At 45.0% G+C, this 72,089-nt stretch overlaps 3 protein-coding genes and 1 pseudogene across 3 annotated transcripts; 2 read left to right on the forward strand and 2 right to left on the reverse strand.

Annotated features, from left to right (window-relative positions):
* Positions 1-5,694: 5,694 nt before the first annotated feature.
* On the forward strand, positions 5,695-7,647 carry pht1 (phosphate transporter protein1). The gene has a single exon (NM_001111799.2). It carries the CDS (start codon positions 5,920-5,922, stop codon positions 7,537-7,539), a length of 1,620 nt encoding a protein of 539 aa, NP_001105269.2. The 5' UTR covers positions 5,695-5,919; the 3' UTR covers positions 7,540-7,647.
* Positions 7,648-26,508: 18,861 nt separating this feature from the next.
* LOC100382037 (uncharacterized) lies at positions 26,509-31,753 on the reverse strand. The gene is made up of 7 exons (NM_001174802.1): positions 31,531-31,753; positions 28,221-28,317; positions 28,065-28,111; positions 27,867-27,923; positions 27,339-27,530; positions 27,206-27,238; positions 26,509-27,111 (listed from the first exon to the last, which is right to left on the reverse strand). The coding sequence occupies exons 1-7, from the start codon at positions 31,615-31,617 to the stop codon at positions 27,007-27,009; spliced, it is 618 nt and encodes a 205-aa protein (NP_001168273.1). The 5' UTR covers positions 31,618-31,753; the 3' UTR covers positions 26,509-27,006.
* Positions 31,754-41,158: 9,405 nt separating this feature from the next.
* LOC111589497 (uncharacterized) lies at positions 41,159-41,340 on the forward strand (annotated as a pseudogene).
* Positions 41,341-45,505: 4,165 nt separating this feature from the next.
* Positions 45,506-46,744, reverse strand: LOC103653362 (sucrose synthase 5). Its single transcript, XM_020537964.1, has 4 exons — positions 46,629-46,744; positions 46,406-46,538; positions 46,142-46,296; positions 45,506-45,554 (listed from the first exon to the last, which is right to left on the reverse strand). The coding sequence occupies exons 1-4, from the start codon at positions 46,727-46,729 to the stop codon at positions 45,506-45,508; spliced, it is 438 nt and encodes a 145-aa protein (XP_020393553.1). The 5' UTR covers positions 46,730-46,744.
* Between the last annotated feature and the right edge of the window lie 25,345 nt (positions 46,745-72,089).

A 72,089-nucleotide genomic window follows, 5' to 3' on the forward strand; every position in this document is an offset into this window, starting at 1 on the left:
CGAGCGCCTACATCTTCGATGGATGCCACACAGCGGACAATGAAGCTATTACGGTAGGAGATAGAGCCGACAGATGGGCCCTACTCGGCAGTGGCGATACTCACACGTGAGCACGGATGCAACAGACTGGCGCTGGGGCCCGAAGCGTTAGTGGAGGGATGGTGCGGGTCGGACGGGTTGAGGGGAAGTGGGCCGCGCGGGCGAATTGGTACTGGGCCGAGCGGGATTTGGCCTAGGGTGGGATTCTCTGTTTTTCTTTTCTTTTTTTCCATTTTCTTTTTCTATTTTCAATTTAAAAGACTCAAACCAATTCAAATTCCTATTTTCAATCTCAGATTTCCACATATTAAATAGCATACCATCCTAATGTGAATATTACCCCCATTATTTGCATTTATTTTATTTATTCCTCTTCATATTATTCAATTCAATCTCAGATTTCCGAGCGGGATTTTCTTTTTCTCGAAATACTATCATAAATGTATCTATTTCTTTATTTTATTATTATTTTTTGTTCTGTCAATTTTGGGCTTTACAGGGCTTAAGTGTCCATTATATTTTGTTTGTGCACATGTAGGGTATTTTATCTAGTGACCTAGCTTAAGCGGGGTAATTAGGCGAGCGCAATGAATACCGGGGTATGTTGGCGAGTGGTAACGACGAGCGACCTAAATAAGCAAAAATCCTCTAGCAAGATGGCACACTAATGTTTTCACACACATCTCTTCATGAATGGACTTCTGACATTTTCTATAAAGTTTTCTGAAATAAAAATAGGTTAGTCCCAATAATCCGAAGAATTTAAACAATCATCGATTGGTACGGAACCAGCTCGCTTAATCCCGAGTAGTACTTCCTTTTCGTACTAATATATCCTAAACTTATTAGAAATATACACTTATATATATATATATATCCAGTGAAGAATCGGTCAATTAACAACCACCCTGATCAATTAAATGCGGCTCGATCTATGACTGGCCCTACCAGTTTTTTATTTTTTGTTTACATTTCCTCAGCCAAATCACATCAATAATAGACTGCTGCTGACACGGACGAACGGGGCGCGCGCGCGGTCTTTTGTCAACGGTCCAAGCGGATATACCCCGTACATTCCAACTTCCAAGCGCCCGGTCCCTTCTCGTCTCATCAACTGAACTGTCGTCCTTGTTTGTTTGGTTTCCCATGGCAACTTGCAGTCCGGCCAACAAGGGCCAACCGCCACGAAACAGACCGGCCGCGGCCGGGCTCACATGCCGCGTGCATGTACTGCCGAGTTTCCTACTGCCAGTACCAGCCGACAACCCAAAAGACGCAGACGTTTACGCGGCTGGGGTTAAATTCTTGTATCCATCAAGACTCCAAGGGAACGTTTAAATCACGAGAACTATGATGGATTTTTATTGGATTTTTACCTGATTTTATTTAGTAGGGTGCAATAGAGGCCGTATGATATGACACACGCTTGGGCTGGACCGAGCCACCACGAGAGATGGTGCCAAGTCTCCTAGTTCAGTCACTCTGATAATGGCCTGAGCCTGACTACTGTGTGGTTCAGTACACTCTGCTCGCAGTTTCATAGATATTTTATTTGGACGGCCTTTTTTTTATGGAGCCCCTAGCTGAGCGGAAGGTGACAACGACGGAGATGACCAACGTTTGGAAACTATACCTATTCTTTGCAGTCATCACATGCATGGGACCCAGAGCCAAATGTTTGCAATGTACCCTATGCATGGCGATCTTCACAAAAGAAAATGGAACCAATTAAGTACGTCCATGCATGTACCATATGGGTGATGCATATGTGAATTATTAATAGCATAACATGTACTCCCTAGCTTAGCTATTTTTTTGTTCTTATCTCTTGTCACACGAGCATCGATGCAGTAGAACTAGTGTTTAATATAAAAAAATAGTGTCTGAATTAAAAAAAAAAACATAGTTATATCGTCTTATATATTAGGATATGGAGAGAATAACAGAGGATTCCATATAAGTACTTTATTCCTAAAGCAACAATGCCTGCCTATATCTTCGACACAAATAAAAAAAAAATAAAAAGCCGTAACGGAAAAATAACGGATCATAGGGTATCATCATTGCACGCAGATGACTAGATGAGTTCTATAAACCTGGACAGCAATCGAAACAGACAAGGAAAAACGTGTTTTCGATGGCAAAGGTGCAGTGCAGACGGCCGCATCTGCGGGAAGTCGTAGTACATGCCAGCGCGCGCAGCACACATGTATTTTCCTTATTATTGTTTCGGATCCAACCAAATTGCACGTCAACAAAATAAAAATAGTTAGGTCAAATCGAACGGCCGATGACGCTACCGAGGAATTGAAATTCTGGTACTCTTTGCGGTACCAAATTTGTCATTTTCTCCTATAGCCGAGAGAGAGAGAGAGAAAAAAAAACTGCAAATAAACAGTAGCCGCACTGCACAAGCTGCTCTGCTCTGCCGGCAGCGACGACTAGGAGAGGTCAACGCCCTCTTTCACAGCTAACGTATAGCACTATAGCTACGCTATGGAGTGTCTCGAGTTGAGTAAACTAGTAGCAGGCAAAGCCACACAATTCCAACACGACAAAGCCACACGTAGCAGACTACATGGTGTGTAGGTCTGTTCTTGTCTCCTGCTTCTCGTCTACCAATAGTTCGTTATCTCCAAAGATTAGCCGATTCAACCTTCTCTTGGGCTTCTTGATCCTTTCAGACACAACTAAAAAGACTCAAAAGTGAAATCAATAGAAAGCTAAGTGAAATGAACTATGTTAAAAGAGTAGAAATATCATATTTGATTGAAACAAACTCCGATTAAACCCAAAAATTATGGAGACGATTCTAAGGGTGATTGGAAGATAACCTTAACAAACCTGAACCAAACTCTATTATAATCAAACCAGGCCTCAAAATTCGTCAATCAGAGATGGGTTTTCTCAATTTTACCACAAAAACTCATATGTATGAGCTCATGAGGAATCTGTCAAATCTGGTGGTTCCTCAAGATCATATTTCTTAGCAATTGCTCTAGCCAAAATAGGCATGAAAAAAACACATATTAGAGAAATCGCCTAAGATCTCCAAAAGAAACAAGAGAACCGAAGGAGAAACAAAAGAGACAATCCAAGCTTGAACCTTAGAGAACAAATTATTTTTCTTGCAACTCAAAGCAAGTTCTACGAGGGCCAGCCCGGCCCACCCTTCGTCCACCCATCTCTTCACTTAGCATTACATATTCTGGCTAGTTTTATAGATCTAAAACCTATAGGCTGGGTAATTAATTAACAACTGAAAGAGATGTCTGGCTTGGAAAGTCTCCTATTTATAGAGTCAAATTACACATATTCCGAGTAAGCCCTTATATATTTCTCTGGACCACTTAACCCAGGGCATCGTGGTCCAAGTTAAAAATTTGTACATCGAATGATCACTAGCCCTTCACACGATACCTGTGTCGCCCTACACGCATCGTGAGACAAGAGAGATATTGCACAAGCACACACACGCATGCTAAGGTCAGCATGACAATCAACTCGTCGCCTACCGCGCGTAAGTATGTGCCAAATTCATGTCGCAACAATGCCCGATGTTTTCGTAAGGCCACTATTCGTTTAAATATATATGTGCTGGCTTGGCTAGCGCCGCGCGATAATTGGGGTGGGTGCGCGGTGGAGACTCCAAGTCGTCGTCGTCGATGTGTGCTGCTAGCCTGCTGCTGTGCTGTATTAACACAAGCGCTTAACTGCGTTCGCACCTATACATGTCCAAATGGGCGTGCCGGGCTAACCCGGCCCGGGCACGATTAGGCCCGGCACGAATAGTGCCCGGGCTGGCCCGGCACGCAGACAGTAACGGGCCGTGCCGTGTCCGCCCACGGGCCGGACTTAGAGCCCAAGCACGGCACGGGGACCCTCTAAACGGGCCGTGCCGGGCTTCCAGCCCGGTGGGCTTAAACGTGTCGTGCCGCCCATTAGCCTAGATACCAGTAGAAATCAATTACACAAATTCACAATTACACACATAGATTCTGCCAGCAATTACAAGATCACAAATTCACAATTACACATTCACAATTCACAAGGCAAGATAAAAATTCACAATTACATTTGCAGTACCAGATGAAGATTTAGCAGACAAGGTACATTTGCAGTGTTTGCAAATAGCAGAGATCCTTACCTTCTTACCTTTGTCGTCGAGCCCAGTTACTTCCTCGAAGTCAGCCCAAACCCTAGATGTCGCTAGCCTCTTTCTCGGCCGGTTGTCACGGGCAGTGCTACCACCAGTGGCAGTGGGGCTCGAGGAGGCAGTCACAGGCGCCGCATCAACATCTACGGGATCAACATTGCTGCCAGTGGCAGTGCCAATCCCAAACAAGGCCAACTCATCCAAACGCTCGTTGTGATCCTCAAGCTCACGCTCCGCCGCCTCGGCGTCCTGATCAAGATCCATGGAGATGGAGGGATACTTGACCGTCTCCTCAACGACGTCACCGGTTCCTCAACGACCTTCAAATCGTATAAATAAAATACAAAATATCAAAATCAAGAGCACAAAGGTAGTAGATCTAGGAAAATAGAACTTCACCTGAGTGGCCGGAGCACCGGAGTCGTCGACGAGGGGCAACCAGAGGGGCAGAGCTGATGTTGCTTGAGGTCAAGGAGGATTGGACGAGTGTAGGCAGAGCAGATTAGAACAAAGAAGCGAGACGGAGAGCCGGAGAGGCACGCACAGTCGCACAGAATCAGGGAGGCACAAACCCTAAACCCTAAGCGAAGAAGCGAGACGGAGAAGGCGAGAGGAAACAAGAGATCTAAGAACAAATCGGAAGAGCAAGAGCACCGAAAAGTCACCGACGACCACCACTCACCAGTTTAGGTTTAGGGTTAGGAGAAGCCGAGAAGTAGTCGAACTTACAGACAGGGGGCAGGGGCTATGTCGGCTCACCGGAGCAAGAGGAACACGACAGTCGACGGCCGACGAGCGCAAAGCACGGATCCACGAAGCCACTCCACGAAGGAGATCCAGAGAGGGCGAGTCCGCGAGTGTGACGGAGACGGAGAGGGCGAGGTCGCGAGGGCGAGAGAGGAGACGAAAATGTGGAAGACTGGAATGTGTGCGCGTGCGGCGGACGGGGGAGTCGGGGAGGGATATTTTGATGTGAGCCGGGCTTGGAACGGGCCGTAAGCTTAAACGGGCCGTGCTCGGGCTCCGCCCGACGTGCCCCGACTCAGGCCCAAGCACGGCCCGGGTGTCGTGCCGGGCCGGCCCGAGCCCGTCGCCTTCCGTGCCGTGCCGGGTACGGGTCGGGCCTAACCCGTGCCGTGCTTCGGGCTACCCGTTAGGCCCGACCCGTTTGGACATGTATATTCGCACCTCACACTCGTCGCGTCCCTGTCAGCAGCCAAGTTTCTCCGAAATGGCGGCAAGAGGCGGACCGCGGACCCGATGCTCCCCGGTCATGACGAAACGGAACCTGCCAAGGCGGGCGGAAAAATGGCGAAAAGATAAGTGGTCCGTTAGATGACGTCACGAACGGACAGAGTGAACTCAATCTCTTGGGTGATGATCCCCCCTCGCCTCCCCCTGTTTCAATTTCGATTCCGACGAGAGGAATCGACGTAAATAAAACAAAACCAAAATACTTGCTTGACTACTTGAGCAAGCGCGTGCGCGTCTTCGGTCATCGCAGTCGTCGCCGGGCGCCAGCGGCCAGCCGCAACCCACAAGCAGAGCAAAATATTCCGCCAAGGATCCGTGGACCGAGCAGCATCTGGCACTGAGCTACATATACCCGTTGTTCAGCCACCACCACTGTCCCCAAGCATCAAGCTAGGCAGGCCTGGTCCCGAAGAACACCCTTCTCTGGTCGTCGCATCGCAGGGCAGCTAGCTAGGTAGCTAACATCCGCCATGGCGCGCGGGGGAGACGGCCTGCAGGTGCTGAGCGCGCTGGACGCGGCGAAGACGCAGTGGTACCACTTCACGGCCATCATCGTCGCCGGCATGGGCTTCTTCACGGACGCCTACGACCTCTTCTGCATCTCCCTCGTCACCAAGCTGCTGGGCCGCATCTACTACACGGACACCAGCAAGGACAGCCCCGGGTCGCTGCCGCCCAACGTCGCGGCGGCGGTCAACGGCGTGGCCTTCTGCGGCACGCTGGCGGGGCAGCTCTTCTTCGGCTGGCTGGGCGACAAGCTGGGGCGCAAGAGCGTGTACGGGATGACGCTCATGGTCATGGTCATCTGCTCCGTCGCGTCGGGCCTCTCGTTCGGCCACACCCCCACGGGGGTCATGGCCACGCTCTGCTTCTTCCGCTTCTGGCTCGGCTTCGGCATCGGCGGCGACTACCCGCTGTCGGCCACCATCATGTCCGAGTACGCCAACAAGAGGACCCGCGGCGCCTTCATCGCCGCCGTCTTCGCCATGCAGGGCTTCGGCATCCTCGCCGGCGGCATCGTCACGCTCGTCATCTCCGCCGCCTTCCGCGCGGCGTACCCGTCCCCGGCGTACAGGGACGACCACTTCACCTCCACCGTGCCGCAGGCCGACATCGTGTGGCGGGTCATCGTCATGCTCGGCGCCGCGCCGGCGCTGCTCACCTACTACTGGCGGATGAAGATGCCCGAGACGGCGCGGTACACGGCGCTGGTGGCCAAGAACGCCAAGCAGGCCGCCGCCGACATGTCCAAGGTGCTGCACACGGAGATCGTGGACGAGCAGGAGAAGCTGGACGCCGCCGAGGGCGCCAACAGCTTCGGCCTCTTCTCCAGGGAGTTCGCGCGCCGCCACGGCCTCCACCTCGTCGGCACCGCCACCACCTGGTTCCTGCTCGACATCGCCTTCTACAGCCAGAACCTGTTCCAGAAGGACATCTTCACCAGCATCAACTGGATCCCCAAGGCCAACACCATGAGCGCGCTGGAGGAGGTGTACCGCATCTCCCGCGCGCAGACCCTCATCGCGCTCTGCGGCACAGTCCCGGGCTACTGGTTCACCGTCGCGCTCATCGACGTCGTCGGCCGCTTCGCCATACAGCTGCTGGGCTTCTTCATGATGACCGTCTTCATGCTCGGCCTCGCCATCCCCTACCACCACTGGACCACGCCGGGCAACCACATCGGCTTCGTCGTCATGTACGCCTTCACCTTCTTCTTCGCCAACTTCGGGCCCAACAGCACCACCTTCATCGTGCCCGCCGAGATCTTCCCGGCGCGCCTGCGCTCCACCTGCCACGGCATCTCCGCCGCCTCGGGGAAGGCCGGGGCCATCATCGGCGCGTTCGGCTTCCTGTACGCGGCGCAGAACCAGGACAGGAGCAAGACGGACGCCGGCTACCCCGCGGGCATCGGCGTGCGCAACTCGCTCTTCGTCCTCGCCGCCAGCAACATGCTCGGCTTCGTCCTCACGTTCCTCGTGCCGGAGTCCAAGGGCAAGTCGCTCGAGGAGATGTCCGGTGAGGCTGAAGACTCAGAGGAGGAGCCCGTCGGCGCCCGTGCGGTGCGGCCGTCGGAGACCCAGATGGTGTAGAGAATCGATCGATCGACGCGTGTTCCTTCCTGCACTGCACATGGTGGGCTATCATGTCCTCAATTGTTTTTTTCCACGTTAAAGTCAACCCTGGCTGTGTTTTGATGTGCACAAGTCGTTCGCATACGTAGTACGTGTGTGATAGTCTGGTAGAGCAGGTGAATCGCATCGCATGTGGCAGTCTGGTAGAGGTCCACGTGTGATAATAAATAGGCGGGAAAGTAGCTAGGTGAACTTTACACTCGTATATCCAACCATATATAATCGGTTACGCGCGTTTAGCAACTCCACTACTCCAGCAAATAATCTAAATCCTAACTCACTAGTTTAAATTCAATTCTTAATTTAGTTCTAGAAGACATGATCCATTATTGCAACATCTAGTCCACAAATATACAACATATCGATGTAGGTTGTGCCCTCATTGTGTACATGTAGCCATAGCTCACAGAATGGAGTCATGCCTACATGGGCTGCCCATTGACCCACACCCTATACATTATTTACTTGCTACATGTGCTCACGCTACAGGATACGAGATCATTTTTCCGTCACAGAAGCTGACGAAAATAAGCTATATTTTATAAAAATAATTTATTTTCGGCGACATGTGGCCTATGGCACGTTATCAGTATTGGCCTGCCAACAAATAACTTGCTAAAAGAGTTCAAGCTTGACAATAGCACGCTGGATTTTAGTTGGGCTCAGCCCAATTTTATTAACTTAAAATCAAATAATATTTAATGATAAAATTAGATATTAGGTGAAATAAGGTTTTGGTCACGTATCAGAGTTTGATCAAAGTTTAACTCTGCTTAAGTAGATGACAAGTATGTACATCTATTGTTAAATTGAAACAGACAAATAACGTGTCATAGGCACACGCATGTGCGTTGCCATCGAGCCTAACGCCCTAACCGTGGTGTGCACGGGCTCAGGCCGAAGCAAATACATGTTTCAGCTCTATTCTATAATAATAATAAACAAATCCCTTTAAACAACTACTCTCTCCATTTCAATTTATAATTCGTTTGACTTTTCCTATCAAACAGTCATCTTATTTTAAACTTTTACAAAAATAAAAAAAATCAGCGAAAATAAAAAAAATCAAAGTCATACATAAAGTATACTAGTCGATTGACCGTATGTTGCAAGTTGCGACGGCTTACAATAATACCCACGTAAATTATCCACCAAAAAAATCTCATGTTTTTTATTGATTGCATCCGCTCTCCACATAATATTTTTTATGAACGCACTGGTATCATAGGCAGCAAATCAGGGACTCCCATCTTTCGCCTCCCCCACTTCCAAGGTTTCGTATAGTAGGAAGGGAAGGGAAGAGGCAGACATACATGTTTGTTGCTGGAGAAGGACACGACGAAGACCTGCGCATCTGGAGGCAATATAGTTAGTATACCGCTAGATACATATAGGGAGAGAGCACGCAAGCGGAGAAAGAAGCCTAGCCGGAGCAGCAAGAAACCGATAGGCACCCGCACGAGACGTCAGTCCGAGAAGGGCGAAAGAATGCAAGTGCCTTCCCAATCATGGACCCGCCGAGACGACACAACACCACCACCAACTACATAGCATATGTCGACTGCTGCCGCGCTACGGGCCTTGGTTGTCCAATATCTGAGACATGGACTCCTCATCGCCGAGATAACCTAAGTGTGGCAGGCGCCACTGTGTCCTCCTCGGCGGCACGCACGGAGAAAGGCCAGGAGCAAGAATGAATAGCCCCGTACCTGCGTCGACGAGCGTCGGTCGGCTCGCGGATGCGATCGTGGGCGAGGGCAGCAGGTTGGGGAGGAAGAATAGGGCGAAGGCCGGGAAGACGAACGTGACGTTCGATGACTGCGAAAACAATGGAGCGTGCATGTTGTGAAATGTCCACGTGGACGTGCAATAGTCACTGCATGGGTCGGTGTCGGGGCTGGTGTTGGACAAATATGGGAAGGAGGCACCTGCTCACACACCCTCTGCCAAGAATGGAGTGGCGTGGAGGCAGAGACACGAGGGGAGAGAGAAAAGAAGCAGGATGGCGAACGAGGTGGCGACAACTTAGGCGAGGATCATCATTATCGTGTGGAGGTATAGATGACCAAATAGGCCATGTCTGGTGGGTCGTCCAGAGGCACAACCCATTTAATAGTGCCTGGGCCAGGCCAGCACGAGCGCCGTGCGGTGCTTGGGCCATAGCCTCGGTCCGTGGTGCTGGCCCGACCCGACACGTTTTTTTATTTTACCAAAAATCGTATATACATATGTACAATTTATATTCAATAATTAAAACACCTTAGCATGATGTTCTACTGGTTAGATGACTTCACCCAGGGTCTCTTGCCCTTCTTCCATCAGGGTGTGGGTTCAAACCCCCCACCTCCTGCACTGTTTTTTTTAACATTTTATGTTGATTTAACCAAATGGCCCGACAGGCTAACAGGCTGACTCGGCACAGTCAGCATGACGATGTGCCGTGCCTGGGCCAGAGCTGCGGCCCGCGGGCGTCGGGCCTAGCGGGCCCGTGCCGGGCCGCCGTTTGGACATCGATATGCGGAGGTGTGGTTTAGGACGTGGAGGTTGGTTGAAGGGCGGGTTAATTTGAAATAGATGTGAGAGGCTATTTGTAAAAAAAATATGATGCGGAATTACCGTTGAAACTAGTGATTTAATATAGTAGAGATTGTTGGGGGCCTAAATTGCCAAAGGTCCTCAAAATATTTGTATTTCATAATTAAGTGTGTTTTAGGACTACAAAGAAAGACACACGAAGCATGTCTTCGACTATCTCGGGCGTTCGATGAGGGTTGAGCGAAGCTGCCCGAAGCTATGAGGAGAAAAGCTTCGTCTGTGCGCAATCGACAACGAAAACAGCCGAAGTCAACAACTTCGGACACAACCTAAAGGGGAAGCTGCTATACAATGATGGCCGAAGTGTGCATAACCGAAGGATAGAGAAAATACACTATTTCCCTAATACCGTTTGTAAGCAGTGTGTATAAAAACTCGATGGGCATTATTGTAAATCTGTACAAGACGATTCATCTCCCCTATAAATAGATGATTATTGTTTTGCATAAAGTACATTTTCCAAGGGCCATAGCTTCGTGTCGCTTAGCCTTCGAAGAACCTTCGCACCTCCCTCTGTCAAGGAGCCGAAGGTATGCTTGTAAATTTAAACTCAAACCTGAATTTAAACTCAAACCGAACTTTTGCTTGCGCATTTAAACCCAAACGTGAATTTGAAGTTTGAATCCAACTTAGTAAATAAAATAAGGAGAAGGAAAAGGCTCACCTATACTTACCTGGACCGAATCTCCTCTGTCCTCGGCCCACTCTCTTACCCCATGGCCCATCCCATCTGACACCGCCGGACCACTCTCCCTTGCTCAGCCCGCTAGCACGCCCACGCCTGCCTAGGTGCCAACATGCGAGCCTGACACGTCAGCCTCGTGATCCCGTACAGGCAACATGCTTGCAGGCGTGTAGTCACTAGCGTGTGGGTCCTCTACACAGACCGGATCTCTCACTTACACGTAGGGTTGGCTTGTCAGGCCTACCTTCTTCCTCACAACAACCCCATGCGGCGCTTGTAACAAACTCGAGTTCCGTTGGATCCTGCGTGATCTCCGTGCGGATCTCTTGTCCCCGATGCATAAATGCCAGAGCCGCACCAACCCCTCGTCCATACCGTACCAAGCCAAAGCACCAAGAGATCAGTCCCCCCCACCATCGCCAAGCTCAATGTGGCTCGGGTCCGCCACAGTCTACCGCTGCCTGGGCCACCATTTTGGCCTTGGAGACCAAACAGAAATGCTCTTCGGATCGCGTGGAGGGCTCCCATGCCCTCACCCGGTGGCGCCAACGATAGGATAGCATGCAATTGCTCGTCGGAGCAAGTGCTCACCGCGTAACACATGCCATCATGGGCCAACCTTCCTGTGCTGCCAATATTGTGCAACATCCGTTAGAATTCGAAACAAGCCTCCTAGCGCCAAATCGCTCCTCACCGGCGGACCTTGGCCACGTGCAGGGGTGGTGCCACCCTGTTCGGCGTTGTGGGTAGGGGGATAGCCCAGTGTCGTCCGATTCGATGGGGACGTCCTGGATTGGATGGTACAATACCTCTTCGGTTATTTTAATCCAGGTCGTGCGATCAGGTTCGAGTGGTCTAGATTAGTGGGTCGCGTGGTCATATCTCAGACGTTGATTCCAAATCCGACGGTATCAAATCTAGCACAGGTTCACGCTTCGGTTTGATATAATCCTGGTCGTGTAACTCTAATCCATCGGCTCACGATCGCCAATACCCCTTCGGCCATGACTCCTTGCAAAAGAGACCCTCGGGATAGTACATATGAACCCGTATTCATACCGAAGCCCTCGAATTTAACTCTTAAAATTGCAAACTAGTCCCTACAAATTGCAAAATGATCCCTAGAGCCATTGTTTTAATATATAATGAACCCTAAAACTTGCTTTATATATAACTAACATGCTTTAACTCCAATTTGACCCGTTCAAATTGTGTTATATTCATAATAACATTTACTACACTGTGACGAACATTATTTTATCATATCACATATTTTTATAGTTAGATATTTAGTTACCTTATATATAGTAGAGTAATCTTTTTATCAAAGTAATCTGACTATAAATATAATTTGACTAGCAGATGGTCTCTAAGTAAGTTATAATTTAAGTTAAAATTGAATTAATTATTTCTTAGATTATCTTTATCACATGATTTATAAAATTAATCTAAGACCTAGTATTAATTATTTAATCATGAAAATCTTTCAAAAACCATATCTTTTAGGCGTAACTCCGATTTTAGTGATTCTCAAACCTACAATGTCGTAGCGGCGTGTAGAATATTCGTACGATGTTTGTGAGAGCACCTAGAGGGGGGGTGAATAGGTGATCCTGTAAAATTTCAACAACTAATAACCACAAAACTTGGTTATAGAAATGTTAGTGCGACTAAGTAGTTGCGAAGCAAGTTCTTGTGGGCAAGACAATCACAAAGAGATCAACACAAGAGACACGCGATTTTATCCCGTGGTTCGGCCAAGTAACACTTGCCTACTTCCACGTTGTGGCGTCCCAATGGACGAGGGTTGCACTCAACCCCTTTCAAGTGATCCAATGATCAACTTGAATAACACGACTTTTCTTTGCTTTTCCCTTTTTCCCGTTCGCGAGGAATCTCCACAAGTTGGAGTCCCTCACCCTTACAACAAAGATCACAATGAAAGCGCAGAGTAAGGTTGGGAAGAGCAACACACACTAGAATTAAATCCACACCTCAAACACGCACACACAAGTGAGAAGATGAGCACACAAAACACGCGCGGGGAGTTTACAACTCGAAAAGTGCTCCAATCTCAAGAACGATGAACGATTGCGTGAAAGTGAGGACTAGAAGTCTTGGAATGCTTAGAGTGTGCTTAGGTGACTCCTCCATGTGTCTAGGGGTCCCTTTTATAGCCTCAAGGCAGCTAGAAGCCGTTGGAAGCCAACAAGGAAGGCAATTCTTGCATTCTGTCGAGTGGCGCACCGGACAGTCCGGTGCACCACCGGACAACCACTGTTCATGTCCGGTGCGCGATCTCCTTCCTTTTCTGGCGAAGTCGACCGTTGCAGAGACGTGGCATTTGGCGCACAGGACACTGTCCGGTGCACACCGGACTGTCCGGTGCCTCCTGCCGACCGTTGGCGCGGGCCACGCGTCGCCCGTGGATTGCGTGGCCGACCGTTGTGCTGGCGGCTGTTGGCTCACCGGACAGTCCAGTGAATTATAGTCGTACGCCGCCAAACTTTCTCGAGAGCGGCCTGTTCACCGGAGTCTAGCCTGGCGCACCAGACACTGTCCGGTGCACCACCAGACAGTCCGGTGTGCCCAACCGAGCTGGTCTTCGGCTGTAGGCAGCCAGACTTTTGCAATCCAATTCATTTCTTTCTTTTCTCTGTTTCTAGCACTTAGATAACTTCATTAGTATACAAAAACCAACTACTAAGTCTAGAAATATACCTTCTCTTTGATTTGCACTTCTTTCTTCATTTAGCACTTAAGAACTCAATTAAACGTGTTGGACACTTAAACACCAAAACATAATAGAAATTGCCCAAAGGCACATTTCTCTTTCAATCTCCCCCTTTTTGGTGATTTATGCCAACACATCTAAAAGCAACCAAAAGAAGCGTAATATCAATGCAATTGAGAACAAATTTGTCTTTGACAAGATTTGACATATTTGGATCGTCTTTTGCCACCACTTGGTTTGTTTTTGCAAATCAAATTCATTTTCCTATCTCTAAGTCAAACACACATGTTTAGGCACAAAGAGAGATATTTCAATTGAAAAATTGATCGAGTGTCAAAAACTCCCCCTTTTTCCCATAATCATATATTCTCCCCACAAGAGACCAAATTTTGCAATAAGAGTATTTTGGACAAATCAAAAATTCTAACTCTACTATTTTCAAAATTCTCAAGTAGTAGCTGATCCATTTGCTTTGGCCTTAATTTCTCCCCCTTTGGCATTAAGCACCAAAACGGGATCATTCTTGGCCCTTTAACCCCATTGCCTCACCAAAAATGTCAATTAAGAGCAAAAAGGCAATAAGAGCATAAGAATGAACTTGGAGGTGAGTACACTAATACCAGAGTGCAGTGGAAGTCTTTGCATGGTCCAAGTTCACCTTTTCCCTTTCAATGCACCTTTGAGACTACATTAAGTAAACTCAAACACAAATGTTAGTCTCAAAGGGTCAAGTTGTAGCACTTCTCCCCCTAAATATGTGCATCACTCACACATGGACTTGTGAGGTCCGGGGATCCCTTGCACAACTTGAGCACCATAAATAAACAACAAATCTCATAAATGCATAAAGTAACATGATCAAAGGCATAAAACACATGTATGCTATAGATCAATCCAAGTTACGCGAATCTAAGACATTTAGCTCACTACGCAGCCTGCAAAAGGTTTTCTCATCTAAAGGCTTGGTAAAGATATCGGCTAGCTGGTTCTCGGTGCTAATATAGAACACTTCGATATCTCCCTTTTGCTGGTGGTCCCTCAAAAAGTGATATCGGATGTTTATGTGCTTAGTGCGGCTGTGTTCAACAAGATTATCTGCCATGCAGATTGCACTCTCATTGTCACATAGGAGTGGGACTTTGCTCAGATTGTAGCCAAAGTCCCGGAGGGTTTGCCTCATCCAAAGTAGTTGCGCGCAACACTGTCCTGCGGCAACATACTCGGCCTCAGCGGTGGATAGGGCAACAGAAGTTTGTTTCTTAGAACTCCAGGACACCAGGGACCTTCCTAGGAATTGGCACGTCCCTGATGTACTCTTCTTATCAACCTTGCATCCAGCATAATCGAAGTCTGAGTATCCAATCAAGTCAAAGGTAGACCCCTTTGGATACCAGATCCCGAAGCAAGGTGTAGCAACTAAATATCTAAGAATTCGCTTAACGGCAACAAGGTGACACTCCATTGGATCGGATTGAAATCTAGCACACATGCATACGCTAAGCATAATATCCGGTCTACTAGCACATAAATAAAGCAAAGATCCTATCATAGACCGGTATGCCTTTTGATCAACGGACTTACCTCCTTTGTTGAGGTCGACATGCCCGTCGGTTCCCATCGGCATCTTCGCGGGCTTGGCGTCCTTCATCCCAAACCTCTTGAGAAGATCCTGAGTGTACTTCGTTTGGGAGAGGAATGTGCCATCCTTGAGTTGTCTCACATGGAACCCAAGAAAGTATGTCAACTCGCCCATCATCGACATCTCAAAATTCTTGTGTCATCACCCTGCTAAACTCCTCACAAGACTTTTGATTAGTAGAACCAAATATTATGTCATCGACATAAATTTGGCACACAAAAAGGTCACTGTCACAAGTCTTAGTGAAAAGAGTGGGATCGGCTTTCCCAACCTTGAAAGCATTAGCAATTAAGAAATCTCTAAGGCATTCATACCATGCTCTTGGGGCTTGCTTAAGTCCATTGCGCGCCTTAGAGAGCTTAAAAACGTGGTCGGGATACCTGTCATCCTCAAAGCCAGGGGGTTGTTCCACGTACACCTCCTCCTTGATTGGACCGTTGAGGAAAGCACTCTTCACGTCCATTTGAAACAACCTAAATGAATGGTGAGCGGCATAGGCTAACAAAATGCGAATAGACTCTAGCCTAGCCACAGGAGCAAAAGTCTCCTCAAAATCCAAACCTGCGACTTGGGCATAACCTTTTGCCACAAGTTGAGCTTTGTTTCTTGTCACCACCCCGTGCTCGTCTTGCTTGTTGCGGAACACCCACTTGGTTCCCACACCGTTTTACTTTGGACAAGGCACCAGGCTCCAAACTTTATTTCGCTTGAAGTTGTTGAGCTCTTCCTGCATGGCCAACACCTAGTCCGGATCTTGCAAGGCCTCTTCCACCCTGAAAGGCTCAATAGAAGAGACACACGAGTAATGCTCACAAAAGTTAGCTAATCTTGAGCGAGTAGTTACTCCCTTGCTTATGTCACCCAGAATCTGGTCAACGGGGTTATTCCGTTGGATCGTCGCTCGGACTTGAGTTGGAGGGGCTGGTGGTGCTTCTTCCTCCATAACTTGTTCTTCTTGTGCTCCCCCTTGATTACACGCCTCTTGATGAACCTGTTCATCATCTTGAGTTGGGGGGTGCACCATCGTTGAGGAAGAAGGTTGATCTTGCTCCTATTGTTCCTGTGGTCGCACATCTCCAATTGCCATGGTGCGTATTGCGACCGTCAGAACATCATCTTCATCTATAACATCAAGATCAACTTGCTCTCTTGGAGAGCCATTAGTCTCATCAAATACAACGTCGCTAGAAACTTCAACCAAACCCGATGATTTGTTGAAGACTCTATATGCCTTTGTATTTGAGTCATAACCTAGTAAAAACCCTTCTACAGCTTTGGGAGCAAATTTAGAATTTCTGCCTTTCTTCACTAGAATGTAACATTTGCTCCCAAATACACGAAAGTATGAGACATTGGGTTTGTTACCGGTAAGAAGTTCATACGAGGTCTTCTTGAGGAGGCGATGAAGGTAGAGCCGGTTTATGGCGTGGCAAGCTGTGTTCACAGCTTTCGACCAAAACCGCTCAGGCGTCTTGAACTCTCCAAGCATTGAAAGTCGCCTAGAGGGGGGTGAATAGGGCGAATCTGAAATTTACAAACTTAATCACAACTACAAGCCGGGTTAGCGTTAGAAATATAAACGAGTCCGAGAGAGAGGACGCAAAACAAATCGTGAGCGAATAAAGAGCAAGACACAATGATTTGTTTTACCGAGGTTCGGTTCTTGCAAACCTACTCCCCGTTGAGGTGGTCACAAAGACCGGGTCTCTTTCAACCCTTTCCCTCTCTCAAACGGTCCCTCGGACCGAGTGAGCTTCTCTTCTCAATCAAACGGGAACAAACTTCCCCGCAAGGACCACCACACAATTGGTGTCTCTTGCCTTGGTTACAATTGAGTTGTTCGCAAGAAAGAATGAAAGAAGGAAGCAATCCAAGCGCAAGAGCTCAAAAGAACTATAGCATTGGTGGAGGCTGCTGTCGACACAAAGTCATCCAAGTTGGTGGAGGCTGCTGTCGACGGGCGCACACAAAGTCATCCAAGTCATCCAAACTTGCCCCAACCACCAAACTTGACCGTTGGTGGAGGCTGCTGTCGATGGGCGCACCGGACAGTCCGGTGCGCCAGCCACGTCACCTGGCCGTTGGGTTCCGACCGTTGGAGCTCTGACTTGTGGGCCCGCCTGGCTGTCCGGTGTGCCACCCGCGCGTGCTCTGCTCCTTTGCGCGCGCAGGCGCGCATTTAATGTGTTGCAGTCGACCGTTGCGCGCGAAGTAGTCGTTGCTCCGCTGTCACACCGGACACTGTCCGGTGACTCACCGGACAGTCCGGTGAATTTTAGCGGAGCGGATTCCCGAAGCTGGCGAGTTCAGAGTCTCTCTCCAGTGGGGCACCGGACACTGTCCGGTGGTACACCGGACAGTCCGGTGAATTATAGCGGAGCGCCTCTGAGAATTCCCGAAGGTGTGGAGTTCAGCTTGAAGTTCCCTGGTGCACCGGACATTGTCCGGTGGTGCATCGGACACTATCCGGTGGCACACCGGACAGTCCGGTGCGCCAGACCAGGGCACACTTCGGTTGTCCCTTGCTCTCTTGTTTGAACCCATTTCTTGGTCTTTTTATTGGCTTTTTGTTAACCTTTGACACCTGTAGAACTTATAGACTAGAGCAAACTAGTTAGTCCAATTATTTGTGTTGGGAAATTCAACCACCAAAATCAATTAGGAAATAGGTGTAAGCCTAATTCCCTTTCAAGCATCGTCCTTGCCATGTCGATAAGCGTCCTGTTCTTCCTCTCTACCACACCATTTTGCTGTGGTGTGTAGGGAGCGGAGAACTCGTGCTTGATGCCTTCCTCCTCAAGGTACTCCTCCACTTGCAGATTTTTGAACTCGGACCCGTTGTCGCTTCTTATCTTTTTCACCTTGAGCTCAAATTCGTTTTGAGCACCCCTTAGAAAGCGCTTAAGGGTTCCTTGGGTTTCTGATTTATCCTGCAAGAAGAATACCCAAGTGAAGCGGGAAAAATCATCAACAATCACTAAACCATACTTACTTCCCCCGATGCTAAGGTAAGCGAGACGGGTCCGAAGAGGTCCATGTGGAGAAGCTCCAGTGGTCTTGATGTAGTCATCACATTCTTGTTGTGATGAGTGCTTCCCACCTGTTTCCCTGTTTGACAAGCTATACAAGGTGTATCTTTTTCGAAGCATACATTGGTTAGTCCTAACACATGCTCTCCCTTTAGAAGTTTGTGAAGGTTCTTCATCCCAACATGTGCTAGACGGTGATGCCACAGCCAGCTCATACTAGTCTTTGCGATTAAGCATGCATCTAGATCGGCCTCCTCTTTCGAAAAATCAACTAAGTAGAGTTTGCCATCTAGTATACCCTTAAACGCTAATGAACCATCACTCCTTCTAAAGACAGATACATCAACATTTGTAAATAAACAATTGTAGCCCATGTGGCACAATTGACTTACAGACAGGAGATTATAGCCTAGCTACTCTACTAAAAATACATTGAAAATAGAGTGCTCGTTTGTGATGGCTATCTTTTCCAAACCTTTGACCTTGCCTTGATTCCCATCTCCAAATATAAGTGTATCCTGGGAATCCTTGTTCTTGACGTAGGAGGTGAACATCTTCTTCTCCCCCGTCATGTGGTTTGTGCATCCGCTGTCGATAATCCAGCTTGAGCCCCCGGATGCATAAACCTGCAAGGCAAATTAGGCTTGGGTTTTAGGTACCCAACTCTTGTTGGGTCCTAAAAGGTTAGTCACAATAGCCTTTGGAACCCAAATACAAGTCTTATCTCCCTTGCATTTGGATCCCAATTTTCTAGCAACCACTTTTTCATTTTTACATGAGAGTACAAATGTAGTGTTGCAGGCATGAAAGATAGTAGTAGGTTTATTACACATTTTCCTAGGAGCACGAGACACAAAATTTCTCCTAGGCCTACCATTAAAATTAGAACTTGAAACGAACATAGCATGTGAATCATAAGCATCATAATCATATCTCCTATTATGACTAGCAATTTTCCTATTATACATGAAAGCATGATTCTTTTGAACGCTACTAGCCATAGGGGCCTTCCCTTACTCTTTGTTGGAAATGGGAGCCCTTTGGATTGTTAAGTTCTTGGCTTCCTTTTGAAAGCCAAGTTCATCCTTAATTGAGGGGTGTTTACCAATAGTGTAGGCATCCCTAGCAAATTTTAGCTTATCAAAATCAACCTTGCAAGTCTTAAGTTGAGCATTAAGACTTGCCACCTCATCATTTAATTTAGCAATAGAAGCAAGATGTTCATCACAAGCATTGATATCAAAATCCTTGCATCTATTGCAAATTATAACATGTTCTACACATGAACTTGATTTATTAGCTACCTCTAGCTTAGCACTTAAATTATCATTCAAAGTCTTTAAATTAGAGATAGATTCATTGCAAGTGGATAACTCAGAAGATAGTAATTCATTCCTCTTAATCTCTAAGGCAAGAGACTTTTGAACACTAACGAATTTGTCATGTTCCTCATACAAAATGTCCTCTTGCCTCTCTAGCAGTCTATCCTTTTCATTTAAAGCATCAATCAATTCATTGATCTTTTCTACCTTTGCTCTATCTAAACCTTTGAATAAGCTAGAATAATCTACTTCATCATCACTAGAATCATCATCGCTTGAAGTAGTATACTTAGGGGTTTCTCGAACGCTTACTTTTTTCTCCTTTGCCATGAGGCAAGTGTGGCGTTCGTTGGGGAAGAGAGAAGATTTGTTGAAGGCCGAGGCTGCCAGTCCTTCATCATCGAAGTCGGATGACGAGCAGTCCGAGTCCCATTCCTTGCCAAGATGCGCCTCGCCGTTAGCCTTCCTATAGCTTTTCTTCTTCTCCTTCTTCCCATGTCTTTCTTCCCCCTGATCATTTTCATTATCGGGACATTTAGCAATAAAATGACCTGTCTTACCACATTTGAAGCAGCAACGCTTTCCCCTTGCTTTATTCTTGTTGGGGTACTCCTTGCGTCCTTTTAATGCGGTCTTGAAGCGCTTGATGATGAGAGCCATCTCATCTTCGTTTAGCTCGGCCGCCTCAACTTGTGCCACCTTGCTTGGTAGCGCCTCCCTGCTGCTTGTTGCTTTGAGAGCAACGGGTTGAGCCTCGTAGACGGGTAATGGACCATTAAGCGCGTTGTCTACATATTGGGCTTCTTTTACCATCATGTGCCCGCTCACAAACTTTCCGAGTATCTCCTCGGGTGTCATCTTTGTGTACCTGGGATTTTCATGGATGAGGTTCACAAGATGAGGGTCAATAACAGTAAAAGGCCTGAGCATAAGTCGAACGACGTCGTGGTCCGTCCTTCTCGTGCTCCCATAGCTCCTAATCTTGTTGACCAGGGTCTTGAGCCTGTTGTACGTCTGTGTTGGCTCCTCTCCCCTGATCATAGCGAACCTTCCTAGCTCGCCTTCCACCAACTCCATTTTGGTGATCATGGTGGCGTCGTTTCCCTCATGTGGTATTTTGAGGGTGTCCCAGATTTGCTTGGCGTTGTCCAAGCCGCTCACTTTGTTGTACTCATCCCTGCACAAAGATGCTAGCAAAACAGTGGTAGCTTGTGCATTTTTATGAATTTTCTCGTTAATAAACACTGGGTTATCCATACTATCAAATTGCATTCCATATTCAACTATCTCCCAAATACTAGGATGGAGAGAGAATAGATGACTACGCATTTTGTGACTCCAAAAAGAGTAGTCCTCTCCATCAAAGTGTGGAGGTTTACCAAGAGGAATTGAAAGCAAATGAGCATTGGAATTAAAAGGAATACGAGAATAATCAAATGAATAATTTGAATTAACCGGTTTCTTTTTCTCGTCGTTGTCGTCTCTTGGTGAAGAGGAAGATTCATCGCTGTCGTAGCAGACGATCTTCTTGATGCGCCTCTTCTTCATTCCATCTCTTTTCTTATGACTCGAGCCTGAGTCGGTTGGCTTGTCATCTCTAGGCTCGTTGAGGAAAGACTCCTTCTCCTTGTCATTGACCACCATCCCCTTTCCCTTAGGATCCATCTCTTCGGGCGATTAGTCCCTTACGTGAAGAGAACGACTCCAATACCAATTGAGAGCACCTAGAGGGGGGTGAATAGGTGATCCTGTAAAAATTCAACAACTAATAGCCACAAAACTTGGTTATAGAAATGTTTGTGCGACTAAGTAGTTGCGAAGCAAGTTCTTGTGGGCAAGACAATCACAAAGAGATCAACACAAGAGACACGCGATTTTATCTCGTGGTTCGACCAAGTAACACTTGCCTACTTCCACGTTGTGGCGTCCCAATGGACGAGGGTTGCACTCAACCCCTTTCAAGTGATCCAATGATCAACTTGAATACCACAACTTTTCTTTGCTTTTCTCTTTTTCCCGTTCGCGAGGAATCTCCACAAGTTGGAGTCTCTCACCCTTACAACAAAGATCACAATGAAAGCACGGAGTAAGGTTGGGAAGAGCAACACACACTAGAATTAAATCCACACCTCAAACACGCACACACAAGTGAGAAGATGAGCACACAAAACACGCGCGGTGAGTTTACAACTCGAAAAGTGCTCCAATCTCAAGAACGATGAACGATTGCGTGAAAGTGAGGACTAGAAGTCTTGGAATGCTTAGAGTGTTCTTAGGTGACTCCTTCATGCGCCTAGGGGTCCCTTTTATAGCTCCAATTCAGATAGGAGCCGTTGGAAGCCAACAAGAAGGCAATTCTTGCCTTCTGACGGGTGGCGCACCGGACAGTCCGGTGCACCACCGGACAGCCACTGTTCATGTCTGGTGCGCGATCTCCTTCCTTTTCTGGCGAAGTCGACCGTTGCAGAGACGTGGCAGTTGGCGCACCGGACACTGTCTGGTGCCCCCTGCCGACCGTTGGTGCGGGCCACGTGTCGCTCGCAGATTGCGCGGCCGACCGTTGCGCTGGTGGTCGTTGGCTCACCAGACAGTCCGGTGCACCATCGGACAGTCCGGTGCACCATCGGACAGTCCGGTGAATTATAGTCGTACGCTGCCAAACTTTCCCGAGAGCGGCCTGTTCACCGGAGTCCAGCCTGGCGCACTAGACACTGTCTGGTGCACCACCAGACACTGTCCGGTGCACCACCGGACAGTCCGGTGTGCCCAGCCGAGCTGGTCTTCGGCCGTAGGCAGCCAGACTTTTACAATCCAATTCATTTCTTTCTTTTCTCTGTTTCTAGCACTTAGATAACTTCATTAGTATACAAAAACCAACTACTAAGTCTAGAAACATACCTTCTCTTTGATTTGCACTTCTTTCTTCATTTAGCACTTAAGAACTCAATTAAAAGTGTTTGACACTAAAACACCAAAACATAATAGAAATTGCGCAAAGGCACATTTCCCTTCCAGTTTGTTCTTATGCTTTGGTGTAATATTACCATATCCATTATTTTTACTTGTTTGTATGTATTGCTACGAGTACAAGCGAGGTTGTGAGTTAGCTGAAGACTAAATCGGAGAAGTACCAGGAGTTGCACCAAAAAGGCAAGTTGTGCCCGTGATCACTCTTCCTTATCTAATAATGTTCATGTTAATCACGGTGACATGCTCAAGTTAACTTGATGGGACCTAATAGGTTACCCTAGTTTTGTTTACCCCACACTATGCAAACAAATGAACAATTGGGTAGGCTTGCTATTGCTCAACCTAGTTTTGGGATTAACGTTATGTCTAAATTATGGTCATGTTCCATTATTAATATTGGTTATTATTGTTCATGATAAGTTTATTGTGTTAATTGGAACATGGAGAACCATCCGGGAAAACAGTGCTACTAGAAGGGTGGTATGGGACGCCCTTGGCTGACTAATTAGAAAAGCTAGTGGAGGACTACCTTACCCGAAAGGGGAAACACTATCGGAATCGCGTTCTTTGCCGAGTGTCTAAGACACTCGGCAAAGGCCATTTTACACTCGACAAAGGCTTTGCCGAGTGTAACACTCGACAAAGGCTTTGCCGAGTGTAACACTCAGCAAAGAATACTCAGAAAACATTTTATCGGCAAAAGATTCTTTGGCGAGTACTTTTTCGGACACTCGACAAAGACTTTGCCGAGTGCTTTTCGAAAAGCACTCGGCAAATTAAGAATCGAAAAAAAATCCAAAAAATAGCAAAACATTTTTTAAAAAATTATAGGAACAACTCTCCAACATTGCTCTATCATTTTTCACTATTATTTTCAATCAAATTTACATGTTTCGCAACCTCTCTCTCGCGCATACCCTTCTATACCACTACACTACTACAACAATTATGTCTATATTACGTTTTCATTCCGCATGTACTATAACAAACCGAGAGTAATTTGATTATTTAAGGCACTAAATGAATTCTTTTGAAAATGTGACCAACTATAAAGTTGCATAACTTTTCGAGATCTACAAGTTCTATTTTGATAGTTTCTACATCCGAGGTCATTTACAAAATTTGAATTTCAAATTTGAAAATTTCATACGAATTTTTCAATGATAAGATGATTTCAAATCAAAAGGTTATCAATTACAAAGTTTCATTACATTTCAAGATCTACAACTTTTATTTTGGTGGTTTTTCCATCCGAGGTAGTTTAAAAAATTCAAATTTCAAAATTCAAACATAGTTTTGCATGACAAGATGATTTTAAACCAAAATATTGTTAACTAAAAAGTTTCATAACTCTTCAATACCTACAACTTTTATGTTGGTGGTTTTTTCTTTCGAGGTCGTTTTCAAAATTCAATTTTAAATTCAGACGTAGTTTTCGTTGACAATATGACTTCAAATGAAAAAGTTGCCAACTACAAAATTCTATAACTTCTCAAGATCTACAAAATTTATTTTGGTTGTTTGGTCATTTGTTCATCTCACATGATGGTTTTAATAATATACACAAATTCTATACATCTCTCTCGTAGTTTCACAAACTACGAGAGAGATATAAGTTTTATGAATAAATTTATTTTTATTTTGTCATATGAAGAAATGTTCAAAATATAAATTATACATCATGATGAGTTATACAAATTTATAGTTGAACACTTTTTCATTTGAATTAATTTACTGCTTTAAAATATGATTTTTAAATTGTCTTTGTCTAGTGTTGAAAAAAAGACTCAACAAAGAGCTTCTTCGCCGAGTGTTTTCTTTTATCGAGGGTTTTTGCGTGGCACTCGTCAAAGAGATTCTTTGCCGAGTGCCCGAAAAAAAACACTCGGCAAAATATTTGGTACTCGGCAAAGAGCCAAATTCCGGTAGTGAAAGGGCGGTAGATGAGCTGCCTGTATAGAGAGGTTCTCGGGTTGATCATGTTGCGATAGCTTTTCGGACGAGGGATTTCTATATCGCCCTTCTCAGAAACCAAAGCGGGTTTTTTGAAGCTAGTGAAACTTTATAAAGGCCTCATAGTGCTACCCTTCCTCGCCTCCTCGGTAGAGGTGTATGAGATTCATGACCCCATGGCAGATGGGTAACACGACTTGTGGGTAAAGACGTGCATCCTCTGTAGGGTGTAAAACTGGTATATCAGTCGTGCTCATGGTCAAGGGTGGCTCAGACACTCACATGATTAACTTATAAAATTAAAACTTAATCTATCATTTGTATTGTATTGTGGGAGTTATTATTAATTGTAATCTCTTATTTAATTGGGATGATATCTACTTATATTTAGTAACTAATAATAAAATTTTGATCAACTTATTAAAAGCAACGCTCGGCCTTAACTATTCTCTTTGGTAAGCCTTACACTTCACATAAGCTCCCACCGTAAATAAGCTCATGCATATTATTCTCACAACTTGTTGAGCGATGAACGTATGTGAGCTCACCCTTGCTATATTCACACCCCCAGGTCAAGAACAGATACCTAAGATGAGGAGCATGAAGAATGTTGCGATGAGTTCGTGAGAGGTCCAGAAAATAAGCTTATGTTTTTTCTCTGTGAATCACAGTCTGAGATTCTCTTCTCTGATCCTCAATGAGAGCAGCAAATTCAATCTATTAGAAATACATACCAGTCGATTGCATAGAGGGAAATCAAAACCTGTCGCGTAGGACAGTTCAGTTAGACCGAAGATCTGCTGACTTGACGGAGAGTTGATACAGATCCGATCTGATAGCAACGTTGAGGTAGAACGTGCTGATAACGTGTTGAGAACTACGTTACTGCGGATCACCAGATCTATTTCCTTCGTTCCCGTCAGCAGATTAGGCGCGAGAAGATGTGAAAGACATGTCTTACCAAAAACACGACAGAGAGAACAAACGAGACACAATATGTAGGGTTGAACATGTGATCTCTATATCTTCTCTATTATAAAGGAGTGTACTGTGTACATATTCCTTATATAGAGATGTGAGACCCTCAGGGATAAAACTGATATTTGTCCACACAAAGGGGTGGAGAAAAAAAAGTACCGTAGAATTGTAGGCCATAGGCGGCTCGAAGAAGAAAAGCCAAAACACGGAATTTTCTTGTCACTGGCCCAGAGTGCCCACTGAGCGACTGAAATGGACCAGGAGCCCAAACACCACACGCACGGAGCGGTGGTGGCGACGCCCAAGCCCAGCCCGTCCCCAATGGACTGATCAGTGATCATCTGAAAAGGAGAGGAAGGAGACTGCGGACGGAGCAAAGTGGCACGCAGACTGACAGCGGTGCAGCTACAACCAGACAAAGGCAGCGGTGGAGTGGCCATACCTGATGCAGCCATCCAGTGTGTGCAGTGCGGCAAAGAGGCCCCAAAGAAGTTGCATAACGTGAAGAAGTTGCATAATGTTGGCTCTGAGCCAGGCGCCTGGAAAGCGAGCTGCATTTGTCTGCCACTCTGTGAATTTGGCATTTTTGAGCGTCCCCAGCCTTGGCCCCAGACCCAGAGCTGTGCCTGCAATCAAAGTTGCTGCTTGGATCGTCAGGATTAAAAAGAAATCATGCTTTCACCGACCGTTCAGGCTTTTGTTTGCTCTTGTAACTGGTATAAGACTGAATCCAGATGTCCTCATGATCTCCAGTCGTGAAATGTGTGTTCCGTAAATGATCGATGGACAACTCGCGTTTGCTGTCTGAATATTTCGGCGTTCAGCGCTCACAGAAACCACTGAACATTTATGCGGAAATGTGAGCGAAACAGCTGCATAGACAAATATGAGCATTTTGAAGCAGATCGAGGGCCGGTATGTAGAACAACATCACATCACAAACTTGGTCGGATTATGAACTTTGGTTGCACACTGCATACACAGACGTAAGCTGTAAAACAATACAGCACACGCAGACACTTCAGAGTTCTAAGTTGTTCAGTTGGGAGTTCGATACATTAAAAACAAAATAAAAAAAAGAGCTGTAACCTTTCCAAAAAGCCATAAGAAGAAGACAAAACTGAAAAAGAAGATTCACATCCTGCTACTGGATTCCTTTCCAAACTGGCCCTGGCCAGTTGGCAGTTTGGCACCCCCATTCCGTATCTTTGAAAATGATCTTACTGCATTTTTTTTACTTTCTGGGGAGTAGTATCTGCAAGCCTTCAACTGCAATAACTGCCATGAAGCATTTGATATTCAGAGTGGTTCAAATATTCAAGATTCTACACGAGCAGAACCTAGCACACAGAGAGAGAGAGACGGGAACGCTGATAATGTTTTCTTCTACCAACTGATGGGCAAGGAAAACAGTGTTAAGCCAGCTACAAGTTGTTTTCCTCATAAGCTAGCTACAAGTTTCTACGATAGGTAAAACGTGATGTCCTGTAGGGTCTATACAAGGATTAAAGTCGCAGTTCCTATCTGTGCCTTCTATATGGGTATGGCTGTTTTGCTGCCAGGTTCCTGATCTTTTCAACCAATGATGGCTCAAGATACAGCAGCGTACTTTTCTGTGAGTTTTCCTGGATTGAGTTCAAGAAAATGTTACACCTAGCAGTTAGTATTAGAAGGTAAAAGAAACAAGACCCCCCTTTTTTTATCAGATGGGATTCTGACCTGGTAACCTTTCAGCAGGTTTCTCCACTTGTCCTGAACCAAGAAACGACACAAGAGTACCGTATTAGCCAGTAGCATCTAAGGATGAATTTACATCATATGGGTGCAATGCATTACTGGTATAATGTTTCACCTTGAGGTTTACTGCTGTCCTAATTGAGCTTTTGAAAAATTCCTGCTTCAGCAGGGTCCATTGTCCGACACCAAACCTTGAGACGCCTCGTGCCAGTCTCTCCACTTCTTTAGAAGTCCACCGGCTATTGTTTTTCCTACCTTTGGCTGTGGAGTACTCCCTGCTAACAGGTCTCTCAAAGAACATCGGGTCCTGTCAAACAACCAGAAGTCATGTAAAATTTCTACGCTGATGGGCGATAGGCTAAGAAAGAATATGAATACAAAGATGGTGCGATGGAAATATTAATTTTTCAGACACTCTTTGGTAACCAAATAAATGGTTTGGTTCCCTGAAAATATCGTACATTTTATCCAAAAATATATTAGCTGTTTTTTTTTGTTTTTTTTAACCATGGAGAACAATAATTAATAAATCCTCCAAAGCAGATACAAACAGTTTTCTCAAGCATCTGTACACAATCATTTTTTTCATCATATTTTGTTAGTTCAATTAAAGCGACGTTCTTCATGATAAACTTGGGCCTACCCATGGAGACGTCCTTCTCCTCCGAGCTCCTCTTCGGCCGCTTTTCCTACATCTTGGCTGCAATGAGGTAATTGACCATCAGGACCTTATCTCGCCCACTTTATGTAGCATGTTAAAAGTTTACTTGTGCAAAAATCTACCAGGTGGTTATAAAGTTTAAACATCCCAATTTCTATTTGACAAATCCGACAACCATACCTGGTAATGGGCATTTGTCTCCAACAATGGGGATGGATGCAAATCACCTGCAAGAAAATCTCTATAAATGTTCCTCCAAGCCATAGATAATGCCATATAGTGGTATGTGTCATGTGTAGGGAACCTTGGGAATTGTCAGCTAAACATTGTACACACCTGATAACCAATCATCTAGGTTTGTCTCATCTTGGGGCCCTTCCAACAGTTGTAGGATCATCACTGTATGCTCATCGCGCACTCCACGATTATCTATCTGTAAGAAAGCATAACGTAAAATATTGATTGCCCCGTTCGTTTGTTTTACAATTACAACAGATGAAATTGTACAGACACGTTGATGAGAGGCTCATGGGTCTGTTTCTTTTACTACTGATGAAGATAATCCAGAAATTTCAACTCAATACAACTAAAGGATGTCCAGCCTTAACATGCTGCAGAATGTGCCTTTGCAAATCAAACGTGGACCTTCTGCAGGTAATTAATCTTTAGGAGAAGATGGCTATTCTCAAGAATTGGAGGTTGATCTACCGGGATGTATTACAACAATGGATGGATCTTATTATTGAACTTCTGGAGATCAAGGTGACACAAGTATTCCTGTTTAGATTGTGCACCCTGATCTCGTGCAGGGTGTTGTTTCTTCAGAGTTTGAGAGATACTGCTCTGATGATTTCGGATAAAAAAAAAGTAAAGTGTAAAATGCAGTTTCGGTCCTTAAACCTGTCTCCATGTGTCAACCCGGTCCATAAACTAATAAAAATATAGAATAGTATAGGACTCAATCATTGTTCGGGTCTCTGTTAAGTCCTAATGGGCCGAAACAAACCCAGTTAACCAGGTAGATACAGGTCAGATGCAGAATCCACACCTCGTGGCCATGGCGGAGTTGCTGGGCAGAAATGCATGACCCCGCCATGTCCACCATGCTAGGAGGCCTCACCATCCTGTCGCACAGCGCTCGAAGCGCGCTTGAAGAATGGCACGGTGAGTGACCGGAGGTGCCAGAGCATCCTCCGTCGTTGGTTCAGATGTCGGTTTCATGGAAAATCACTGTCGCTCGCGCTCCATTCAAAAGCCCAATCTTCAGCTAGTGACATTGTAAAGTTCTTAGTACTAACATGGTGAACAAGATCGGCACAAGACAAGGTCAAGGATTTCAGTAGCTTTAGGAACCTTTATTCTGCACAGGAACTTACGTGTGGAAGTTCATTTAAATCTGTGTGGACGAAAATGGTTGGGGAGTGATCACACTGGAGGAGACATGGTCTCATGCAGGCACTGCGAGGATCCACAGAGTTCCATGTTACAGCTTGCGATCGAGTTAGGAGGACATATTATTGGTCACAGCAAATAACTAAGGTAAAATTAAGTTGTTTTTCAGAGCTCCAGATGCCTGTAGGACATTAGGAGCTGACGGGTTTCAGTCATTCAGGTAAAATAGTCCACCGTGTGCTCTGCATATTGAGCCATTTGTTATTTTGATTTGTGGGTCTGATAGTAAAATAGAGAAGCCCACAACTGAGAGTGACAAAATAGCAAACGGCTCCGCTGGTGCTGGTGCAACTGCCCTAGCGTTCTTTCATTTGGGCGTCATTTTCCAGGGGCTCTGATTGAGAATTTCAGATAAGGAGGCCCATTGACTGAGGCCATGTTTGAATGTACTAGACCGAATAGTTAGTTGCCTAAAAAGTTAGTAAAATTAACTAGTCGATAAATAGTTGACTAACTATTAGCTAATTTTCTAAAAATAGTTAATAGCTAAACTATTGGCTGAGGTGTTTGAATGTAGGAAAACGTTTATGATTGATTGACGAATTTTGAGAAAATTGAATTATTGGGACTTTAAACAATGTGTGTCGCACTTTTACAATTCATAGCACTCTCTCAGTTCCAATTTATAATTTGTTTGACTTTTTGGTACCAAATTTGACCGGCGTCTTATTCGAAAAAATGAAAAATTCAAAGCCATACTTATATCACACTAAAAATCAATAATAATTATGATTTTTTTAATAAGACGAGTAAGTCAAACTTAGAGTAAAAAAGTCAAACGAATTATAAATTAGAATAGAGGGGTATTAACTTCGGAAAAACCAGACTTAAAACATGTCACATTTGATATCGATGCCATTTTGGAGTTTTTTACTTTCTGGCACGTATAGATGCAAAAGACACAGAAGGACACAAAAGTGCAAAAATGTCTAAAATGGCATAAAAATTAAGTGTGACAATGTTTTGAATCCTATTTTTTGCTAAGTTAATGTTACGAATATAAAAAATGCGTTGATTGGAGTCCAAAAATCCAATACGAATTTGTCGAGTAGCACTAGGTTTGTCTGTAGCTCCGAGCATCAGACTCCCTTATTTTGCCATCGATTGCTTCTTCCTTAACTACACCCTCACCTAAACTGCTCTGGCTTTGAGCGACCGGATTCCTCCGCCTTTTCTTCTTCACTGAATCAACGGTGCCGGCCTCGCCCCCACCGCGGCCGGCGAGCCGCCCTAGGCCGGCGAAGGTCCGATCACGCGGGATCCGCGAGCGCGCGCACCTGTTCCCATCCAGAGAGACTCTAGCGGTCTAGCCGCGGCTGCGTGCCCGGCCCGGCCCTGTCATCGTCCACCCTGTTCTTGACGTCGACTTCTTCCTTGTGACTGCTCTCCGCCATTAGCGGCGAGCTCAGGCTCCCTTCGCTTCCCCAGTCCGGCCACAGAACCCGTTAGGACTTCGACCCGAACAGCGATTATGCAAGACATATTTATGGACCGGATTGACACATGGAAACCAAGTTTAAGAATCGGAACTGCATTTTACTCAAAAACTAACTTTTTGAAACCATTTTTTTTCTCAAACACAATGGAGAACTCGGGGTTGTTGGATCAAGATAGAAAAAACAACACATTTACGAGCCGATTCCACGGCAATCGACGAGGACTAGTTTTTTCACACATTCGCGCAATTGAAAAGCCATATCTACCTAACCCAAAATCTGCCATGTCCACCTAACAGAAAAATCTCCCCAAGGGCCAGTCTGTCTAAGGGAAGGTTTCATGTGCAGTTCCTAAGACTATGCATTAAAAACAGCATAGATCACTTTCATCCATACGAAAGCCATTTTATCCTACGAAATTTTCGTAATCTCTCTTATCTATATAACTTTGATCATCCCTCTCATCTATTTCATGTCATGTCAGCTCTATTATCTTCGAACTTTCATTTCGACTGGCCAAAAAATGACGACACTGCCAGTCCACTAATCTGCAGCGCCGTCGGACATCAAGGACGCAGCCGTAAAAACGCAGCGGAACCAAGCAGCACAAATGCAGGCAGATTCAACTGGCGTAAAACGCAGCGGAACCAAGTAGCACAAATGCAGCCGTAAAAAGGTGGTGCCAACTTCCATTCTTGGTTGCATCCATCCAACAAAAAAAAATCCAAGTTAATCGACGAGGAGGCGATCCTCGTTACCTGTAGTATGTGGGGACTGTCAATCGTGGTGCTGAGCTGCAGGTCGCCAAGAAAGCCATAGTCTTGTTCAGTCGGCGCGGGCTCCATCAGCTGAGGAGCGAAAAGCGGCGAGAAGGCGCCCGGAAGCCGCGTCGGAGGCGAAGAGGCACGGCGGAGGCCGGAGGGAGCCAAGGCTGCCGTAGCCTATTGGAGCGGAGGAAGCATGCTAATATAAGGAGGGCAGGAAGCCGGACTTAAAACTTTACTATCTACTGGGGTATATAATGGGTGACATCCAAAGTATAATTTTCACTCTTATTACTCACTCTATTGTAGATTGGATAGAATTCATTCAAGTAATCAAGTTGTATAGATATAAAATAATATTAGCTTCCTCACTCAGGTGGATAATGGGTGATACCTGGAGGACAATTTTCACTCATATCACTTCTTTTCTACTCTACTGTAGAGTGGGTTGGGTTCATTCAAACAATATAAATCTAAAGTAATTTTTAGTCAGACTAATAATTAAATTATTGGTTTGCCATTAAACTGAAGGTATAGGTTTTATTTGGCATAATTGTTATTTGTTGGAAAAACAATTTACTTTAGAAGCAAGTGAAAATTAGCTTTTGTTTATCATCTACTTTTAGTTTATTTTTTATAAGTAACTGAACTGATAAGTTGATAAGTTGTTGTACAAATAAGATAAAATTTGGTTGGCTAGGAAAGGAATGAACTTTGATGTTATTTAATCTAAGGCCATTTTAGAAGAAAAAAGTGTCGACCATAGTTTCTTCAGTAAAATTAAAGTTATTTCAATGATTAATGACAACATATTACTATGACTAATGCATATTTTGTACGTAAATTAAAGTTGAGTCATAATGATAGAGATTGTTTAGGCAATCTATGGTTTTCATGTCCCCCTTATTATGGATTTCATTTCGGTTTTTAAAAGGATAGAAAACAAAGTTAATGTTGGACTAGTTCTAAGTGTCGTTTAAAGTTGAGAGACACTTACAATAGGCTAGATTTTTTTGATTTAACCATATTATAAACAGGGTATGAACTATTAGCTTGACCTATATATGTCTAATGAGTTTAGTCTGGTGCAAACTAATTGTATTTAGCTTTATGTGGCTTAAGAGAGACCTAAGAGAAGTATGGATCCAGCCCATTTATAAAGTTTATAATTTAGACAAGTTAAAAGGGTTTTCGAAGCATTGAACCCTAAGTTTAAGGGTCATTAGGCCATACATAACTAGTCTAACACCTCTGCATAGCCAACTCCTATTAACAGTAGGGTGTCAGACTAATGAATTTAGTCTGAAAATCTACGGAAAGAGACTAGAGAGTTCCAGGACACGTTGGTCTAGTCTTGAAAGGGAAATGTGCTTTTGGGCAATTTCTAGTTTGTTTTGGTGATTAAATGATCAACATATTATGTTTGGACTAACATCATCTTGTATGGGCAATGAGTACAGGTAGTTAAAGTAAATTGAGAAAAAGGCTCTTCTAGACTTGAAAGTGGGCATACTACAAATCTATATGGTTCCGAGTGAAAAAGGTATGCTTCTAGCACTTAGTCAATTGTCGTAGGTCCTAATCATATTTGTCTAGGTGCTAGGGACTATATGAAGTCAAGTCAAAAGGAGCAAAAGAGAATTGGAAAGAAAAAGAGAAAGTTGGACTGGTTTGCGCAGCACCGGACGGTTCGGTGCCACCCACCGGACAGTCCAATGCACCGTCCGACCGAAAGAGTTGCTCTCGGAAACAACAAGACTTTGTAGGCTATAATTCACCGCACAGTCCGATGTGCCACTCGTCCAATGGCTAGTTGATACGTCAGCTGGAGCCAATAGTCAACAGGTGCACCGGACAGTCAAGTTCCACCCACCGGACGGTCCGGTGAACCCAGAAGTGGAAAGCAGCCAATCAGCGATCTGTAGTCGTTGCACTGTGTAGTGTCCGATGTGCACCAGATAGCCCGGTGCACCTACAAACAAAAAGCAACCAGGGCCTTCCAAATGGAGCTCCAATGGCTCATAGGTCCCTTGGGGCTATAAACGGACCCCCTAGGCGCATGAAGCTATTACACAAGCATACTTTAAGCATACTACAACTCTGAGACTCCGCGACCACGCTGATGTTTCATTAGATAAAGAGTTGAGCGTGTTCTTGAGCTGTGACTCCGCTGTTTTGGCTCTTGCACTCTTTTCTTGACTCGTGTGTGTGTTGTTGCTACGATCGAGTTCTTGTGTGTGTTGCTACTCCCCCCTTACTCTTTTGCTTTGATTCCGTGTAATGTGTGGGAGACTCCAACTTGTGGAGATTCCTCATAAAGGAGATTTGAGATAAGGAAGAAAATTGTGGTACTCAAGTTTAATCTTTGGATCACTTGAGAGAGATTGAATGCAACCCTTGACCAAAGGAGTCACAACAACGTGGAGTAGGCATTGGCCGAACCATGGGATAAAATCGACTTGTCACTTGTGCATTTACTTTATTGCAATTGTTGATTGTTTAAGTTCTCATATTCACTTGGGTTATTGCTCCTAAGTTTGATACACATTTAAAATGAGCAATCAAGTATAGAGTTCTCTTTCTCTCCACCTCTATTCATCACAACTTGGTTTTAGCTTTCACTAACACTCGTTATAAACCAAGTTTGTCTTGTTTAGAGTTGATTTTTGCAGGATCACCTATTCACCCCCCCTTCTAGGCACTCTCAAGTATGACAACATTGTGTTGGACCATACAGTGCAATTGTTTGAGTTAGGATTCCTTCTATAGGTCATCGAACACTATGAACAGCGGTCACATAAGATCGTTAAATTGGGTCTGATGGCCTCTATTGAGTTACCAGAAAGGGTTTCATGGACATCTTACTGATTCAATGGTGAGCGTCGAACCATACTCTCGCATGAGTAATTCAAATGGCTAGTTCTGATACAGTAATCATACAAATATCATTATGCCTCGTCGAACCATGTGGTATGGTCCGATGGGTGAAGAACTTGAGGTTTAAAATCGTTTGGTTAGCTACCTCATTTTAGTATAAGAGAGTAATTAGTGTGCACTTATTGATCTCATTAAGCTTGGTAGAATCAAGTGAGAGTTTACACTTATTACTCTTGGTGATCAATATATCCTAGATGGTTTGGTGGTGATAGAGGGTGCGATGATCACCCACGGAGTTTGTGGGTGACTAGACTTAGAATTTGTACATGGTTATAATTGGCTCACCATGCTAGAGTAGTGAAGTACTAGCTCGTAGAGAGCATTTGATCCTTGCTTGGATCAAGGGATAGCTACACTCTTGCATGAATGCTCCAATGAGGATTAGTGAGGAATGCTGACTCTCTAAAACCTCAATAAAATATTAAGGAGTCTTCTAACCCTTACTTTACATTGCATATTTATTTTTAGCGATTCAATTGAAATATCCATATTCTTACGAAGCCCAACCGAGATAATCCTCCCGAGATGACTAAAACAACCAATCCTCCCCACTATTTATAGAAAGTTATTCTACCTTCCTAAACTACTCATAGATAAATAGAGTCTATCCACTCAGTCAGGGGCAAAATGGACTAACTCCTGGATTTTCGATCTGACAACCACCCACTCTTTACGAAGTTGCTTCGCCTCGATGTGCATTTTGTGATGAAACCACGTGTCGCCTCGATTCCCACCGGAACTGTACCGTCGGATTTGAGGCCTGAACCTGGTGAAACCAGCAAACTGTAACGCTGGGTGATTTTGAGACTCAACCGCTGAAACATCCACGTAGCGTACTCCATATGTATCCCCAACCAAGACACGTGTCCCGCCGATCCACAACCACATCGGCAACAATGGTCCGCTCCTCCACGTCCTCGTGCCCGTCAGTGTCCCCATGTGTCAGCCACCATAGATAGTCTCTCAGCTTCTCCAGTCCCTCGATCAAGACTCGTCGCTCGTCCTTCGCCACAATCGATCCATTGGCACGAACCCGTGTAACCTTCACCTCTGCTGTCGACCACCGTCTCCTAACTTCACACCTGCACACCATAAGTCGAAAGACATATTTGCAACACACAAACTCACACCTTGGTAAGTATAACTGACTTATCCAAGGCGTTACCCATTGCCATTAACAACCACTCATCACAGCCTGAACACAAGAACACATATCAAACCTTATGTTCGCAATTGTAAAACTTATGTACATAAAAATTATATATATATATATATATTAAAAAGTTTAAATGATTTATGATTTAAAACGGAAGTAGGATACTCTATATTCACTAATTCCTTTTTTCCTTTGAAGAAAAAAGTCACAACGGCCAAAAGCATTCTTGATCCGGTCCGTACCTGCATGTGTGAGCTAAAGAAACAAACAAAAAGGAAGATCGCACTTCTCAAAACAAAAGGTCGCAGCAGATGGCGCGGAGAGTAGTATCTCAAGTTTATTTTTCGTACTTTTTTTTCTAAAAAGCAAAAAAGTATCCGAGCAGCAAGCCAGCAAACGAGATGTAGTAGTTTATAGGTAGCCCAAAAAGCTAGTAGGTCTGGTTTCCTGACACGTACTCTGGTCCTTCTCATCATTGCATGCATGCGTTGATACCAAGGATTGCAGAACCTCAAAAAACCGATAGTAAACCGCTCGATTTATCCAAACCCTCCGTGAATGGTAATAGTTTACCAGTGGGTTTTTTAATTCAATCCAATTTTAAAAAATTTGAAACACTTTATAAAAAATTAAAAATATATGATAAAAACTATATATTTTACTGAGTAATTTGGTATATAAGATATTTAAATTTAAATCAGTTTAGCCAACAAAAAATAGAAAAATATATGGACTCGTTAACCCGTTAACAAAAAAATCTGAATATCCCTCTCCTCACCACCTCCCCTCACTTTCTCCATTCACTTACCTAAGAGCCCACAGACCAGTCGCCGCCGCACACGCAAAAACCGCCGCCGCCACGCTTTTTACCGGCGGCTACGCGCGGTAAACCGTCGGTCAGGAGTGGTTTACCGCCCACTTCGCCGCTGCCCCCCCCTCCGTCGTCGCAGATCCCCTCGCCGGCGGTTTCCATCACAAAACCGGCGATAAACCGCCCACGGGGAGAGGTAAATCATGTTTTACCACCGGTAAACCGGTTATGGTACCAAGATTTAGCTCTGTTTTAGATATTTAGTGTCTAGATTTGGATTTTTAATGATTAGGTTTTCATATTTCGTTCATGTTTGTGTTAATAACTTAATATATAGTTATTGTTAGATTTTGTTCATGTTAGTTGTATATGTAACTCATAATATTATTTACTACTACTGTAAATATGGTTTGGTATTGTTATTATAGATGTGATGGCTTATGGTTTATGTATTAGTTATGGTTTAGTTATTGTTTCAAGTTATATGATATTTTTGCCACATCTGTAGGAGACATGTCGGATGAAGATAGAGATAGAGAAAGAGAAAGAGAAAGAGATAGAGTCTGGTTGCACAGAGAGAAGGTTGGCGCAGGTTTCAAATGCAAATATTGTAGAGAAACAAAGAGCGGAGGGGGTGGTACCCAATTGAAGGAGCATCTCACGCATAGAGGGAAGAATGTCAAGAAATGTTTCTCTATTCCTCCAGACATAAAGGCATACTTCCAACTTGACATAGATAAGATAAAGGAAAAGAAGAGTTCTAGGTTCAGGCAGCAGATGATGGCAGATGAGGCAGCACGAACCCATTTTGGGGACGATGAGTATGAGGATGAACTTAAAGCGGCTCTGTATCAGTCACGTGTGGAGCACGAATTTAGTCAAAGGGATGGTGCAAGGTATGACAGGGGTGGTGGATCCTCCAGCCAGAGGGTATCTCGAGGGCCACTTGATAGGATGATGGGAAGGAGTAGGGAACAAGTAATTGAGCATGTTAGAGACTACAATCTTGCTAAAGCCTCTGGACCAATGCAACAGAGGATAGATACTGGTCCCTGGACAAGTAAGGGAAGGAGCTTGAAAGAGATTCATGGTAGGGCTTAGGCAAAGGCTTGTCATGCCATCGGTATCCCGGGTCGAAAGGTCGATAACCCATATTTTAGGGCCGCAATTATGGAGTCCCAAAAACAAGGTAACAAATAACACAATATATTTTGTTGTATTTGATCTATGTTGTTGACATAATCTTGTTGCCTTAAATGCAGGTGTGGGGGTCAAATTACCAACTCGCCGAGAGATTGATGGCAAGTATCTTGATGAAAATGTTGAGGAGTTTCAGAAGGAGATGACAGATGGAAGATTGAGTGGAATGCGTTTGGAGCGACTCTAATGTGTGATTCATGGACTGGTCCTACTCTAATGTGTCAAATTACCAACTGGTCGAGAGATTGATGGCAAGTATCTTTTGTATAGACCTATCACTATCACTATGACGGATTGGAACTATATCACGATCCTTCCAACATGCCTGAGTACTATCACTATGACTCGAGCTGAACATGTGAGTATTGTGAAATAAGTCGACCTATGTGTCGTTGCTTCGTTGGAGAGGTGTAAAAGAACTTGTATTTGAGTATTGCAAAGTTCGCTGGTTGTTTATTGCATGAGAACTAGAGTTTATGGTTGCATATGTATGTTGTATGTTATTTTGGTGAACTCATGTCGTGTGGATCAATTAATATTTACTGTACAATTTGAATTGAGCAAACTACAAATAAATCCTGCCAAAATTTTCAATTTTTTCTGCAAAAAACAGTAAAAACCATTTTGTTTCACGGTTAACCGGCGGTTTCTACCGGTTTTTTCGTCGGTTTTGCGTCGGTTTTGCACCGGTAAACCGGTTTGAATTCAAATTGATTTGGTTTGGCTAAACCAGCCGGTTTTTACCGATTTCTACCGGTTTACCACTGGTAAACCGTTACCGGTGGGGGGTGGTTTTTACCTTGGAACGGTTTTGTAAACCGTTGTTGATACTTGTGCTCCAGATAACCTGCTAGAATAAGACTGGATTTATTTTAATTAATTGTTCCCTTGGCCATCAAAATGAAATCAACGAACATGACTATCCGCAGCGGTTATTTATATATCATCCGCTGAATTCTACTTTTTCATCACCCTAAAAAAAGATTTCACCCCTAAAATCTCACCTATCCACTATACACAATATATCATATTTTTAATATATTTTAAATTAGATTTTTCACACATATTTATCATAGTCTAAAATGGTGCATACATGTTAATTCTAGGTTTAGTTCGTAGTTTAGAATAAAAAAATTTAGAGTAAAAGAGAATACCCTAGATTTAATATCTAGAAGATCTCTACATTTAGGATACTCTTTAGGGACAACCATGGCTTTAGGATACCTTTAAAACTTTAAAGAGCACAGCTAGAGCAGCCTCATCTCTGGCTATCCAAAAGTCGCACTCAGTAGATCGTTCATTTGACTTTGCACTGTAGATTATTTTTAAGTAAAGTTAAAAATAAGAGATGTAATAATCAGCGCGGAAGATAAATATTACTAGTATTATAGGAGTTTGAATTTTTTTTTCAGAAACATTGTTTTACAGCGAGCTGCTACTGCTGCACATCCATGCATTTCCCAACAGAGCGAGGGCGTCAACAGAATAGTAGTAGTCCGGAGGCAAGCAGTTTCCAATAAATGTGCATACCTGCGGTACTGTGCTTACTATATCAAATAAACTATAATATATGGCTTATAATGCTATCTACCTATCTCTAGCAACTTTACTATGGCAATTTATATTTCAAACTTCACTCTATAAATATTACTTCTACAATGTGAAACAATATTTTTTCCATCACATGCACAATCTATTGCAGTCTCAAAGAGTTTTCGTTATGTTTTTTTTCAATATACTAACCACATCATCATCAAGAGTTCTTAAATAAAAGACGAAACATGCACTTTTAACACGAAATTTCAACTCACCATTTTATAAGCTATCATATTGATTAAATGTTGTATCTAAATGATCAGCAAAAATGTATGAAATAAATGAAGATACAACATTTAATCAATAAACTGCACGGAGTAATCCATAGTGGAAGACGCCACATTGAAAGCATTTGCATTGGAAAACGCATGAAGCTAGCATAGCATTGAAGGCAATGCTGTTCGCTTCAAATTAAAGCTAGCTGTTTGGACTTCTGAAAACCTGCTTCTACAGTGTTTTCGTCTTTATAGATTATAGCTAGAACAGTGTAAACAGCTGGCTTTAGGCTGAAGCGAACAACATTGCTTTTAATGCTAGTTTCATGCATTTTCCAAAGAAAATGCTTTCAATGCAGCGTCTTCGGTGAGTTGACATAGTTTGGTGCAATTACTCTCATCCATTTTATAATAAATATAGTTGCATATCACCTAAAAATCAAATATGACACTTTAATTAATATATAAAACATCTACTAATCACGTACTAATCACGAACGGACGGACGGATAGACGTTTCTAGACGTACATAGCTGAGCTGGAGCCATGTTTTGGTGCTCCGGATCCGTCGTCCTTTCAGCTCCGCCACCATTTGTAGTGAAAGAGCTGTCCGCGCAAAGCAATCCTAAACATAGCCTAAAATAACTGATATTATATATTTAAATATTGTTACAAAATACTGGAGTACATGTTATTATTACTTTTCACTATATATTTCTCTTCTTTCAATATGTTTTTTCTTAATGTATCTCTATCTCTATTTATATCTATCTATCTATATGTTCCAACTTATAGAAATGTGAACATTTATAACGTAATACTTCCGTCCTAAAATATTAGTTGTTTTAGCCTTTAAATTTTATGGCTACGTTCAAATGAATGACAATAAATTTAGACACATATATAAAATACTTACATTAAGTATTGTATGAATCAGTAAAATACTAAAACGACTAATATTTTAGAACGACTAATATTTTAGAACGAAGGGAGTACATCTTTTGTCATGTAGAGGTGCTATTTGTCATATTTTTTTTCTCATGAACTAGTGACAAAATTATGTTTGCCAAAAATGAAACGACACATTTGTTGTGCTATAACAAATCCGAGCCATTGGTCGTAGAAGTAGCTTAATCCATGACGGAAAAACGAGTCATTCGAATATTTCTCTACCACTTTAAGGCCTTGTTCGGTTAATCCCGTTACCCATGGATTGGATAGGATTGGAAAAAATTAAGAAGAAGTTTGACTTGCTTGAGATTTAAGCCCACCCAATCTCACTCAATCCACATGGATTGAGAGCTAACCGAACAAGCCCTAAAATGGACAGGGATCTGCTGACGCGAGGTGGGGACACTGACGCGTAGGCGCTGCGTGCGACAGGGCCCACGACGTAGTGACCCAACTGCATGTGCAGTACCATAGCGGATCCACATCTCCTTAAAACCTAATTTTTCGTACATCATGTGTCAAATGTCAGGTGTGAAACGTGTAGGTCTATTTTTTTTCTCAATTTCTCGTCCAACAATATGTCGTTATATCATAGATGGACCATTACACATAGATAGGTCGTGAATAACACATAAACTCAACACGACAGAAAGCCGTACGCAGCACAATACTTCCATATTGTACCACCTCGCTAGCTAAAGAAAGACAAGCAACTGAACAATCAATAAAAAGGAGGTCGGGCTCCTTTCAAACTAATTCTTTTATCGACATTTTGGCTAATATAAAGTGTAATATTTGTTCTTATCAGTTTAACATATGATATATGGACTATATGTTCACTTTGATATTAAAATTGTTTTTTAAGAATAAATTTGATTGTACTGTCACAATGCACAGCCGTTGTACTAGTCTATATATATGTCAGGCGCTAACCATACAGGTAGATGACATGGTCAATTTTATTAGAGATGCACTGACTATAGGATCGACATGTGATGTGGCAGTCGTCGTGGCATATGACGTGTCTATCCATGTGGTTAATCCTAGTACTTTCACGTGTAAGTTTTTTTATTGGGTCATATGTCATGATCTACAAAAAACAAGAACATTTTTAACGACTATGGGCCTTAGGTAGCCATCGAAAATAACCCTTATTCCCTAGAGCTTTTATGAGCCATCGGATATAAAGCTTACTTTTGAGGGTTGGCTCATTAGCCATGAAAGATAGACCTTATTTCCAGGGCTAGTGTTGACACCTCTTAATGGCGTCGTACTGATTGAGTCAGACGACATCCATTCACTCAGATAGAAGCGCTCGCGCGAGGTAAGACACCGAGTCGTCTGCTGCCTACACCCTCCAAAAGCTCTCGTCAGCCCCAGCTGCACCCTGCCCCCAGCTACGTTGTCCACTTCCTTCATCGAGCCCTTCCCCTCATCAATCCAAACCATTGTCGTCCTTGCCCGACACTGCCCCCACCCGATGCCGCCTCGTCGACTCTGAATCTCGACCTCCTCTTCAAGTTGGTGTTGGTCTTTCCCATTGGTTGAAGTTCTCTTCAACCAAATAACAATGTTGGTACTTAGTAGTTGAATGTTAGCTTCTATAGAAATAATTTATGCAATAAAACACAATTAGTGTATTGTAGATGATTAAATGTTGTTATTTCCAACGACTACCATGAGATTAGGGTATTTAATGTCTATTTGCGACAACTAACATGCGATTAGGATTTTTATGTTCTAATTTTAAGGATAGTAATTAAACCATTGGGAATTTAGTTAAAGTGATGATTAGATGGCTAACTAGTTAGGTCTCCATGCGTTGCTACAATTTCTGTATACCAAATAGGTAAACCTTGTTTAAATGAGATAGTTGTTGAAACACGTTCCAAAGTTTTACAATGATACTAACCATGAAGATAAGCCGAATAAATCGACATATTTAAGTTATAATTATTGAAATACTAAGACAAATATAAAGGATAAAGAACTCACAACTATTAGCATAAAATTATAAACAAATTTTACTTTATCATTGCTTCTACTAACGACAACTAGTATAGTGCCCGTGCGTTGCAACGGCGTACAATTATTTTATAAAATATTAGTGCACAACAGATTACATGAAAGCGAAGAACACATATGTAAAAGGGATAGCTGTCCACCAATAAAAGCTTGGATGGTTTTCACTGTGCATTGGTATGGGAGCAATATCGCAATGATCGTCGTGGTGACGGCCACAACCAAGTTACACCTAACAGGTCTCATGTTGCTCCTGTTGATTTATATATTTATCTTTTAAAAATATATATGTATAGATTGATCTGCAGACACAAAAGAAGCCTAGAGACCAGTATGCACTCCACAATGAAGAAAGCCCATGGTGTTTGAGCTCCTGGGCGGTGGCCCACACTAAACAAAGGGCTAAAAGAAGCAGCAAAACAAGGTTGACATTCAGATATGAATGCTCATTCTTTTTCGTGTGGTTTCGATGTACATGTGTACAAATATTTAAAAGAATAAAGCATATAGCGAACTTTTAGCTGGACATATGATGTGTGTTGCTACGGTTTCTGTAGCAGCAACAAGCTTGGTATTCTTGGACGACTTGAAATGGGGGCTTTGTCCCTGTAGCAGCAACAAACTTGGTATTCTTGGAGATGGGGCTTTGTTGAGAATAGTATGGCAAATACAACTGATCTGTAAGATAAGAAATCTGGCCTCTTCGTAATAGGCACACCAATCACAGGCTCATCCAAGCGTGGTACAAGTCGGTGACTGCAAACCTGGTCATAGAACACCCAAAGTATTTAGGCAAATGTGAAAGAGACGTTGAAACAACCAGAATTGACCTGCGAGGAGGAAGTTTCTGAGTACCTGTTCCTTCTTAGCTAACGACATCTTGCCGTGACAATCAGTTGATAGATAAAAACATATTTTGACCTCACCTTAGATCCTCACCACTCGACACCACTCAACTACCTTTTCGGCCAACCTGCCACCCCCTCGTTAGCACCACCCCTCACCAGTGCGGCACCACTCAATGACCGCATCTTTGTGTTTATCCTAGGCATGCATTGTTGCTTTGTATCTTTTCCTAAATCATAATCTATTGTTTCTTTATTCAAAAATTTATTTCTTAATGTTTAAATGGAGGAATAGTTACTTTTACTTCTTAGTAAGAATAACTCTTAATTTTGCATTGTTGTTAGGCTATAAGTTATAGGACTGATACATTCAGAACAAAATAAGATAAACTCTAAATTTTGGTCAGATACTCACACCCAGCTCTTGAAAAGCTAGTCAAACAGCAATATGGAATTCTGGCTCATAACCAAAACCAAAAGTTTTGGATCCTTTACAAGGTACAGAACATGTTTGCAACTTCAAACAAGCCAATAGCATCTAAATTATTTAACCGATTGATACCACGAATAAGGTGAAGTCCTCGATTAGCGACTAAGATTGTTGTAAGAAGCCCCCTGCCAATTATTGGGACCAGTCTCTCCTTGTTGGTTCGAACAATTAATGATGCTTCTCTTGTGACAAATATAACACATGTGTGGCAGATATAAATAATTCTAAGTGCATAGAAATAGCACCTTGCTTAAAATTTGCGAGTAACATTTAAAAATTAACTATACAAGTACTTTCATCAAATATAATTGTTGGTATTAGACAATTCAACAAGCTCAGACCAAAAAAATCAAAGGGACAATTGGTGTGAATATCTGACGCTCTATCAATACATAGAGATGGCTATTATTGGGCATGAAGGTGCTATTCAGCCTCCAAATGAACATGTAAGTGTGTCAAACAGATCATGGACAGTAACCAGGTCAACTATTGTTGGGCATGAACGTGTTATTCATGGAAAAATATGGTTGTCAGTAGAGAACTAACTTGAGTAGCCAATCTTGTGGAATTTGCATAAAAAATTGACCCCTCATCCGCATCTTCAATATCAAGGGAATCACACACAATAGAACCCTGACCACCACAAGAGCAAGAGAGAGAAACATAACTTAACAATGCGAAGGCTAAAAAATGAAGGCATGGTCATGATCTTTTTCCTTTCAAATAAAATGGGTTGCTTAAAAAGAACACAACCTTGAAAGTCTCTCACATTGTTTCCAAAATTGTATATCAGGGAAGAGGCCCCTCACTGGATCGGTCAACCATTGATGGCAAAGAACCTGTTAAGGATGAAAAGGTGAGAAGGCCATCAAATACGCAGCAGCAGCATCACATCATACAGGCCTGTCTTACCGTTGCATTGAGCTTCAGCTTGAAGCCAAACACAGCCGCGAGGGGCAGGCCGATGAGTCATGTTCTCAGTGAAATGCAGAGGCAGATTCTGTTAGAAACAAATGGCACTGACCATATGGAAATCACATCAACTTGAATCTCTAGGTTCTTCAGGCATCCCATAAGAATGAGCACCACCGTATAATACCACATCTCCAGGCTGCAAGTGATGTGCCATGTTATATATATCAAGCTGGAACAAGGAAACAGAAGACGGATACAAACCACAGCATGACGACCGAGGCAACGAAGAGCCTGACGAAGCCGCAGAAGCTGTCAAACGTCTTGCGCGAGAACCCTGCCCATTCGTCGGGGAAGGAGCCGTCGACGAGGTAGGTTAATCTAGGAGTGTGTGCTCCAGATCCTGCGCTCAGCATCCACACACAGGCTCAAACTGCAGTGGGGAAGGGGGCAAGGACATAGTCTCCGGTGGGCGCCATGGATCCCTCACCGTGGCGCCATGGATGGGGCGGGCTGCGAGATGCGGGCGGGCTGCGAGATGCGGGGATTGGGGGGGGAGGGCGAGGGCAGATGACCCCGCTGGTGACGGCTGCGAGATGCGGGGACGGGGCGGGCGCCGGATCGGCCGCGAGATAGCGGCGGGTGAGGGAGGGCGGACCCATGGTGAAGGTGTGGACGCCCTCCTTACCATCTTAAGAATTAGTAGAGATTTACTACGGAAAAATGAAAACAAAAACAAAGTACTTGTGGATAGGTGGCTCCAGTATCATCTCTCTCTCTCTGAGTTCGATACTCTCTCTAGAAACCTCCCTTGTTCTTCTCGATCCAAAATTCCTACTCAAATATGAAAGCAAATCTCTCCAAATATGAGACCATGATGCTCCTAAATATCCATAGAATGCAGTCACTCCAAAAAAAGGACAGCGATGCAATATGCAAAAGCAAGCAGAATATGAATAGTTTAACACTACAGTCTGCAATCACAATCTCACATGTTGAAAAGCAATAAACTGAACCATCAATTATGACACCCACAATGAACTATTAGCAACATGAATATATTTTAAATGTGCTCGTGCGTTTTGACGGCGTACAAATTATTCGATAATTCAGTGCATAATGATTACATAAAATCATCATCAATCCATCACCTAATGATGTTGAGGGTCGTGGTCTCTCGGGCTCACGCGCTTGTACTCGTGCACCGCCAGTCCTATCACTCGTGCAGACGCTAGCACTTGCAATGAGCATGTGCTAATGGTAGAAAGGTTATATAAGCCATGTATTCTCAATAAACAGGTTCTTATATTTGTGATGTCTCTGTCCAAATAATTTTTAGTTATTTCCTAGTTCATCAAACAACAAACAGGTTCTTATTTATGTCAAGGCATGTATTCTCAATTCCAATTTCCATCAACACATCTGTGATTAATGTATGTATAGGCTCCTAGATCGGTGAAGAATGCATACCAGTTCTCGTCATATAATGTCTCCTTGAACTTGAGGTACTCAGAGGGTGTGATTCCTTCGACCGACAGGTCATCAGAATGAACTTTGACATACTCCCAGATGCCAGGATTCATCCTGACAGCAAATGCGACATAGGACGGTAGCACCACTGCTTCCTGCAGAGATAAGAGTTGTGTGATTTTTTGTTCTGTTAATACAGGAACAGGACCATTCCAGAAAAACTGAATAATTACTGCAAAATATGTTAACACGAGATGAGATCACCTGCGTGGAACAAATAATGTAACCCAGGAAGCCTTCAACAAGCTTTTCCCTCTCGACTTTGTCATCCAGTGATTTGTCCAGCTCCTCTATGAGCTGCTGGTTCTTCAAGAGCCTCCTTCCCTTGGAAACATACCTGAAAATTTGTTTGTTTGCTTTCAGAACTGCAAATGTGAACCCTCTCGATCCATATATATGATGATGCCTTCTTCTAAGGTAGGCTCACCTATGGAAGCATTTCTTCATCTGGTACCGGCTCTGCCTCAGCGCATCGGGCATGCTTTCGGCGATGCTGTCTGCCCTCTTGAAACTCAGCTTGGAGGCCATGGTGGCTTGGAAAGAAACAAGGTGGAGAAGGTTTATGTGCGGAGGAAGAAGAATGCTGTGACTGGCTGGGTCTGAATGTCCATGGGCAACAATTTATAGAAGGAAGGGAGCGTGATGAAACAAAACTTTGGCCTACTGGCAGAGTTTTCTTTGTGTGGACGCCAGCTGGAAAATTAAATGGGAGATGGCGCGCAGGGGAGAAAGCACATTGATTTGCTTGGGTTGGGAGAACTTATGCTGAAGAAACATCCAAGGCAAGAAAGGCATGAAACCCAACGAACACATCCCTGACCTGCAAGATTCCCTTAATCCTTAGATGGATTTCTTACCATGACTTCTCCGTTTGAACATATGGCACTATTCCAAGGCAATTTTCTTTGTCATGATGATGATATTATCTTTATTATGGATTTGATATGTTATACTGTGATGTTAGCAGCAGGTAACATATGAAAACTCAAAGGCAGGTATCACACACCAAGATCATCGTCTTCACTTGACCAAAACTGAGGCAGCAAATCTAAGTTTGTTGATACTTCACAAATGAAAAATCTGAAATAACAAGTGATATGTATTAATAATATAACTTGGAGTTAGAATCTTACCCCTTCAAAATAGCTCCAAGTTCTTTCAGAGCCAGAAGAGCTGGACAAGAGAATGGGATGCATCTGTCATCCCCATACTCGACTGGGCAACATGAGGCACACTACAGAACCTGCAAGCATTTGGCACAAGACAACATGTATATTTATAGTTATATAAAATGAACCTCATTTAACTTGTCTAGAGTGATCAAGGCATTGTAGTTGGGCTGCTCCTTGGGCTTCCCGAAGATCCTGTTGAACTTGGACAATTGGACATGGGTGCACTGGCAATAGAAACTCAAAGCGCCTGCTAAAATCATCAGCTGAAACAACGTCATTTCACAAGCTAATTCAAGAAACTCGTCGGATAGCAATTGCAAGCATTACCCCAAAAATAACTAAAGAGGGAAAGGGTAGCTTTTCTATGGTGGAGCCCCTACCTATGCGCAACTCGGACATACAAGGAAGGAGAAGGGAGAGAGGGGAGGGAGAAGAGCCATGGATCCGGCGCGAGAGGGGGGCTAGAAACAGGCAGATCTAGCGCCACTGACCTCTACGCCGATTTAGTGCCTCATATCTTGAATCCTCGAGAGGTGATGACACCTTCAAGCCATGGATCCATTGGAGACTGTCCCTCCATGGGATGCGACCGGGCTCCATGTCGCGGCTGCACCCTTTCTGCCTTTGTTTGAGGTCGTGGAGAGCGGGTGAAGGGAGGGAGGGGATGGAGGCGCTGGTGTCTTCTGACGGCGGCGGCGTGGAGACCCGGGTGGAGGCCGGACGGAGGCGCTGGTTGGCTAGCAGCCAAGCACGGCGTCACGTCACGTCGCTCTGCTCCCACCACCTTCGACATCGGCGCATAGCCGGCGGCGCGCGCGCTGCGGACGGAGGAGCAGGGGGTTGCACGAGCGGTGAGGGGCCGACTACGGCTCGTGCGGAAGGGGTGAGGCAGGGCGGCGACAGCTACGGAGGGAGGAGCGAGACCTAGGGTTGCTCTCGCGAGCGTAGTGGACGACCAGGATGCACACGGGCGTAGGCGGGGCCGCACGAGCATGGTGGGGGCGGGGGCATGGTAGGGCAGGGCGCCGTTGGTGGGGGAGGAAGCCGCGGGTGGGTTTGGGAAAGGGCGCCGATGGTGGGGAGGAATTTGGGGTGCGGCTGCCGGCGTTGAAGGCGGGCGGCGAGGATTTGGGGCAAGGGTGGCAGCTGCAGCGTGTGGGGAGGAAGCCGCGCGTGGGGGATAGGCGGGGGCACGGTAAGGTGTGGACGCCCTCACTATGTACTTAAGGTATAGTAGAGATACATAGTGATTCTAAACTTAATATGTCTTCTTAGAGCAACAAAATTTGGAGTTCAAGGTCATAAACATGAATGGTGAAACAGGGATAACATTTCAACATAGAGCTTCTGTGTACTAGTGGTAGCATGATGTCAGTCCATGGATATCAGAAATAGTAATCTACAGAAGCCGCCGCCATTGGCAAAGAGGATGACATGCTCTCTAAGTTAACTTTTGTAACTACAGATTAAAAAAGTTGATTCATGTCACTAACATTCTTAACTACACTTTACATATCAAAAGTAGTGTATGCATCACATTCTTAACTACACACGGACACGAAAGAGAGGATGCCTTTTGTAAACAAGAGCATGCAAGACGGCAACAACAAGGCTAGTCACACGGTATAGAAGGCAACTACATTTATTTAGTCTTTGATCTATACACCTATTACTTCTAAATTGATGTGTTTGCTGAATAAAACCTCAAAAAAATAAGATAGCAGGCAAACCAATAATACACTTATAACAATCTAAGATTGATTTGATCATGATGAGTTTAAAAAACATGAATACACCTCCAATTACATAATTCTGATCCATCTTACTCCGAATGACGCGATCTCGACGACATCAATAGCATATTCAACACTTTCTCACGTGTGTTATACTTTAGAACAATATATTTAGTTGCAAATTACGTAGCAAGCAGAAGCACCCATGAATTATTATCATCTGCTCGGCTACGAGCATGGCTATGCTAGGGCTGGTTATAGAGGCGTCTAGGACAGCGACGAAGGTAAATTTTTGTAGGAGACTTTTTAATTTTTGTATGATTGCTTACTAACTACAAATTCTTGGTTAGTGTCCAGTTGTTTAATCTGAACCTAAAAGGATCATAATTTTTTAATTGCAGAGAACAATTATTGGACAGTCGGTCATTCCAGAACCCAATGCTAAAAACATGATTTGCAAGGGGTTCATGGTCCATGACTTTGCAACTTTCCACTACTCCCCAAACAAAACCTACCAAAACTAAGATCTCACAAATAATCATACGGGTACATCCGTTGACAAAAATGCAGCGAGGAGGGGAGGAAGCATAGCAATGAAAAAAAAATACATCTCTCCACTGTGCAGAGAAGGGACTCCTGAGACGGACGCGGCGGCGGAGCCGCGACGGAGCGAACTCTGTGTGCGGAGAGAAACTCACAGTGGACGTGATGCATTGTGATTAGTAGGGAGTAGGGGGCGCTAGGGGAGACGAGAAAATTGGGGGTTAAAATGATGAGCGGAGCCAGGCAACCAGCGCTACGACCGTTGACGCCTCTGTGTCTCAGACAATTAAAAGGCGTGCGAGGATGATGCGAAAGCAGAACTCACCTGCTTGGACGAGGATGACGACGCCCATCAACAAACCGATCCTCGCTCCCCTTCTTTCAAATATTGGAAACGACGTCTCTAAGAGCTGTCCCGGTCGAATCATCGGGCGGGCCTCGGCTCGGCGACGGGCGTCACTACGCCGGGCCTGATTGTGGAGGCGTTGTCGAGGTCGCTACCCCGCAAACTCACCAATCGGAAGATCAAGCACACCCATTTTATCTCTAATACCTTCTGCGATGATCAAGCTAGACAAAACCCCCTCGTTTTATGTCTCAAAGTATTACAATATATCTTCTATTTGCTTCATGATTTAACGGACCAGAAGGCTTGCCTGCACGCTTGCACAAAGGTCTGATTGTATATTATACTTTGTAACCATTTGCTCACTTTATTTATGACACATAAAACATCATGCCAGATAATCATACCGTGTATAAACTCAAAGTTTTCAATTGCATCAAACAAAAAGTTTTACAAAACTATTATTCTTAGGTCCAATATCAAGTGATGTTTGGTTCACATATTTGTAACATGAACGGTAACCGATAACGTTAAACCATATTTTATTTAAATCCAACTGTAATCCGATATCACACTAGAAACTAATATCGTCCTATTCAAATTTGTTACCGCTGGTAATCGAGTGTAAATCATTACCGTTATCATTTACATTATATTTCATGAACCAAACTGCACCTTAGAAGCATGACATAACTCTGATAAAGCTGACCTGAACTCTTATTACTCTAACACTTTTGATTCAACACTTCAACGAGTATTGCACAATGATTTGACAGTATAACTAGTAACATGTTTAGTCATAGCATTCCACCTTTTCATTGAACTAGAAAACAATGCATATATGCGCTGAACAATTCCAAAAAATGAAACAGTTTTTCCATAGGATTTTGGCATATCCCAAAGAGTAATATTGAGATTATGACAAGCACATGGCATATACAATGATCTTGGATTGATATCAATCAACTGTTTTTGTACCATTTAGTGTTTTTCTTTCATATTTGAACCATTGTCATAGCCTTGACTCCTTATATTGTTAACTTCTAGACCAAATGACCTAATCGAATCAAACAATACTTCAAAAAGTCTTAATCTATATGTGTCATCCGTATTTAGTAGGCCCCTAATCGAGATGTGTCCTAATCTAGAAAGTACAATACTTATGGATTTCCACTTATCTAAACATGTGTCTCTCATTTGTTCTCTGTTGGGGGACTGCCTTGTCGAAGGTCCTCAAAATGTTTTACCTTCGGTGTAACCAAATGTGTTTCAGGCATACAACAAAAGGATGGACGAAGATGGCCTTCGGCCGAAGCAGCGTGCAAACATGCTTTGGTTGAATGCGCAAACGGGAAGGTGTAAGCCACAAAGGTACAACACAGCTTCGGTGAAAAGCCTGTGTACACAAAACGACAAAGGGGAAGACGTTCAAGACTTGTGCACAAGATAGAAAGAAGAAAAGACAATGACACCCTATAACATTTGTGAATCATGTGTGTAAACTTTGTGGGCATGTTGTAATTTCATAAGCAGTACAAGTTTTCTATAAATAGGTGAACAGTGTCGTGCGTAAATTCACCTTTCGACGGCCCTAAGCTTCGTTTCCCTTAGCCTTCGAAGTATCTTCAAGTTGGTTCCCATGTAAAGACAAAGGTACGATTGTATATTTATCTCATAAGCAGAAGAGTGGAATGAAAAATGCTAAGGCATATGAGATGAGTGAATTGCTTCATTCTTTACTACTCTCTTGCACACAATTACTTTGTTTGCATTCTTATATTACACCTTCTCTCTCAAACTACCATTCAGAGAAGAGGTAATCTGGGGAAGAAGGTAGGGGTGGGCACATTTTTACCAGAAACCGAAAACCGAACCGAACCGAAATTTTGGTTTTTTCGGTAGTTCGGTTCAGTTTCGGTTTTTTGTATCTCAAAAGTTCGGTTTTCGGTATCATAATCGGTTTTCACTGTATACCAAACCGAAATACCAAAAAACCGAATTACCTAACTTTATCAATTCTAAAATTTGGCTATTCGATTATGTGAACTAAATGTGTGAAACAATTAAATTGTTATTCACTTATTTATATGTGATGTATGATGTATCTCTAAATATTTGTACATATATAATTTTGACTTTTTAAAATTATGTGTAATCTATCATATAAACTTTTTGTATGTGTTGTCTTGAGTATAAGTTTGGTATTCGGTTTTTACCGAAAAATCGAAGTAAAAAACCAAAACCGAACTTCTCAGTTTTTCATTTTCAAGAAAACTGATCGGTTTCTAATGTCTAGAAAACCGAAGTTTTTTAAAACCGAAAAACCGAATCGAAGTTTCAAAAAAACCAAATGCCCAGCCCTAGAAGAAGGTAACAAATTTCTAACTTGTGTTGCCTTGTTTTTGATACCTTATAGTAATCAAAAGCAAGTAACCAACATGCTCCATTTTGACAGTTGTATCAAGGTCAACAGGGACGAATTGCCAAAGTGAAAGGTTGTATCATGATTGATAGGATTTGTTGGCTATGCTTACAAAACGTATCATGAATGATGCCTACTATCCACCAGTTTCAAGGTTGTATCTTCAATGGGAGGTAATGCTTGCCCGCTAGAATGGATGTATCAAGCCTAGCACACAACCAAGGATGTGTCATGGCTAGTATGTCCCTAATAGAGTGAATGGGGATTGTATCGTGGCTTAGTGGGAGCATGTAAACTGAACTTACAATGTTTGCTCATTATTTATATTTTTGCTCCACACCCTTGGTACATGTTGTTATGGTATGCTACAAGCAGAATAGCACGTGTCGATACGATATGCTACATGCTGATACAAAAGTCAACTGGGTTCTGGGTCCTTAATATGGTGTTGGGTAATATATACACATGATGTGCTATTTCGGGTTTAGTGATTCGTCAACACGGGATGTGCTATTTTAGGTTTAGGGATATGCTATTCGCTAATAGGGAATGTGGTATTTGCCCATAGGGGCTATACTATTGTTTGGGTTTAGGGATGTGCTATTCGTAGAAACATGATATGCTAGTGGGACACAAGCGCTGTGCTATTTTCATGTTTAGGGATGTACTATTCTCTCGCACAAAGGATCGACATGTGTTAGTGTGTAGTTGGCAGCGCTAGGTTTCATTTGCATTCCCTTGTATCGTGGCAATGGTAGGGCGTGGGTACGCTCCCTTGTACCGTGGATATCGTGTATCATATCGTCTCATCCTGTAGCAGTATGTAGCATAATGTATCATATTGTAGCGTAATGTATCAGGATGTACCAATGTGTAGTTGGCAATGCAAGTTATGTTCTCTCAACTATTTTTGTTATGTACACTTAATTATTCGGTTATGCGCACTAAGTTATTTGTGTTCCGTGCTCCCAGTTATTCTATGTTGGACACTCGGTTATTTGTGTTATAAGCTCTCACTTATTCTATTTTGTGCACTCAATTATTTGTCTTCTTCAAACTCAGTTATTTCAGTTCTAAACTCTATTTATTTCAGCTTCGAACATATTAATTTGTGTAATGAAAGACTCAATTTCTATTCTCACACTACCGAAATTCGGCTCTTTGCCGAGTGCTTGGCGCTTTGCCGAGTGCTTTTTGTCGGGCACTCAGCAAAGAAGTCTTTGACGAGTGCCATACTCGGCCAAGTCCTGCTCTCGGTAATGACCGTGTTTACCAAGAGCAGGACTCTCGGCATAGAAATACACTCGGCAAAGAAACCTGTGCCGAGTGCCAAATACTCGGCAAATAACGGCCCTCCGCAAAGGGCCGTCAGTGGCCGTCTAAAGCTGACGACCGTTAACTTTGTTGAGAGCCGGCCTATGGCACTCGGCAAAGAAGGCTCTTTGCCGAGTGTCTGGCGTCTGACACTCCGCATAGTTTTCTGTACCGAGTGTCTTTCCTGGACACTCGACAAAGTATATTTTGTTTTTTTATTTCCCCAACCAAACTTTTTGTGTTATGTCCCTACACTATGTAGACATACATGTTCCATTTTTTCTTAATTATAAAAGTGTTTTCTATAACTTTTAGATTTAGTTCGTTTAGTTGAATTTCTTTGGAAAATTCGGATTTGAACTGCAAATCACTCGAAACATGGAAAATCGTGAATGCAAATGATATTCATGTTATTTAGCACAAGTTACGACCGATTTCAGGAGCACACCGGAATCTTCGAGCACCATGTTCACTAAATATGACTGTTAACTTGCCATACAGTTGTTTAAAAATTGTATAAAACACAAACAAAGTTAGAAAATCATAAAACTTGTCCACATGTTAAATTTTTAAAATTTAGACTGGATTTAAAAAAACCGGGTACCGTCCACCGGTGGTTTCGGTAAACCGAGCGGTTTACCGCCGGTTTCACTACCGGAATCCGAGGCTTTGCCGAGTGTTGTATTCTTTGCCGAGTGCCTTTTGTCGGGCACTCGGCAAAGAAGGCTTTGCCGAGTGCCGCACTCGGTAAAGTTAGGCTCTCGGCAAAGAGGCCCTTTACCGAGTGCTAAACACTCGGCACAGGTAGGCACTCGGCAAAGACAAGTTTGCCGAGTGTAACGCACTCGGCAAACGGGGCTCTCGGCAAAGGGCCGTCAGCGGCCGTCCCAGAGCTGACGGCCGTCAGTCTTTGCCGAGAGCCAACGGCTGGCACTCGGCAAAGAGGCTTCTTTGCCGAGTGCTACGTAATAGACACTCGGCAAAGCCCTCTTTGCCGAGTGTCATACCCAGACACTCGGCAAAGTGTATTTTCATTTTTTTTATTTTGTCTCCCAAACTTTTTGTGGTATGTTCCTACACTATGTAGACCTACATGTATCATTTGTGGACAATTATAACATAGTTTCGATAGTTAGTAGATTTAGTTCGTGTATTTGAATTTCTTCGGAAAATTCAAATTTGAACTGCAGGTCACTCGAAACTTGGAAAACCGTGCATGAAAAAATGATATTCATGTTACATAGCATAAGTTACGACCGATTGCAGAAGCGTACCGGAAACTTCGAGCAACATGCTCACTAAACATGGCCGTGAACTTGGCATCCACATGTTTAAAAATTGTATAAAACACAAACAAAGTCAGAAAATCATGAAACTTGTCCACGTGTCATGATATCATATGTATAGGCTGTGATAAAAATTTTAGAATGTTTGGAGAAAGTTGTGAGACACTATGTGTAGAAACCTAAGAGATCCACATGAAATAACTCTTAGATTTCATGTGGATCTCTTAGGTTTCTACACATAGTGTCTCACAACTTTCTCCAAACATTCTAAAATTTTTATCACAGCCTATACATATGATATCATGACACGTGGACAAGTTTCATGATTTTCTGAGTTTGTTTGTGTTTTATACAATTTTTAAACATGTGGATGCCAAGTTCACGGCCATGTTTAGTGAGCATGTTGCTCGAAGTTTCCGGTACGTTTCTGCAATCGGTCGTAACTTATGCTAAGTAACATGAATATCATTTTTTCATGCACGGTTTTCCAAGTTTCGAGTGACCTGCAGTTCAAATTTGAATTTTCCGAAGAAATTCAAATAAACGAACTAAATCTACTAACTATGGAAACTATGTTATAATTGTCTCAAAATGGTACATGTAGGTCTACATAGTGTAGGAACATACCACAAAAAGTTTGGTCGCTTTTCTTTGCCGAGTGCACCCTGACACTCGGCAAAGATCTTTGCCTAGTGCCCGAAAAAAAGTACTCGGCAAAGAAGTCTTTGCCGATGTACTGTTTGCCGAGCCTTCTTTGCCGAGTGTTACACTCGGCAAAGCCTTTGCCGAGTGTTTTTAAGGCTTCGCCGAGTGCTTCCGGCACTCGGCGAAGAGGTTGATTCCGGTAGTGTTTCCACCGGTTTGTAATCTTTGAATGCATGGTGGCTGGGGAGGGAGATGAATGCGCATTTCACACATTTGGCAAACCTGCTAGGGTGAAGGCCCACAGCTAGTGTTTTGCCGAAATGGTTACGCTGTGGCTTCCTCGAAGTTCCCTTGCATTGCCTCCGCTCCGATCCACCCCTACTTGATTCTACTTCATGTCTTCCTTCAAGAACAATTACGAAAGCTTACATCGCATGATGCAATGCAATGCAGCCGGGGTCCCGTATAGCAGTCAAGTCACCACGCGAGCGCACGATGCACAAGCATATGCATGTTGACGACGTACGGTGCTGGCCAGCAGACAGCAGTCCACAGCCTGCCCACCATAACGCTATACGCTAGGATAGCAGGTAGCAGCGATATCCTTTCACGGCTCGGAGTCCGAGATTGAAGACGGATATATATGGTGCAGTGAGGAACGAACGGGACGGGGTGCAATTGCATAAGCATGCATGCATGTTGATGTGGTGTGCGTAGCCAGCAGGGAGCCAATCGATGAAAGTGCCATGTCATGCATGCGTGGCCGGTACGGTGGTGCTGGTTGGAGCTCTTGCTAGATAGCTGTTACGGGCGTTTGCCAAATCTGGCACTCCTTCGCTCCCAACAAGAATCACTTATGTGTAGTTAGGGCGAGTTTGGGAAGCTCAATTTTTTAAGGGATTTCTATTTTCTCATGATAAAATGAACTAATTTCCCTTAAGGAAATAGAAATCTTTTAGAAATTGGGGTTCCCAAACTAACCCTTAAACGAAAAAACTGAACTGTTTCACGGTGGGTGCAGCGTGAATCTACTCTTTTTTTATACTAGGAGCCAAAAAAACCCGCTTCTACCGTTCCCAATCTGCTCCGCCACCTCGTAAATCACTTCACAGATTATTTATTTGTCAAACAATTTTTGTTAAATAGATTCATTTTTTGCTAAAGAATTACTTAGAATAACTTTATTGACAAATAAACTCTTAAAAAATCATAGAGCGTAGGCAGAATCTATACCATCCGTCTTTATCCTCTATCACGTCAATGACCGATCACACTATCCCTCACTCTATGTCTGTATCAATTATCGTCAGTCTTTATCTATACCGTATTTTGATGCACGACTTTTACCATTAGTCTACGGTCACATTAGTTTTTCTTCTACAGGTTGGAGCTCTTGCTAGCTAGCTATTAGTATGACATATATAGGCGGAACACTATCCATCGCTCTATCAATTGTCATCCGTCTTTATCTACACCGTATTTTAATGCACGTCTTTTGTCATCAGTCTCCAGTCACATATTATATGTCACGTTAGTTCTTCTTTTGCAAACTCTTAATTGAAATCAAGCATGATGTTTTGTTTGGAAAATATCATCCAATAGCGTAAGTAATAAAGAAATACATAATTCAAACAAACAAATAAATAAAAATACATAGTTCATAAAAAAAAGATAGAGTACTAGTCCTCATTGTCATTCTCGTTTAATTAATCTAGCTAGTCTTCCGCGTTTTCTTTATCGTCTAGTTTTAATTGTGTCAGGCCCGATTTTAAGAAGACAATCTAATGCAAATCATGTGTGTGTGCCAGAATTAATTTCACATACATAACGATATCATCAGTGAAAGTATTATCATATAGTGCTTTAAATAAATCAAATAAATGTATTGTATGACAAAATTTAATCGAGTTAATTAGGTGGTCCGAGAAGGTCTTATCTTTAATACTATGTCCTGAACTGTCTTACTCTCCGTAGGTCGAGTTTTATTTTTTTCTACGTACCACAATAAAAAAAACATACTTATTATATGACAAAATTTAAATGCTAGAAGAAATGTAATCCCTCATATCAAATTAAGTGTCATTCTTATTTTTACAGAAGTCATTTTTAAACTTTTATGAAATATAAATAAAAAATATTGATATTTATAATACATACTTAACATAGTTGGATGAATCATTGAACATGCTTTTTAGAATAATCTTATTTGAAGGTACAAATGCTATTTTTTCTACAAAGCTAGCTAAATTTATAAAAGTTTGATCAGCACGTATCCTATAGTAACATTAATTTAATTTGTGGTGGAGGGAGTATTTACCTTAAGACAACATAAATCTGGTAGATCAATGTACACCAGATTCCATCCTCGGTTGAGTTGTTGATGTGAGACGAGTTTGGAGAAGGTGTGGTCCAAACCATGCCTGCCACTAGGTACAGATGGAGAATCTGCAAAGCCCAATCAGGCAACCTTGCACTGTGCTGCGCAGCCTGCGCTTCTGGCCCCCGTCCAAAAAGAGTTCTCATATCCCGACAAGAGTAGAGAAATGTTCAACTTTAACCAACATTTACAATAAAATACAATTATTTGTGGTACTAGATAATATCAATAGATTAATTATAAAAGTACACATATTTTTATAATAAATGCATTTAAAAATATAAATGGATGTCAATGATCTTTTCTTCACGTTTTACAGGGACGACGGAGCTCCATGGGATGATGGGAATACTATTCAGAATAAGTTTTAAGATGTTTTTTGAAGGAAAAAAAAAACATAGAACAAGTTTTAAGATCCTCTTTGTTATTTATTAGAGGCAGTACTACTTCTGAAACATCATTGGGAAAAGTGAGAATTACTTCTAGCATGGGTTAACATTTCAGGCACAGCAAATATTTAGCACTCAATAGAGAGTCTAGCTATGACGTACTACAATTTATTCGCAGGAACTTGCACTGCCTTATCCTGTAAAAATGACGCATAGCTGCGTATGCGAGCAGTTTCCAAGAACCTGCAGCGCTGCCTGCCATATATATACTTTGGACACAAATGTGCACTTGGCAGTGGGCGTGGGGCATCAATATGGGTTACAAAACCCGTGGAAACCGGCGGTAAACGGTCGGTTTACCGAAACCGCGTGGTACGGTTTCGGTTAACCACCATTTTTTTTCTTCAAATTTCGTTCTAAATTCAAAAAATTTGAAAAAAATCATAAAAACCGAAAATCATCGGAAACCGTTTTTGGATCGGTAAACCGTCATTTTAGACCAGTAAACCACCAATTTTTGCCGGGAAACCGGATTTAATGCCAAGATTGTGTTCTAGTTTAGACATTTAGTGCTCAATTTAGACATATTAGTCTTGTTTACTGTTATATGTTATATGTGAAGATGTTATATGATATATATGTGTCGGCGTTTCGAGACCGGGGGGTCCCTGGACCGACGAGTAAACTGTCGCCGCGTGCCCTAGCCCAGATGGGTCGGCGCGAGACGGAGCGCGAAGGGGAAGAGGCAGCCGGAGAGAGAGAGGTGGAAATCCCGCGGCCTTCGTGCTTGTCCCGCGCCCAGGTCGGGTGCGCTTGCAGTAGGGGGTTACAAGCGTCCACGCGGGAGGGAGCGAGCGGCCTCACACGAGCGCCTGTCCCGTCCTCTTCCCCGCGCGGCCAACCCTCTGTAAGAGGGCCCTGGTCCTTCCTTTTATAGGCGTAAGGAGAGGATCCAGGTGTACAATGGGGGATATAGCAGAGTGCTAACGTGTCTAGCGGAGGAGAGCTAGCGCCCTAAGTACATGCCATCGTGGCAGCCGGAGAGGTTTTGGTACCCGGTTCGTGTGGTGTCGTGGCCGTCGGAGGAGCGCTGGAGCCTGGCGGAAGGACAGCTGTCGGAGCTGTCGAGTCCTTGCTGACGTCCTCTTGCTTCCGTAAGGGGGCTGAGAGCCGCCGTCGTCATAGAGCGTGCGGGGCGCCATCATTGCTTGTCTGGCGGAGCGAGCCAGATGGGACGCCGGTCTTGTTTCCCGTAGCCTGAGTCAGCTTGGGGTAGGGTAATGATGGCGCCTCCTGTTGACGTGGTCGGTCCGTGCCCTAGGTTGGGCGATGTGGAGGCTCCTCCGAGGCCGAGGTCGAGTCTGTCTTCCGAGGCCGAGGTCGAGTCCGAGCCCCTGGGTCGGGCGAGGCGGAGACCGTCGGCTGAGGCCAGGGCTGAGTCCGAGCCCTGGGGTCGGGCGAAACGGAGTTCGTCGTCTTCCGAGGCTGAGCCCGAGTCGGAGCCCTGGGTCGGGCGGAGCGGAGTTCGCCGTCTTCCGGGGCTGAGCCCGAGTCCGAGCCCTAGGTCGGGCGGAGCGGAGTTCACCGTCTTTCGGGGCTGAGCCCGAGTCCGAGCCCTGGGTCGAGCGGAGCGGAGTTCGCCGTCTTCCGGGGCTGAGCCCAAGTCCGAGCCCTGGGTCGGGCGAAGCGGAGTTTCCTATGGTGCCTGAGGCCGGGCCTGGCTGCCTGTCAGCCTCACTCTGTCGAGTGGCACAGCAGTCGGAGCGGCGCAGGCGACACTGTCCTTCTGTCAGGCCGGTCAGTGGAGCGGCGAAGTGACTGCGGTCACTTCGGCTCTGTCGACTGAAGGGCGCGCGTCAGGATAAAGGTGTTAGGCCACCTTTGCATTAAATGCCCCTGCGATTTGGTCGGTTGGCGTGGCAATTTGGCCAGGGTTGCTTCTTGGCGAAGACTGGGCCTCGGGTGAGCCGGAAGTATGTTCGTCGCTGGAGGGGGGGCTCGGGCGAGACGTAGATCCTCCGGGGTCGGCTGCCCTTGCCCGAGGCTGGGCTCGGGCGAGGCGTGATCGAGTCCCTCGAATGGACAGATCCCTGACTCAGTCGCACCCATCAGGCCTTTGCAGCTTTGTGCTGATGGGGGTTACCAGTTGAGAATTAGGAGTCTTGAGGGTACCCCTAATTATGGTCCCCAACAGTAGCCCCCGAGCCTCGAAGGGAGTGTTAACACTCGCTTGGAGGCTTTTGTCGCACTTTTTTGCAAGGGGACCAGCCTTTCTCGGTTGCGTTTTGTTCCGGTGGGTGCGCGCGAGCGCACCCGCCGGGTGTAGCCCCCGAGGCCTCGGAGGAGTGGTTTGACTCCTCCGAGGTCTTAATGCCTCGCGCAATGCTTCGGCTGGTCTGGTCGTTCCCTCATGCGAGCTGGCCGTAGCCCGGGTGCACGGTCGGGTCCCAAGTTCTCGGGCTGGTATGTTGACGCTGTCAACGGTTTGGCCGAAGCCGGGTTTGCGAGAGCAGCCCCCGAGCCTCTGCACAGGGCGAGAGGACGGTCAGGGACAGACTCGACTTTTTTACATACGCCCCTGCGTCGCCTTTCCGCAAGGAGGAGGGGGGGCGGGGGAAAGCGCCATGTTGCCCTCGGAGGGCGCCGAACATGGTGTCTCCGGTGAGCTGCTGGCGGGTGATCCGAGTGGACGCCCGTGCCCCATTTGTTAGGGGTCGGCTAGAGGCCCGGAGGCGCGCTCAAAAGTACCTGCGGGTGATCCGCCGGACCCGGTCCCCTTTCGACGGGGTCCGAGGGCTCGATGCCTCCCTCTGATGGGATTCCGTTACAAGATCGTTCCCGCTGGTCTCGGAAATGTCCTAGGGTACCTCAGGAGTGTAGCCCGAGCCTTGGTTATGTATCAAATGTACCCAGGGTCATCCCTCGCTCTGTGTCTGAGGCGGCTGTGAACCCTTCGAGGGCCAGCCTACGAACCCCTGATCAGTAGTGGGTGCGGAGCCCGAGTAGCGTGAGGTGGCCGTTGAACCCTTCCGAGGGGCCGACCTTCAAACCTCTGACCAGTAGTGGGTGCGAGGCCCACGCGCTCTGAGGCGACTGTTAAACCCCTCCGAGGGGCCAGCCTTTGAACCTCTGATCAGTAGGGAGGCTCGGAGTCTGTTTCCTTCCCGGAGAAGGATCCTTTTCGGGGTATCCCCCTTTCCCGGTCCCTGTTGTAAGAGAGAGAAAGAGGAAAAGGATATGAAATCGATTGTCGTGGCGTACCTCTTTTGACGCGGTCATTATGGCGAAGGCGAAGCGTCGCTTGCTTCTCCTGCCAGAGGCGCCGCCTGTCCCGCCGTGGAGTTAATGCGACGGGGCGAGTAGTTCGCGGGGCGGCCGTTGCGCGTGCGCGAGCCGTTCGAGGAACGAAACGCGGGTGCGCCGTCTTCACGCCGTGAGAGAGGGTTCTCTCACTGTCCCTAGACGGGACGTGAGCTTGGCTGACGACGTGACCGCTGCTCCTGCCCGCCTGCCACCGCCATTACTGCCGGCCCATTTTTGGCCGTATTGACCGTCGCGCCTGGCTGGCACTGCTGGGTCGTACGCAGGGTTGCCTCGAGTCGCGGTACTGGTTCCGCAGTCGAGGAGGCGTGGCAGTGGTGCGAGTGGCGGTGCAGTTGCTTGCACGTAGCGACCGGCGCGCCGGTTGCATGACGCGTGGGCGTGGGGCCCCATGCTAGGTGCGTTGGAAGTCGGAGGGGCGCGCCCACTTGGCGCGGTTGCATGCCGCCTGCATGGCTGCCCGCCCTTTCGCCCGCTGGTCTGGGCGAAAGTGGAGGAATGCTCGTAACCGCTGGGCGGTTGCATGCACCGGGCGCGGCGGTTTGGCTTCTTCTGCTTTGGGCCAGCTTGCATGACGCGTGGGACCCAGCCCCCGCGCCATAGGGGTAGGACCTTGGAGCGTGTTGGAGAAGACTCAGCCCACGACGGCTGGGGACGCAAGTAGGGAGAGTCGCCTTTAAAAGGAGGGTGACCCCCTTGAAAGGCGACCATGTCTTCGCGCTCCCTTATGCATCGTGTCTTTCCACCTTCCGAGCCCTCGGATGGGGAACACCCGCAATGCTTCCGCCTTGTCGTTGGAGGAACGCAACTTCGTGGAAGTTGGTACCTTTCAGCCATCGTTCGGCTTCAAGGATTTTCATCCCGCGGCCCGGCTGCACCCCCTCGTCGGTGGTCACCTAAGACGGTGACCACCGACCCCTGGATGGGGAGAGGCAAGCCGGGCTACGGCCCCCGCCCCTCTCTCAGCATCAAGGATGCTTACCATCCTTGCTGGGGCGGAGAGCGAGGCGAGCCGGGGTTCTACCTCCCGCACGGGTCGGCTGGCCACATCCTCTTCCAGCTTCTGGTGGTGGAAACCATCCCCTAGCTCTGCGGAGGAGGCGTCCTCCAGCCATGCCGGGGAAGGCGAACTGTTGCTGCCCAGCTAGGATGCAAATTCCGCCCTCTTCCTCGTTTTCGTGGCGAGGAAGGGAGCGAGGACCTGCCGGTGCGCTTTGGAGCGGCCCGCGTTCGCCGGTGCGGCGTTGGTGGAGAGGCGGACGCCGTTGTCGGTGCTGGCGTGGTGGCAGCCGGGGGAAGCTTCCCCACCGTCGAGGCCGTCAGCGCCGCCTACAGGCCGGCCCCCGGCTCTTTGGCTTTGATGTCTGGTTTGCGTCCCTTGAGCGGGGACGCGAACGAGAGCCTTCCGGCGACCGCGTCCGTCCTGGGACCATAGCTACTGCTGCAGAGGTCGCTGGCGAGTCGCCCGGAACTTGTCGCCCCGCAGGCTCCCCGGTGTGGAGGTTGTTCATACCCGCGGGGACGGAACCAGAGTTCCGTTTGTAATGGCACCTTGAATGCCGGTCTTTTGTTCATTGTGGATGTCGGGGCCTGAACATGTATGCATTTTTGGCGTGGAGCCGTGTTTTTTCCTCATTTTCGAGCACTAAGACTCGCCTGTTGGTTGTCTGAACCGCTTCACCAAGCGTGAGTCGCCCCGTACAAAGGTGACGAGTGAGGGATCCGTATCCCGGAGGCGTAGGAGTCCCTCGGCTCGGTCGGCCTTGCTGTCCGAGGCTTCTCTTGCTTAGTTAAAGGAACCCCTCGGCCGCTCTTCGATGAGCCGAAGCCAGGGGTAGCGGTGTCAGCACAGACAGAGGCAGAGTTGGCTCTAAAAGAAGACTTGGTCGGCCAGAGCCTGGCTGGGTCGTCCACTGGCGGGACCGACGCCGGAATTGAGTCGCCGAGGCCTCGGGCCGGGCTGATGTCTTCAGGGGACAGCTGGCCGAGGCCTCGGGGTGACCGGCCGAGCCGCCTGCTCGAGCCGGATTCTTGGAGAAGACCCTGGCGGCGATGGCCCGGGCGTGATGATGACGTCATCCTTCAGAGTGGAGATCCTCGGACCGCGTCGCCGTCCGAGGCTAGGTCGGACCTCGCCGAAGGTGTAGTTGACGCCGAGGGTGCTGCTGCTCCCTTCAACCGTCAAGATCCGAGCCTGCAGGATCGGATTATCTTGTAGTGTGTGTTTTCTGCGGCCGCCGAGGCCCAAACACACCCTCACCGTGTTGTAAAGCTGCGCTTCTTTTCCTCTTGTTTCGAGTATCTGGACTTTTTCGTCGGTAACAGAATTGTCTGTGCGAGCGAGAGTTGCTTTTCACGGGAGGCGATGAGTGAGGTATCCGTATCCCGGAGGCGTAGGAATCCCTCGGCTCGGTCGGCCTTGCTGCTTATGCGCGCTCTTGCCCGTCCATGGGGTTCTGTCACCGACGCAATCGAGAAGGCCCGAAGAATCGCTTCGGCAGAAGAGCTTTCGAGCGTGAAGACTTGTTCGGTCCGCGGAATCACTTATCCGAACGCGAGTTACTTATCGCAGAAGGTGATGAGTGAGGTATCCGTATCCTGGAGGCATAGGAGTCCCTCGGCTCGGTCAGCCTTGGCTGCTTACGTGTACTCCGCCGTTTTCAGGATCCACTTTCGAAGTAGTCGAAAAGCACAAAAGACATTCTGGCAGAAAAGATCTTTTTTCGAGGAAAAATTTCGACGCAGAGGGGGTTCCCCCCTTTTAGCCCCCGAGGGAGGGTCGGGCTTTACCGAGGCAAGGCTGACTGAAAGGGAATTAGGCTTACATCTAGTTCCTAAATAATTTTGGTGGTTGAATTGCCCAACACAAATAATTGGACTAACTAGTTTGCTCTAGTGTATAAGTTATACAGGTGTTAAAGGTTCACTCTTAGCCAATAAAAAGACCAAGAGTTGGGTTCAACAAAAGAGCAAAGGGGTCAACCGAAGGCACCTCTGGTCTGGCGCACCGGACTGTCCGGTGTGCAACCGGACAGTGTCCGTGCACCACCGGACATGTCCGGTGCACCAGAGGACTCCAACGCAAACTCGCCACCTTCGGGAATTTCCAGAGGCACTCCGCTATAATTCACCGGACTGTCCGGTGCTCCAAGGAAGAGCGGCCTCAGGAACTCGCCAGCTTCGGGAATCTCCAACGGCTAGTCCGCTATAATTCACCGGACATGTCCGGTGTGCACCAGACTGTCCGGTGCAACTCCGGAGCAACGGCTATTCGGCGCCAACGGCTACCTGCAACGCATTTAATGCGCGCGCAGCGCGCGCAGAAGTCAGGCGTGCCCATACCGGCGCACCGGACAGTCCACAGTGCATGTCCGGTGCGCCACCGGACATCGAGGCGGGCCCAGAAGTCAGAACTCCAACGGTCAGATTCCAACGGCACTGGTGACGTGGCTGGGGCACCGGACATGTCCGGTGTGCACCGGACTGTCCGGTGCGCCATCGAACAGACAGCCTCCACCAACGGTCAAGTTTGGTGGTTGGGGCTATAAATACCCCAACCACCCCACCATTCATGGTATCCAAGTTTTCCACTTCTCAACCACTTACAAGAGCTAGGCATTAGCGAGAGAGATTTGCCGTGTTCTTTTGAGCTCTTGCGCTTGGATTGCTTCTTTTCTTTCTCACTTGTTCTTGTGACCAAAACTTCATTGTAATCAAGGCAAGAGGCACCAAGTGTGTGGTGGCCCTTGCGGGGAAGTTTTGTTCCCGGCTTTGATTTGAGAAGAGAAGCTCACTCGGTCCGAGGGACCGTTTGAGAGAGGGAAGGGTTGAAAGAGACCCGGCCTTTGTGGCCTCCTCAACGGGGAGTAGGTTTGCGAGAACCGAACCTCGGTAAAACAAATCCGCGTGTCACACTCTTCATTTGCTTGCGATTTGTTTTGCGCCCTCTCTCGCGGTCTCAATTATATTTCTAACGCTAACCCGGCTTGTAGTTGTGTTTATATTTGTAAATTTCAGTTTCGCCCTATTCACCCCCCTCTAGGCGACTATCAATTGGTATCAGAGCCCGGTGCTTCATTAGAGCCTAACCGCTCGAAGTGATGTCGGGAGATCACGCCAAGAAGGAGATGGAGACCGGCGAAAAGCCCACTACAAGCCATGGGAGCACTTCATCGGAAGAGTCCCGCACCAAGAGGAAGGAGAAGAAGAACTCCTCCAAAGGGAAGGAGAAGAAGTCTTCTTCACACCAAAAGGAGAAGAAGGAGAAATCCTCTTCTCACAAGACGCGTCGGAGTGGGGACAAGAAAAAGAGGATGAGGAAAGTGGTCTACTACGAGACCGATTCTTCATCGCCATCCACCTCCGGCTCCGACGCGGCATCCGTCACTTCTAAGCGCCAAGAGCGCAAGAAGTATAGTAAGATCCCCCCACGCTACCCTCGCATTTCTAAACATACACCTTTACTTTCCGTCCCATTAGGCAAACCACCAACTTTTGATGGTGAAGATTATGCTAGGTGGAGTGATTTAATGCGATTTCATCTAACCTCACTCCATAAAAGTATATGGGATGTTGTTGAGTTTGGTGCACAGGTATCATCCGTAGGGGATGAAGACTATGATGAGGATGAGGTGGCCCAAATCGAGCACTTCAACTCTCAAGCGACAACAATACTCCTCGCCTCTCTAAGTAGAGAGGAGTATAACAAAGTGCAAGGGTTGAAGAGCGCCAAGGAGGTTTGGGATGTGCTCAAAACCGCTCACGAAGGAGATGAGCTCACAAAGATCACCAAGCGGGAGACGATCGAGGGGGAGCTCGGTCGGTTCCGGCTTCGCAAAGGGGAGGAGCCACAAAACATGTACAACCGGCTCAAGACCTTGGTGAATCAAGTGCGCAACCTCGGGAGCAAAAAATGGGATGACCACGAGTTGGTTAAGGTTATTCTAAGATCTCTTATTTTCCTTAACCCTACTCAAGTTCAATTAACCGTGGGAACCCAAGGTATACACTAATGACACCCGAGGAAGTAATCGGGAATTTTGTAAGTTTTGAGTGCATGATCGAAGGCTCAAGGAAGATCAACGAGCTTGATGATCCCTCCACATCCGAAGCTCAACCCGTCGCATTCAAGGCGACGGAGGAAAAGAAGGAGGAGTCTACACCAAGTCGACAACCAATCGACGCCTCCAAACTCGACAATGAGGAAATGGCGCTCGTCATCAAGAGCTTCCGCCAAATCCTCAAACAAAGGAGAGGGAAAGATTACAAGTCCCGCTCCAAGAAGGTTTGCTACAAGTGTGGTAAGCCCGGTCACTTTATAGCTAAATGTCCATTATCAAGTGACAGTGACAGGGGCGACGACAAGAAGGGGAGAAGAAAGGAGAAGAAGAGGTACTACAAAAAGAAGGGCGGCGATGCCCATGTTTGTCGGGAGTGGGACTCCGATGAAAGCTCAAGCGACTCCTCCGACGACGAGGACACCGCCAACATCGCCGTCACCAAGGGACCCCTCTTCCCCAACGTCGGCCACAAGTGCCTCATGGCAAAGGACGGCAAAAAGAAGGTTAAATCTAAATCCTCCACTAAATATGAATCTTCTAGTGATGAAAATGTTAGTGATGAGGAAGATAACTTGCGATCTCTTTTTGCCAACCTCAACATGCAACAAAAGGAGAAACTTAATGAATTGATTAGTGCCATTCATGAAAAGGATGATCTTTTGGACACCCAAGAGGACTTCCTTATTAAAGAAAATAAGAAGCATGTTAAGGTTAAAAATGCTTATGCTCTAGAAATTGAGAAATGTGAAAAACTATCTAGTGAGCTAAGCACTTGCCATGAGACAATAGACAACCTTAGAAATGAAAATGCTAATTTGTTAGCTAAGGTTGATTCTCATGTTTGTAATGTTTCAACTTCCAATTCTAAAGATGTTAATGATGATTTGCTTGCTAGGATTGAAGAATTAAACAGTACTCTTGTTAGCCTTAGAAATGAAAATGAAAAATTGCTTGCTAAGGCTAAAGATTTTGATTTTTGCAATGCTACAATTTCCGACCTTAGAACTAAGAATGATATGTTACATGCTAAGGTTGTTGAATTAAAATCTTGCAAAACCTCTACATCTATTGTTGAACATGTATCTATTTGTACTAGATGTAGAGATGTTAACATTGATGCTATACATGATCACATGACTTTAATTAAACAACAAAATGATCATATAGTAAAGTTAGATGCTAAAATTGCCGAGCATAACTTAGAAAATGAAAAATTTAAATTTGCTAGAAGTATGCTCTATAGTGGGAGACGCCCTGGCATCAAGGATGGCATTGGCTACCAAAGAGGAGACAATGTCAAACTTAGTGCCCCTCCTAAAAGATTGTCCAATTTTGTTAAGGGCAAGGCTCCCATGCCTCAAGATAACGAGGGTTACATTTTATACCCTGCCGGTTATCCTGAGAGCAAAATTAGGAAAATTCATTCTAGGAAGTCTCACTCTGGTCCTAACCATGCTTTTATGTATAAGAGTGAGACATCTAGCTCCAGGCAACCAACCCGTGCTAAGTTGCCTAAGAAGAAAATTCCTAATGCATCAAATGATCATGACATTTCTTTTAAAACTTTTGATGCATCTTATGTGTTGACTAACAAATCCGGCAAAGTAGTTGCCAAATATGTTGGGGGCAAGCACAAGGGGTCAAAAACTTGTGTTTGGGTACCCAAAGTTCTTTTGTCTAATGCCAAAGGACCCAAAACCATTTGGGTACCTAAAGTCAAGAACTAAACTTGTTTTGTAGGTTTATGCATCCGGGGGCTCAAGTTGGATACTTGACAGTGGGTGCACAAACCACATGACAGGGGAGAAGAAGATGTTCTCCTCCTACGAGAAAAACCAAGATCCCCAACGAGCTATCACATTCGGGGATGGAAATCAAGGTTTGGTCAAAGGTCTTGGTAAAATAGCCATATCTCCTAACCATTCTATTTCCAATGTTTTTCTTGTAGATTCTTTAGATTACAATTTGCTTTCTGTATCTCAATTATGCAAAATGGGCTACAACTGTCTTTTCACTGATATAGGTGTCACTGTCTTTAGAAGAAGTGATGATTCAATAGCATTTAAGGGAGTGTTAGAGGGTCAGCTATACTTGGTAGATTTTGATAGAGCTGAACTCGACACTTGCTTAATTGCTAAGACTAACATGGGTTGGCTCTGGCACCGCCGACTAGCCCATGTTGGGATGAAGAATCTTCACAAACTTCTAAAGGGAGAACACATTTTAGGACTAACAAATGTTCATTTTGAGAAAGACAGGGTTTGTAGCGCATGCCAGGCAGGAAAGCAAGTTGGAGCCCATCATCCACAAAAGAACATCATGACGACCGACAGGCCGCTTGAGCTACTCCACATGGATCTATTCGGCCCGATTGCTTACATAAGCATCGGCGGGAGTAAGTATTGTCTTGTAATAGTGGATGATTATTCTCGCTTCACTTGGGTGTTCTTTTTGCAGGAAAAATCTCAAACCCAAGAAACCTTAAAAGGATTCTTGAGACGGGCTCAAAATGAGTTCGCCCTAGGGATCAAGAAAATAAGAAGCGACAACGGGACGAAGTTCAAGAACTCACAAATTGAAGGCTTCCTTGAGGAGGAGGGCATCAAGCATGAGTTCTCTTCTCCCTACACTCCACAACAAAATGGTGTAGTGGAGAGGAAGAATCGAACTCTATTGGACATGGCAAGGACCATGCTTGATGAGTACAAGACTTCGGATCGGTTTTGGGCCGAGGCGGTCAACACCGCTTGCTACGCCATCAACCGGTTATATCTGCACCGAATCCTCAAGAAGACATCCTATGAACTCCTAACCGGTAAAAAGCCCAACATTTCATATTTTAGAGTCTTTGGTAGCAAATGCTTTATTCTTGTTAAAAGAGGTAGAAAAATCTAAATTTGCTCCTAAGACTGTAGAAGGCTTTTTACTAGGATATGATTCAAACACAAGGGCATATAGAGTCTTTAACAAGTACACTGGACTAGTTGAAGTTTCTTGTGACGTTGTGTTTGATGAGACTAACGGCTCTCAAGTAGAGCAAGTTGATCTTGATGAGATAGGTATTGAAGAGGCTCCGTGCATCGTGCTAAGGAACATGTCCATTGGGGATGTGTGTCCTAAGGAATCCGAAGAGCCTCCAAAAGCACAAGATCAACCATCCTCCTCCATGCAAGCATCTCCACCAACTCAAAATGAGGATGAGGCTCAAGTTGATGAAGAAGAAGATCAATCAAATGAGCCACCTCAAGATGACGGCATAGATCAAGGGGGAGATGAAAATGATCAAGACAAGGAGGATGAAGAACCAAGGCCGCCACACCCAAGAGTCCACCAAGCAATCCAACGAGATCACCCCATCTCGTGTTGCACATTTTTGTGAGCATTACTCTTTTGTTTCCTCTATTGAGCCACACAGGATAGAGGAAGCACTTCAAGATTCGGATTGGGTGGTGGCAATGCAAGAGGAGCTCAACAATTTCACTAGGAATGAGGTATGGCATTTGGTTCCACGTCCTAATCAAAATGTTGTAGGAACCAAATGGGTCTTCCGCAACAAGCAAGACGAGCATGGTGTGGTGACAAGGAACAAAGCTCGACTTGTGGCCAAGGGATACTCCCAAGTCGAAGGTTTGGATTTCGGTGAAACCTATGCACCCGTAGCTAGGCTTGAGTCAATTCGCATATTATCAGCCTATGCTACTTACCATGGCTTTAAGCTTTATCAAATGGACGTGAAAAGTGCCTTCCTCAATGGACCAATCAAGGAAGAGGTCTATGTTGAGCAACCTCCCGGCTTTGAAGACAGTGAGTATCCTAACCATGTCTATAAGCTCTCTAAGGCGCTTTATGGGCTCAAGCAAGCCCCAAGAGCATGGTATGAATGCCTTAGAGACTTTCTTATTGCCAATGGATTCAAAGTCGGAAAAGCCGATCCTACACTCTTTACCAAAACACTTGAAAATGATTTGTTTGTATGCCAAATTTATGTTGATGATATTATATTTGGGTCTACTAACGAATCTACATGTGAAGAGTTTAGTAGGATCATGACACAGAAATTCGAGATGTCTATGATGGGAGAGTTGAAGTACTTCTTGGGATTTCAAGTGAAGCAACTCCAAGAGGGCACCTTCATTAGCCAAACGAAGTATACTCAAGACATTCTAAACAAGTTTGGGATGAAGGATGCCAAGCCCATCAAGACACCCATGGGAACTAATGGGCATCTCGACCTCGACACGGGAGGTAAGTCCGTGGATCAAAAGGTATACCGGTCGATGATAGGTTCTTTACTCTACTTATGTGCATCTCGACCGGATATTATGCTTTCCGTATGCATGTGTGCAAGATTCCAAGCCAACCCTAAGGAAGCTCACCTTACGGCCGTAAAACGAATCTTGAGATATTTGGCTTACACTCCTAAGTTTGGGCTTTGGTATCCTAGGGGATCCACATTTGATTTGATTGGTTATTCGGATGCCGATTGGGCGGGTGCAAAATCAATAGGAAGAGCACATCGGGGACTTGCCAGTTCTTGGGAAGATCCTTGGTGTCTTGGGTGTCAAAGAAGCAAAATTCGGTCGCTCTTTCCACTGCCGAAGCCGAGTACATTGCCGCAGGCCATTGTTGCGCGCAATTGCTTTGGATGAGGCAAACCCTGCGGGACTACGGTTACAAATTAACCAAAGTCCCTTTGCTATGTGATAATGAGAGTGCAATCAAGATGGCGGATAATCCCGTCGAGCATAGCCGCACTAAACACATAGCCATTCGGTATCACTTTTTAAGGGATCACCAACAAAAGGGAGATATCGAGATTTCATATATTAACACTAAAGATCAATTAGCCGATATCTTTACCAAGCCACTTGATGAACAATCTTTTAACAAACTTAGGCAAGAGCTAAATATTCTTGATTCTAGGAACTTCTTTTGTTAAATTGCACACATAGCTCATTTATATACCTTTGATCATGTCTCTTTCATATGCTATGACTAATGTGTTTTCAAGTGAATTTCAAACCAAGTCATAGGAATATTGAAAGGGAATTGGAGTCTTCGGCAAAGACAAAGGCTTCCACTCCGTAACTCATCCTTCGCCGTCACTCCAAGCAACTCTCCATTCTTGTGGTGAAAGCATAAGCACAAAGCAAAAGGACTTCGTCTTTGGTATAATCTTAACTCATTTATTTATGACCAAAGAGGAAGAAAGCACTTTGAGGGCTCTAATGATTCCGTTTTTGGCGATTCATGCCAAAGGGGAGAAAGTAAGAGCCCAAA

The sequence above is a fragment of the Zea mays genome, chromosome 5 (genome assembly GCF_902167145.1).
Source record: "Zea mays cultivar B73 chromosome 5, Zm-B73-REFERENCE-NAM-5.0, whole genome shotgun sequence".
NCBI classification, from domain to species: Eukaryota; Viridiplantae; Streptophyta; class Magnoliopsida; order Poales; family Poaceae; genus Zea; species Zea mays.

Bases quoted from the DNA above. Each gene is read 5' to 3' on its own strand.
- pht1 (NM_001111799.2), top strand. From the start codon at position 5,920: ATGGCGCGCGGGGGAGACGGCCTGCAGGTGCTGAGCGCGCTGGACGCG.
- LOC100382037 (NM_001174802.1), bottom strand. From the start codon at position 31,617: ATGGAGCCCGCGCCGACTGAACAAGACTATGGCTTTCTTGGCGACCTG. The intron at 27,239-27,338 runs GTGAAACATTAT...TTCTTGGTTCAG, and splicing joins GGACAGCAGTAAACCTCAAG to GACAAGTGGAGAAACCTGCT. The intron at 27,112-27,205 runs GTCAGAATCCCA...AACTCAATCCAG, and splicing joins ACCTGCTGAAAGGTTACCAG to GAAAACTCACAGAAAAGTAC.
- LOC103653362 (XM_020537964.1), bottom strand. From the start codon at position 46,729: ATGGCCTCCAAGCTGAGTTTCAAGAGGGCAGACAGCATCGCCGAAAGC. The intron at 46,297-46,405 runs GTGATCTCATCT...TTATCTCTGCAG, and splicing joins ACATTATTTGTTCCACGCAG to GAAGCAGTGGTGCTACCGTC. The intron at 45,555-46,141 runs GTATGCATTCTT...ATGGATATTTAG, and splicing joins ACATTATATGACGAGAACTG to GAGCATCATGGTCTCATATT.